This window comes from Temnothorax longispinosus, chromosome 11 (assembly GCF_030848805.1).
Source record: "Temnothorax longispinosus isolate EJ_2023e chromosome 11, Tlon_JGU_v1, whole genome shotgun sequence".
Taxonomy (NCBI): domain Eukaryota; kingdom Metazoa; phylum Arthropoda; class Insecta; order Hymenoptera; family Formicidae; genus Temnothorax; species Temnothorax longispinosus.
Window position 1 is genome coordinate 10503514 of NC_092368.1, and position 72089 is coordinate 10575602.

At 39.0% G+C, this 72089-nt stretch overlaps 2 protein-coding genes and 1 pseudogene across 2 annotated transcripts; 2 read left to right on the plus strand and 1 right to left on the minus strand.

Annotated features, from left to right (window-relative positions):
• Positions 1 to 9152: 9152 nt before the first annotated feature.
• LOC139821382 (uncharacterized) lies at positions 9153 to 19174 on the minus strand. Its single transcript, XM_071792388.1, has 5 exons — positions 19011 to 19174; positions 13981 to 13988; positions 13404 to 13530; positions 13161 to 13329; positions 9153 to 9464 (listed from the first exon to the last, which is right to left on the minus strand). Exons 1-5 carry the CDS (start codon positions 19172 to 19174, stop codon positions 9153 to 9155), a joined length of 780 nt encoding a protein of 259 aa, XP_071648489.1.
• A 4779-nt stretch (positions 19175 to 23953) lies between these two features.
• On the plus strand, positions 23954 to 24682 carry LOC139821383 (uncharacterized). Its single transcript, XM_071792389.1, has one exon. It carries the CDS (start codon positions 23954 to 23956, stop codon positions 24680 to 24682), a length of 729 nt encoding a protein of 242 aa, XP_071648490.1.
• An 8981-nt stretch (positions 24683 to 33663) lies between these two features.
• On the plus strand, positions 33664 to 35371 carry LOC139821384 (putative nuclease HARBI1; annotated as a pseudogene).
• Positions 35372 to 72089: the final 36718 nt, after the last annotated feature.

Below are 72089 nucleotides of genomic sequence, written 5' to 3' on the forward strand. Positions count from 1 at the left end.
GTCACCAACTAGTACATCAAGATCGCAACAGATGTCTCCGGTTCAAGATCGCCACAGATGACACCGGCATCCAGGCACAGAGATAGTGAGGTGCAGAGAAAAGATAGAGATGCGTGAGCCAAGAGCATGCGCAATAGATATCCTCGTCAAACCAGAATCCAGCCAGATTGAGGTTAGAAAATAAAATAACTTTTCCCACAGAAATATCCAACGAATAAGTTGCAGGGAAAGAAAAACTTATATATCAATCTTAACAAGCAACCAAAGACGTGCTCAAACCTGGGACAAAACAGCCCAAAGGCAGCGTACAGCAGAAATGATGTTCAACGATTGCAAGAGCGAGGAAACAGCGTGACACAAGCTATACTCGAGAGAGAGATTGATTGATTGATTGATTTATTTATTTTATGCCATAGTCACTGACTTTAGGCAAATCATGAAATAACAAATAAATATACAAACAAAATATAGACAGGAGTATGAAGTGCTATGTGGCAGCTGTCGACGTGCACTCGGCAGTAAATAAAAATAAAAATAAGACGAGCAGGTAACACTCCCGGCGAAAAACGCGGCGTAAGCATAAGAGCGAAGGCATGAGAGCATAAGTGGAAAAAGAAGAATGAAAATCTAGAGAAAAGATTAACAGATTCAGCTCACGTCTCCGCAAAGGATGCTACATGGCAAAGATCAAAGCCGATTACTAGCAAAATTATTAGAAAGCGGGTGATACACTCGAGGCGAAGGACGAAGCATGCATGGAAATGAAAAACAAAATACAAAACTTAAACAAGTTACTCGTCCTCCCCAAAGGATGCAGCGAAGAAGCAATGGATATAAACCAAAATTCGAAAACAGGGAACAAATCGCGAGAATTATAGCATAAGAACTTAAGACTAAACTTATTATAAAGTCGACAGCTAAATATTTACAGTGCTCTCTCTATCCGCCCGCAACAATTTATATTCAGCAATTCATGTCAAGTCGTGCAAGATAAGTGAGTAAAGGCAAGTCATAGAACAGCAGGTCACCGAAGGCTCGCTAAATCGGCCTCGGTGGCTATCGAAATAGGAGGCAAACCTTGATCTTTGCGGACAAAAATTCGCCCGTCGTTACTCCAAACGTACTTGAACGACAGCTGCCTCGCCCTGACCCGCGCTTGACGCAACAGCTTATAGGTATGAGTCGGGAGCAATTCATTGACGTAGATATTGCCAGGTACGCCAGTAGAGAAAACGTCACCGACAGCGAGTCGGCGCTTGCCGCGCATGATTTTAACTATGTGATCTCGGATCTCGCGTGACTTGAGCGCAACAATGACCGACTTCCTCCGACCCCCGGCGTCAGCATCGGCGGCAGGGGCGCCCGCAGACACGGCACTACGATCTGACGACGCAATACGCGCCGCAACGTCACGAGTCTCAAGAACGTCGGAAGTCAATTGAGAAATGCCCAGCGCACGAAAAACAGTCGCAACTACCTCGCGAGATGACTCGGTAAAAGAAGATGGGATACCGGAAATTATAAGGTCCGACGCTCGAGGGACACGCGACGCAGCAGACGATTCGTCCTCAGTTTCGTCGCGGGCACGGGGGACAAGCTGAGAGGCCTTTAGAGCCTGGACATCACGCGCCAGAGCAGCGTTTTCTTGCTCAAGCTTGTCAATGCGCTGGGTGTTCAGCGCGACAGTGTCCGCGATGAGACTGAGTCTATTCAATTTATCGTTAATCTCGCGATTCGTACGTCGTTGCTCGTCAACGAAAGCAGAGAGCTTGGCATCAGAATCACTCAACTGCTCACACAGCTTCTGGAACATGACGTGGATTGCAACGTGCTCCTGGGATTGAGTCTGCGCCGGAGAGCATGATGATCCACCCGAAAAATCAAAGGTGTGCGCACCCGCATCGACAGCCGGTGAAAGAGGGGTGTCAAGTGAAGCCGATAGAGATTTGCAGCAAGTATCTGCATACCTGGTTGCAGCATAAGGCCTGATGCAGCCGGGATGGAACACCCTCTTGCACTCCGTGCACTCGAGTACCAGGTTGGCAATCGTCTTTTTGCACCTGACACACGTTCGCGGTTCCATGCTTAACACTCAGATGGTCAGAGTTACACGTTGCGACCAAGAAGTCGAGTGACAGGGACTCCAGTACGGCAAGCACGCGCGCTCCAGAGACACTGCCGACCAATAGCAGCAGCTCACGCGTACCAACACTACTATCCACTAGCCGGGCGAACGCCGCAAGGAACAGCAGAGTGCAAATGATAGAGTGTAGAGGTGCAGAAGTGTAGAAGTGCAGAAGGATCAAATGATCGAGCACACGTGCAAAAGATCCTCACAGCTCCCAATTAGGTTAGGAAATAGGCAGACTCATTAACCAGAATATATATGCATAAAGGCAATGAGCATCAACAAGCTTGATATATGCTTACAACAAGCAGCAAAAAGCACGTCTAAGCCTGCAACAAAAATGGCCCGAAGGGAGCTCGCAGAAGAAAATATGCTCAAGGAAAGCAGGAACGACAGATCGGACACGCACGCTGTACTCACCGAGAGAGAGAGAGAGAGAGAGAGAGAGAGAGAGAGAGAGAGAGAGAGAGAGAGAGAGAGAGAGAGAGAGAGAGAGAGAGAGAGAGAGAGAGAGAGAGAGAGAGAAGGTGGAGAAGAGCAGAAAAGGAACGGTGATGAAGGAGAGGTCAGAAGAGGAGAAAGAAGGGAGTAGCGAAGAAGGATGGAGTGGAAAAGGATGGGGAAGAGATTGGTGGGAGGAAGTGTCAAGCGAGGAGGAAGACAGAAGCGAAGAGAGGAAGAACTTCAACGAGGAGGGAAACAGAACGGAGGGAGACAGCAGATGAAAAAGCGAGGTTAGGAAAGATAAAGGAAAGATAGAGGAAAGAGACAAGGAGAAGGAACACGCTGCGGAGAGGAATAGGTTGTGGCGAATGGTGGAAGACAGAGAGGAGGATGTAAGAAGAAGAAGAAAAGGGAGAGAAAGAGAGGCGGCGCAAAAAGATGAAAGAGTGAAGAGGGAGAAAAACGAGGAAAAGAAAAGGCCTCATATGGAGGAGAGTGACAGGAGAAGGACCAAAGGAGAGAAGGGAGTTTGCGGAAATGATCATGGAAAGAGTAACGGGGAAAATAATTTTAATAAAATGGGTTATGGAGGTGATGAGTGCGGACAAGAGGGAGGTAATGTTCATGGAACTGGAAGAGGAAGACGATAAAGAAGACATAATTAGAAGGAATGAGGAAATATGGAGAAGATGGGAAGTAGGAGTCGACGAGAAGCTTACGATGGAAGAGAGAGCCTATAGGCATAAGCTAGTCAGAAAAGCAAGAAAAAAGAGATTGAAAGGAAGGGTAGCGGTCATGACGAATGAGAGGCTATGGATAGACGGGAAGGAAGTGAAATGGGATGAAGAGGGAGGCAGATGGAGGAGGATTTGAAGGTTACACAAAGAAGAGATAACTGACCGAAGAAAAAAAGAAGTTGATCTCGACGAAAAGGAGTAGCAACATGGAAGATAAGGAAAACGTGAGCAAAAGGAAAGCAAAAAGGAAAAGAAGGTAACAAGAACATCTAGAAGAATGGAAATAAAGAAGATTATTGCAATTACCGAGCAGTGTAAGTAGAAGCTAAGTAGAAGCTTGAAACGAATAAAAGGAATAAAATAGAACATAAGACCAAGGAAACGAAGAGGTGAGAAGGAAAGGAAGTCGCGAAAGAGAAGGCCGGGGAGCAGTAAGGGAAAGAGAGGGTGGGTACTAGTTAGCATGTGAGACTTAGGTCGCATCACGGGATTTGCAGGTGTGAAGGCTGGAGGCTTTCTGCGAAAAGATGGCCGACGGGCGGGTCACGCTCGGGCCCACAGCAGAACGTCTCGCAGGGCGAGCGCTCAGCCCCATGACGCCGAATGACAGCCCGTTCACGGGGAATCCAGGCAGAGGGACGCCCCGACGAGATCCCCGCCGAGGAGTAGATCGGCCATTGCCAACGGGATTCTGCCACCGGTCGGCGAGCCACGGCCCGTCCAGCCGTCGAATTACCGATCGCGGAGTAGCGGCCTGGACAGCCGGACTCGGAACAGCGTTCAAATTCACCGCCGGCGGGTGAGGCAGACGCGAGGGGCGCCGACAGGAGCAGAAGGCGCTCAGATCGGGCGCAACGCTCGCAAAGGGCTAACCAGCAAGCAGGGCTTGCAACCCCGGCGCGCAGGCGCGCGGGCCCAGCGTGATTCCGCCGGGCTAGGAGAGCGGCACTGTCGAGCGAGCTTGCGACCTGGAAGGTACCATCCCTGAACGCCGACTGCTAAAACGTGCGAGATATTATAAAGCCACTGCTCAGGCATCGTTAAGCAAGTAAGATCGTCTCGAGACCGAGGCCCTCCCAGGAGTCGCGTTTTGCCGCGTTATTATTGTTTACCGCTAATTAGTTACCGAGAAAAATGCCTGCGGGGGGGGGGGCTGAGAAAGTGAAACGTAATTGCCCGTCTCGGGAACTCGCGCACGGCCGCTGACAGTTAACGCGTAATTAGAGCCATGTGTACGTTACCGTCCCGTAGTGCGTGATCGGATAAACGTAGAGATTGTGTGTGCGTATTGTCGTGCCGTGAGGCGGCTTGGAATAATGATATTATTGTTGGCATTCGGTAATCTTTGAGATTATTAATTGTGAAACGGCGAAATGCGTTTCGCGTAATCGCGTCTTGGCGTGCCGGGCACCTTTTGTGTTAGTGTTGCGGACTTCGCGAGGTATCGTGCGTGATTGCAGATGTCATTCGCGTGGTCATTTCGGTATCTTAGCGTAGTCGTGAGATATTTGCGTGGTTATTTGTGAGCGAGGTAGCTTCGCGTGAAGGTCAAATATCATTCGCGTCATTAGTCGCTGTACGATGTTTTTCCGTTACCGTGAGATTTGTGGCGGGATGCGTTACGAGACTGTAATCTTTGAGATATTATTTACTGCGGTCGTTACGGTATTACTGTTACCCGCGAAACGACCCGTCAGCTACTTTTCTTTATAAAATATATATTATCTATTTTTGTTTATCTACTTTTGTGTGCTAATTGCGCTGGGCTCCCTCTCCTCCTCTCCGAGATTCAACAGCAATCTGAATTGCCTAGAATTCACACTTGAGATAATTAGCTGGCTTAGATTTCGTGTACCGTGGTGCGAGTATTCGCACTTGGCGCCCTTACCGAGTTTCAGAGAACATACCTGATTGAGCTACCATACGTGATTAATACCTTTTACCGATTTTAGAGTACATTCCGATGTATTGTGAATTTGACGGCGTGCTCCTTTTCGGCCGGTGAGACCGAGGGACTCGCGTCGTCGCACGTTATATAATTATAATTATTTTTTTTATCAATTGCTAAGATATTGTGTGTAATTCTTAAAAATGTAAAAATATTCGCGTGGTTATATACAGGTAATGGTGTCGTTCTTATAATTTCATACACGGGGTATGCTATCACGAGAAATTTAATTATCGTATAAATATTCGGGTTATCATAATACGCGTTAATTTCAACGTAACTTTGTATATTGTTCCAATTTTCTAATCTAATTTTGAATGGAAAATGAGATCCTCGTATTAATTGTGATGATTACCTTTTTTAATTTCGTTATTATATTTTCTGTCGGCAATAAGCGAGAGAGCATTATTCCTTCTCGTGAATATGTAAGGTAATATATCATCCCAGCAAACACCAAATATAGTTGATATATAACTTGGGAGTAACAGATTATATAACAGGTGTTATACTGGAGTAGCATAACAGTTATATAACATTACTTTATTATTATTATATAACTAGGTTATAAAACTATTATATTACTCCGTTATTCATATGTTATAATAAATGCACAATTATACAACTGCAATATATGCGTGTTATACAACAACGATTGCGTTGATATTATATACATATTATATAACATGATTTCAATTACCGCCGGAATTATATAACTTCGATAGCATGCGCCATAGCGGCGCGCGCAAGTTCGCGGTCTCTTTCCGCTTCCGCTAGTGCCAAATATATCGTGCCACGATTAGAAGACCCGCGCCCGTCCGTGAGAGATCATAATCGACAATCGTGAACCGCGTTCGCGGGTGTCTCGTGCGTGCGACGGCCCGGTGCTCGTGAAAGGACGCGACGCCGGCGAAAGATGGTCGAGGACGTGGTTATTTGATTCGCCCTCGTACGAGAGATAACTTGAAGGTATGTTGTACGTTAGAATTATATAGGTTAGAATACGTTGTGCACATATTTAATATGAGGTACTTTCCGTTTCACGCACGATGCGGATAATGCATCATTTATCCTTGTTGTTCATCGAGTGTTAATAAACAAGGATAAATAATGCATTATGCGCATCGTGCGTGAAACGGAAAATATTCTTTGACATACGACTGATTGTAGACCGGCCCTAAGTCTTTTTCCGCTTCCGCAGGTTCTGCTAGTGCCATCGTGCCACGATCGTGCGACGTGATCGCGACGATATACGTTTAGAAGACCGCGCCCGTCCGTGGGAGATCGTGTACCACGTTCGCGGGTGTCTTGTGCACGCGACGGCCCGTCGCTTGTAAAAGGACGCAACGCCGGCGAGAGACGGTCGAGGACGTGACTTTGATTCGCCCTCGTCAAGGAGAACAGAACTTAAGAAAATACATCATACGTATTTAAAAGTTTATTTTAATTTTAAGGCTTAAAAAATTTGCAATAATATTTTGTTATGGCTCGTACTATTTTATAACCTCTGATATTTTAATCACTTAATTGTCAACGCTTAAAAGCTGTTTTTCTAGTTTATTCAACTGCAAGTGAGAAACGTAATTTTTTTATTTTTTAACCTTTAGAACGCCGGCATTTGATGAGCTTTAATTCTCTTAGAAAGCCCTCAAATTGTTGTGGTTATATCTTATAACAACAACTTTTTAACAACTTTCGCCTCGGCTAACAGGAAATTTCCTGCATCGTTCGTAAAATATTACGCAATAGCTGAATTTATTTAAAATGTTAAAATTGAGCATGACAACTATATGATCATCCATAACAATCCATTTATATTATAGATAATCTAAAATTACGCGTTTTCTGTGATTCGCGATCCATCTCGGTAAATCATGCAATTACGTGCCTCAATAATGAGAATTTAAGCGAATGCGTTAAACTAATCAAAACATCGCGTTTTACAATCATTTCGAGTTAATCCCTTTTCATTACAAGTTTTATAACGTATCGCGCAACAATAATAATCTTTATTCACGCTCGGAATAAATATCTCAATTTTATGCATAGGCACGCGAATATGCTACTGGATCAATCACAGAAAGTCTCTCGACGAGGTAAACTAATATTTACCGTATTTCACTAGAAAGAAAATCAATATAAACGTATAAATTCCCCTCTTGGGATTTTCGCAGTGATGCATTTAAAATTGACACCAACGCTTGTAAAACAAAGCCAATAACTTTTAACAAGTATTAAATTACCAGTCGAATCCGTTTTTCAGCGGAATTCAGCAAAATGACCTATCTCAATAAAATTCTTCAGAAATAAATTATTCGCAATTTTTACTGTGGACCATTAAATCTTACTCTACTTTATTGCATTTCATGCGTTTTAATTCATAAAATTATCGAAATATAAAATTTACATGATTAAAGTTGAATATTTAATTAACAGCCCGATTCGCCTCGAATTAAGCTTATTAGCTTTATTTTGTCATGAGAAACAAGAATATATCGTTATAATAACGTAAAATTAATAATTTAATAAAGTCATATGACCTACCTCAAGAATATGTGTTTTTCTGAAATAACGCTAAATTTGCGTTTCTTACTACGTGAAATCTTTTATTAGGAATATCTAAACATGAATATGTTATAAAATCGATCAATAGTTGATTAATTAATAATCTTGCAAAAACACATTTTTAGAAAATACTCACATTTCTCGCTTATTTCGAATATAATACGCTTATAGAAGCTTGAATATCACGTTTATAACGTATAAATGTCAATTGTTAATAATCTTATAAAATCTTGTAATATCGCAGAAATCGAAATAAAACTACATGGTATTTGTTATTTAACCACTCTAAATACGAATATCACAATAAAAACTCGCTTTTGCCCTTATTTCAAAAATCGCACTTTTCGGCATAAAAACTATGTAACCGCGTTCCATTGGTTCCTCTGAACACGAATATACGCATTATAAGTCGCTCGCACAATTATTTCAAGTTTCGACTTAAAGTTATAAAAAATGGAAAAATCAAAATAATAATCATATGGGTTTGTCTAATTTGACGCCCTGAACACGAATATATCGTCAAAAGTTTCATACGACACTTAATTAAAAGTTTGATTTGAAAATTTGGAAAATTTAAATAATTAAATTTTCGGCATATTAACCATATGTACTTGTCTTTTGGATCTCTAGAAACAATTTTAGACCGTTCGCAAGCCGCTCGGGTCATTTTTCGCAAAGTCGATATGAAAATGTAAGATTTGTTAAATAATCAATTTTCCGCAATTATTACTGCAGATTGTTGTTAAAGAAGTCAAACTAAGTACGTTTAAACTTTAAATTACTCGAATATCATGAAATCTCAAAAAATTAGGCCTAAGTTTTAATTAAGGCTCGGATTTACAAATAAAGGGTATTTTCACGCTTGTCGCTCATCATTGAACCCATTTCTATCACAATAATCCTTAAATTATCAATATTTCACATTTCGACTCGTCATGATATGCAATCCTCTTAATCGCTCGAAAATCATACAAACGCTATATTTACGTGTTTATAAACTCAAAACTAATCATTAAATCATAATAAAATAAAATATAAACTTTAAATGTCAATTCTATAAATTTCGGCATTATCGCCTAATACTCGACTTTTGTACTTAATATTGAGCAATACTAACTGTATTTCACCCATACTTAATGAATCAAACTTAAATTTATAAAATATAAACCAAATAGAAAATAATGAATATTATCGATAATATGATAATTGCCACTTCCATCGCTATTATTAATACATCACAAATATCACGAATCATACTTCCGTACAATTTATAGGAATGGATAGTGTTTATAATTAGTCTCTTTATTTCGAGAATAGGAAAGATGTTCAAACCTTAATCTGGCGTGTTGTCCACCGCTGGTTGCGTGCATTGGATTATTTCATCCAACGGCACTTCGTCGTTATCGTCCACAGAAGGTAGAGAGATGTACACCTCCGTCTCGCTCGTTCGGTTGTCCGGACTCGGCGTAGCCTCTCTGACAGGTGCAACAGGTGTCGATGTCGCCCGCTGCTTCATCTGTGCCATTGTTTTTATTAATTTGGCCGATTTGGTTGTCGTTACATTCTTCACTGCTGGGCTGGTCTCGTGGCTCGACATAGTAGTCGTAAAAGACGTTTTCGCAGTTGGAGGCAAATTTGCCTTCGGCTGCAAGAGCACCGCTTATTATCGCGCCGTTAGTGCGTGCTGCAATTCACCCTCGCCTCCGCGAGCGATGAACATTCGCGTATAAGTCGCCCTGCGTGCCTCGCCATTGTACGCTCGATCATCGTGATCGATTCGACAATTTGTGAACATTCTCGCGTTTTGTGTTACCTACAAGTGCGACTGCTGTATAACGCCTCACGTGCGTTCATCGAGTGCAAGCTACATTGCGCCTTTTAATTGCCATCGCCTTCACGCCCGGCGAACAGTTTCGTGTCACGTGATCCGCGCACCGAGCCCACACCGAATCACGTGCGCGCAGAGTTTCGCGCTTACTCAAAGTGGGTTCACCATAATTTGTACTGAACTGACTATTAAAAATATTTTGTGCAATTCTCTAAAATCAAGTGTCTTATTCCAACCGCACGTCGGATCCTTGTCGGGGTCGACCCGGCATCTTACGCCAATTGACGAACCGGAGTTACGCCGGGAAATCATAAATCGCCAACAATATCTATAGGTCCATCTTAGTAAGAGTGTAAATAAAACCGGGACCATATTGCGCCCAACAACATGTCGATGCGCAGTACGGATCGGCGCAAAGCAGAATAATTAGTCAAGTTGACTTACTGGTTATACTGTGTTGAAGCTCGAGGCTGCGCGCAAGTCCGTGCGAAGCTTCTGTACCTCTGTTTGCCTTACAAAAAAATCTATAAAAAATTCCCAAATTTTCTGCGCAACTTTGGACCGGTCTTAAAATTTTTCTAATACTTTCCAGAATATTGCCTATAAATTTTAAAAAAATAGAAAATGGGGTTTTTGAGATATTCAAATTTTGGTAATTATTTAGTAATACGGGCCACCCTCCGATGACCTTGACCTTGACATATGTTGTCAAGGTCACACTTCTGAGTGACCTTCAGAAGTTTTTAGCCGGCGGTTGTTATTTGTTAAAAAGTTATTAACAAAAAAAGTTTCGAAAATATAGCAGCTATTTAGAGTATTGAGCTATTGAGAAGCATAAACGACCAATATTACGTCTTTTTTTTTTAAGTAAAGAATATCTCGTTTTAAAACTGTTTTAAAACAGAGCGTCACTCTAACCTACGTAGAGGTTAGATGACGCGCTTTAAAAGTATAAAACTGTTTACACTGCGTCACTAACCTACGTAGAGGTTAGTTGACGCACTTTAAACACTTAAATACTTTTAAAGCGCGTCACTAATTTATACGCCGAAATAATATTTCACGCGAAACGAAATATTCTCTACTTAAAAAAAAAACGTAATATATAAACGTAATATATAAACGTAAAAAGACGTAATATTGATCGTTTATGCTTCTCAATACTCAAAATAGCTGCTATATTTTCGAAACTTTTTTTGTTAATAACTTTTTAACGTATAATGACCGCCGGCTAAAAACTTCTAAAGGTCACTCAGGAGGGTGACCTTGACAACATATGTCAAGGTCATGGTCATCGGAGGGTGGTCCGTATTACTAAATAATTACCCAAATTTTTTGTGTTTTTTTATTCTATTTGTTTAACAATATTGAGAGTTATCTCGCCAGTAAGTGAAAAGAATTCAGCTTAGGTGTATTTTATTCGACCCAACTGGCCAACTTTATTAAATAGCACGCTACGTTTCGACCTCAGGTTTAGGTCCTTTTCAAGCGTTACGAGTACAAACTATTAATTAGTTAGGCATAATGCCTGCTACGCCACATCTAAAAACTAATGATAAAAAGTATTACGACATGTAACCTATATAGTTCACAATTACTAAAAATAAAGTACTTACATAATTTGTTCGTTGATAATTAAAATATATCGAAGACCGTTGACACGGCATATTCGATCGTTCGTAAAGAACTTGTCGAGTCGGCGATGTTACTGTTAATGTGCGGACACGGATAACAACAAAACAGTACCGCTCAAAGCGATCAAGAGGGGGGAACAGAGTAAGAAGTAGGAAATTATGTCTCTTCTATAATACGTTCGTAGAGAGCGTTGAGCTTCTCTGTGTCTCTTTGTAAATTTATATTATTGTTGAATTTTTTTATAAAAAACATTTCTGCTATTTCCCTCTTCTTAGTCTGTTTCTCCTTATGTAAGATTACTGGTTTATTCCAGTTGAAGTCGTGTCCATATGACATTCTGTGACAACTAACCACGGAATGATTACTGACGTTCTTCTTTATATCATTCTGGTGCTCCCTGAGACGCGTACATAAATGCCGTTTCGTTTGCCCGATGTACGCAGCATTACAATCTTTGCAGTTTATTTTATAAACTAATTTGGTTTGATTAAGATCATCTATCCTGTCTTTTCTTCTTTTTATTATGCAGTCGAGTTTTTTAGGGACCGTATATAAAAAATTAAATCAACTTAAAACACGAAATACATCTACCAAGGACAGTAAAATAATTTTTGATCCAAAGAATAGTATACCGTTACCATACGTGAAAAATCTGAGTGAGTCTATAAGTCAAGATCTAAAAAAAGTCAATATTAGTACTTTATATACGGTCCCTAAAAAACTCGACTGCATAATAAAAAGAGGGAAAGACAGGATAGATGATCTTAATCAAACCGAATTAGTTTATAAAATAAACTGCAAAGATTGTAATGCTGCGTACATCGGGCAAACGAAACGGCATTTATGTACGCATCTCAGGGAGCACCAGAATGATATAAAGAAGAACGTCAGTAATCATTCCGTGGTTAGTTGTCACAGAATGTCATATGGACATGACTTCGACTGGAATAAACCAGTAATCTTACATAAGGAGAAACAGACTAAGAAGAGGGAAATAGCAGAAATGGTTTTTATAAAAAAATTCAACGATAATATAAATTTACAAAGAGACACAGAGAAGCTCAACGCTCTCTACAAACGTATTATAGAAGAGACATAATTTCCTACTTCTTACTCTGTTCCCCCCTCTTGATCGCTTTGAGCGGTACTGTTTTGTTGTTATCCGTGTCCGCACATTAACAGTAACATCGCCAACTCGACAAGTTCTTTACGAACGATCGAATATGCCGTGTCAACGGTCTTCGATATATTTTAATTATCAACGAACAAATTATGTAAGCACTTTATTTTTAGTAATTGTGAACTATATATGTTACATGTCGTAATACTTTTTATCATTAATTTTTAGATGTGGCGTAGCAGGCATTATGCCTAACTAATTAATAGTTTGTACTCGTAACGCTTGAAAAGGACCTAAACCCGAGGTCGAAACGTAGCGTGCTATTTAATAAAGTTGGCCAGTTGGGTCGAATAAAATACACCTAAGCTGAATTTAACAATATTATTATAAAAATTTTGAGTAATTTTTTTTTAAATATGATCAAAATAGCATATTTTATGTTCAATGAATTTTTTTCTTAGACGTTGTCTAATAGGCGAGAAAATTCATTGAAAATCTTTCAGTACTCATTTTGCGCAGACTCTATTTCGGAAACGCTACATTTATTATAGAAACGCTCTTACAAGAATATAGTACTCGTAAAGACCTGCTAAAAAACGAACCGCCATCAAAAATAAAAAGGGTCGAGGTTTGACCCCTCGCGAATTGGTGTGGAATGCTTCATATATATATATATATATATATATATATATACACACACACACACACACACACACAAACACACACATTTAATTCAAAAGCATTATATTTTAACTTACCAAAATAGATAATGCTTTTTCGTCTTTTATTAAAATCTGAAACTGTTCTACAGTTTGCACCGGAAGGTTCAATTGCTGAACAGCTCGTACAATATCTTTACTACTTTTTTGTTTGTTTTCCAAATTATTTATTTTTTGCAATATTTTAGCTTGTTTCTTTTTTATTTCTCTAAAAAATTATATTTGTTTACTTATATTTTATTAGAATGTTAAATTATATGCTCATATATAAATAGCACTTACTTTATTTCAGATAGTATTGATTTTAAAATCGATAGTGACAGATTTATATAATTTTCTTCATCCACTGCTTTGTAGTTTAATGCATTGTCGTTTGGAATGTTTTCCTTATTTCTATTTAAATTGGCATCTGAAAATTGCATTATCAAAATATAATATTATTTATTATTATTATTAGTAGTAGTATTTGTTAATGCTTTACCTTCTGGTGCTTACATAGCAGTTTAGCCTGCCAGACTTTACACAACTATACATTTGTCAAATCCTGTTTCCGGTTGTTACATTTCGGTATTACGATCCTGCTTATAAACTACTCGAACAATGCTTATATTATGAATTTTACATTTGAACTATTTACTTTTTTCTTTCTCCATTTCTAATCTTATCTCTTTCAAAGCTTTCATCCATCCATACCCTGCTCCATCGTCACTCAGCATATCAATCATTCTTCCTTTCCAACTCTCTACTTTTTCACATCTCGTACTTACATGTCGCATATCTTCGTTTTCTTTTCCGCATAGTCTACATTTTCTCCATTCCTCATTCATCCAATACATATTCCCTCTTGTCTCATTTCCACACCTCATTCTCGCTATTAGGCTTATCTTTTCCTTCCCTTTTCTGACCCCATCTTTGATATATCTAGGCAGCCATCCTATTTTGACATCTTTATAATCCTTACACGCTTTTGAGTTTTCAATTTTTTCCGCTCTTTCCTGCATATCTACTTCTCTGTCTCTTGACACCATGCAACCAATACCTTCATCTCCTATCCTTATCAGTTCTTCCTCGCTCATGCCGCATCTCTGTATGTACTCTCTTCTCTCTTTACTTTCTGTCGACCAATTTTGTATATCTTCTCTGCTTTCTTCCTTTTCTTTCCTTCCAGGATTCTTTTAGAATTACATTTCCGTTATCATTTCTTATCTTCTCTTCATATTTTGCCGCTCTGCATTCCGCTACAATTCTTATCTTCGCTCTTTTCATTTCTTCTCTCACCACATACCCCGGGGTAGTTCTTTGTAAACCTAAAATCCATCTTATGTATCTCTCTTGCACTACCTCTACCTCCTTCCTTTCTCTATATCACCATATCTCTACTCCATACAACATTATTGGTTTTATAATTCTATCGAACAATTTCATTCTCCATATTATATCCGCGTTAAACTTTCTTTCTCCATAACTCCATATCCATGCCATCGCAATTTTTCCTTTCCTTATTCTATCTTTTATATGCATCTCGTCATTGTTGTTTCTGCATATTTTATACCCTAAGTAATTGATTTCTTTTGTCTCTTTAATTCTCGTATCTCCCCACCACCATTCTTTCTTTCTCTCTTTGCCGCTTCCCTTCTTGAATACAATTATTTTTTATTTTTCTGTACTTAGTTCTAGTTTCTTCCTTTTTATATACCTGTAGAACACCTTTATCATTATATATTTATCATATCTTCATTTTCTGCAACAAGCACTATGTCATCTGCATATTCTAGCGACCATATCTTTTCCTTTCCGATCTTCACTCCACTAGGATTTTTCTTCATCTCTTCTTCTAGGTCTGAAATATATATGTCAAATAATGTCGCGCTAATTGGACATCCCTGCCTCACTCCTTTTACAGCCCAAAATTCTTCCGTTTCTTTATTGCCTATCTTTACTCTGTATCTAGTTTCGCTATAAATCTCTTTCACTCTATAAATTAGACTTTTACTTATTCCTCTTTTTTCATCATCTCCCATATTTCTTCTCTATTTAATCTGTCGAAAGCTGCTTTCAGATCAGCGAAAAAAGCAAAAATTTTCTTCTTTTCCTTTTGATCCTCTTTCCTATTATATGTTCTAATATTTTTATATTCTCTATTGTTCCTCTTCCTTTCCTAAAACCTGCTTGTGTTCTGCTTTATCCACCCTTTTCGTCCAGCTCCTTTACAATCTTTGTATTTAAGCAGTTCGCATATGTCTTATATAACGTGCTCGTAAGTACTACCCCTCTGTAATTTTCTATCTTTTTTCTGTCTCCTTTCTTTCGTATCGGTATTATCACCCCCATTCTCCAATTTTCTGGAAAACCTTTTCCTTCCCATACCATCTTGACTAGTTCAGTGGCATTTTTAACTAGGTTGTCATCTCCACTTTTCCAAACTTCGTTTCTTATGCCATCTTCTCCTGCTGCCTTACCATTCTTTAACTTCTTTACTTCGTTTAGTACCTCTTTGCTCGTTAGTTCAATTGCATCTCCTTCTTCTTCGTTTCTTGCTCCCATTCCGCCATGATTTACTTCACTTCCTTCTAGGTTTTTCAAGAAGTATTCCTTTCACTCTTTCAACTCAATTTGCTTGCATATCTTTTCTCTTTTCTTCCTTCCCCTATTTATAAAGTCCCATGATTGTTTTTTTGTTTTAATCTCTTCTATTTCTCTCTCCTCCTTCCTCTTCCACTCTTTTTTCTTCTTTAGGCACAACGACTTATAGCAGTGTTTCATTTCTTTCCATCTTTTCTTCTTCTCTTCTCCTCCATTTATTTTTTTTTCTTTGTTTGTTTAGCTCTTTTGTTTCCTCATAGAGGAAGCTTTGTTTTCGTTAAAAAAATTTTTTTTTGTTTTTCTGAATGTGTTCAAAGGGGTTCTTTTTTAATAAAACTTTGAATTTTTGCAGAAATATTTGTTTATGCTTTAACTTTCGCAAATTTGGAGATATCGATCTATTCCTAATTTTATTATATTTTTCTGTCTTTTTTACCCCTATTTTATATATAATTTTTTAAGATTTAGTTGATTAGACCCAGCTTTATACGCGATTAAAGGTCCATAATTTTGATCGCATATAAAGCTAACAATAAATCTAATTAACCGAATTTAAAAGAATTATATTTTTTAATCGATAGAGTAACATGTAAAGAAGGTTGGGATTGAATTTGGCAATAATCGGTAAAGCGGTTCTTTTTTAATAAAATTTTGAGTTTTTATAGAAATGTTCGTTTATGCTTTAACTTCCGCAAATTTGGAGATATCGATCTATTTCTAATTTTATTATATTTTTCAGTCTTTTCTACCCTTATTTCATGTATAATTTTTTAAGATTTACTTGATTAGACCCAGCTTTATACGCGATCTATCGCATATAAAGCAGTCTAATTAACCGAATTTAAAAGAATTATATATGAAATAGGAGTAGAAAAGACTGAAAAATATAATAAAATTAGAAATAGATCGATATCTCCAAATTTGCGAAAGTTAAAGCTTTCTCTATGAGGAAGCCATGTGCTAATTTCTAATTTGCACAATTTTTTTTAATATAAAAACATTTGTAATTGTTGATGTACTAATTGTTTATTAATGGACCGATTTTTTGAAAACGAAATCAATTTTTTTTTTATGAGTTAATGAGACGATTCATAAATAAGAATCGTGTTATTGCTCGATTTGCCGAAGTGACGTCATTAATTTTTCATCTTCTTACACTCGTTATCCCACCACGGACTCCACCTTATCTTTCTTCCTTTTCCTTTCTTTTTCTTTTTTGTTGCATTTCCTATATTGTCCTTCATTTCTTTCCATTTCTCTTCAACATTGTTCGTAACTCTCCATTCTGCCCTTTCTATGTTTGCTTTAAATGCTTTCTTTCCCTCCTCAGACCAGTCTTGAATCTCTTCTTTTTCTTCTCATTCCGTTCTCTTTTCCTCTTTTTCCCCTCTTATTCTTATTGTTATTGGTTGGTGGTCGGAATCTGTCCTGCATTGCACCTTGAATTGTTTTATTTTGTCCCATGCTTCTATATTCGCGATTCCTAGATCTATTACTGATCTGTTTCCATTTTTTTCATAGGTCTATTCGCCATCTTCGTCAACGTATTTTTCTCCATTCAACACCATCCATTTTCTGTCTTCGACCGTCTCCAATAGGTCTCTACTTTGCTTGTTTATCAGTCTGTCTTTTGAGCTTCTCTTATTTCCATCTTTATCATGTTCTGTCCATAGTGTTCCTCCTCCTTCGCTTCCTATTCTCGCGTTAAAGTCACCGCATATTAATAATATTTCTTCTTCTTTTTCTTTCATTGTTTTTTTTAAATTCTTAATTAGTTCTTCGCCGCCTCCTCTGCTGTAGATAGTCATTATTCTCCATCGCTCCCCTCCTATTAAAACTCTTCTTTCTTGAATGCCTTTTGCTGTATCTACATATTCCTCCTCCTCTATCTCCTCTCACCCCGGTGATTATACCCCCCATCGCTCTTCCCCTCTTGTTTTCCATCCTCGCACACTGATTTATCCATCTCCATCCACTCGGCATTCTCTCGCACCAGTTCTCCCAATCTTTCTCCTCTAACCAAGTTTCGGTTAACCCTATTATATCAAAATTGTTTAAATATTCCCAAAATTCCTCATCCTTATTCTTCACTCCAGCAACATTCCACACAATCATTCTTATCTCTTTCTCATCCAGACCACTATCCTTCATTCTCTTCTTTACTTCTATCCGTTTGTTCCCCACGAAATCTCCCTACTCTCATCTCACCGCATTCATCATCCCATACATACTCTGTTCCGTTCTTAAATGCTCTATTGTATCCTATTTTAACCGTCGCGCCTCTCTCCCTCTCATTCTTCGCCCACGCTCTTATTTCTTTATGTCTCGTTCTTTCTTTTATAGTTAGGTCATCATCAACAAAAATCCCTGATCCTTTCAGATTCATTCGCTTTTCCATTAGTTTCCTCTTGTCTTTATACTTTTCCATTTTTACTAAAATTGCTTTTTCTTTCGCTTTTCCTATCTCGAACACATCCTCTATGCCTTTTTTGTAACCTACGCACCCCATTTCTTTAAACACATCTTTTACTACCTCTCTTACGTTCTCTTTTCTACCGCTCGCACCTTTTATTATAATATTCTTCTTTTTTTCTTTTTTCTCAGCAGCTTTGCATCATCTTTCTAGAACTTCAACTTTCCGTTTTAATTCATTATTTTTATTTGTCATTTTCTCTTCCCTTTCTCTGCATTCCTTTTTAAACTCCTCAAACATCTTCACTGCATCCTCCTTGTTTCTGTTTAGCTCCCCGATTATTTCATCTATTATGGATTTCTTGTGCCCTTCAAGTAGTATTTTTATTTCTTCCATTTTATAACCTTTTTCACTATCTACTTTGTTAGATTTAACTTCTTTTTTAATTCCTTTTATGCTTGTATCTTCTTCCTTGTCTTCTTTCTCTCTTTTTCTCTTCCACAACGACGCTATCGAAATTGTACTGCTTGTACTACTTTTCTTCTCCTTTCCCAACCTCTCCGCGTTCGTCTTTCTTCCTCGCCTGTTTCCTTTGGTTGTATCAGTTTCACTCTTCCCACTTTTGATGCCGCTTACTGACGCGTGTTTTAGTAGCCACCACTCGGTTCGCTGCTCCGCCGAAACCTCTTCGGTTTGCTCCTCCACGCTCCTCTCTTGTCTTACTTCTATTACTATTATTATCATCTTTATTTAAGGCCGAGGCACAGCTGAAACGTCGAGATTAGATGAAAGAGCCGATGAATTCAATACTTCGCCAGACGTATGGTCGGGTCGAAGTAATAAACAATATTTATATAAAAATCCTAAAGCGTAAATCATTACATTACACAGACCTTGCATTTTTTTTATTCAATTTTTCTTTACATTCTTCGTTTTTATTTTTTGTGAAAGCCAGGGTAAAATTTGAAATATCCTGTAGTTGCTGGTCTAACATATCACCTTCAGTCAGCATAAAATCCTTTTCTATGAATGTGACTTGAGAACCTTGAGGCCCCATAACATAAGACAGTGCTTCGCTGCCTGAAAGCCAACAATGTATTGTTACAAAACATGGTAGGCAACAGGACGTCTTGGCGCCTATCGTGTTTTCTGGGTTGTCCTTCAGATTATTATAAATAATTATTTATTTTTTTTTTGGACATATAAATATCGTGTAGGCAGGATAAACTCACTCAGTTGTACAAATTACACTTCCGAAGGGACGAGTGATTTCTTACACTGTCGATTCTTTGCTTCGTAAAAAGAAAGGGGCCCAATGCTCTCTGTCTTGTGACTCTTCGCGGCCCTCGCCAGCTCATCTATTAGGATCGCCTCCCGTTTGAGGAAAATTCCAGTGAATAATCGCTCTTTCTCTATTGCGTACACAATACTCGTAGAAAACACTCACTCCGTATCTGAATCAGAGATGCAAAATCAGAGATGGGAGACGAGGTCCCGTCAAAAAATGGCCGCCGAGCGTACATGTACGTAGCGTCTCTATGGTGCGTATCCCCTCTATTCATCTTTCGACAGGGCCGTGTCTTCCATCTGGCATAAGGCTGAATCCCCATGCAGCAAAACTGCGGAACGCTCGTGATTGGCTCCGCTCTCGTTCGCTCTCCTCGTCGCGCGTCGCTTCAAGACCATGAGAGCGAGTGAAAACAAGAGAGTGAGGGGGGAGGGAGAAATAGGAAGGAGCTAGAGAACGCTTGAAATGATCGATGTTGTTTGTAAATAATGATTTTATTTATAAATAAAGATAAATATATTATTTTTATTTAAAAATTGAATATTGTTGAAACTTAGTTTTACATATTTATCATACTTTTACATATATGTTACACATGTTTATAATCATTTAATGCAGCCATTTATCATCGTAAATTGCTGCAACAACTGACATGTTATCCTCAAAACATTTTTCACAATTTCTCCAAAAAGGCATATTGTACGCTTTATATTTAATGTCATTCGGTAAAATATCTAAATATATATTTCCTAATTTGCTACATTTAAAAATATCAACATGTGTTGAATTTAAATTTTCATCGATTACATAAAGAGGCTCAATTTTATTAAATTTTCTACCTACAAGCCGATATATGCCGTCACTGTATTTTAAAATATTATCAATGATAACAATTCTACCGTCATGTAAAATACAGCAGTTATTTTTATTATCTACATCATACGTAAAATTATTAATTTTAATCCGATGAAATTGCAATAATAATTTATTTGTTATTATAACAGGTTTATTATTTTCTGTGATAATTTTTTTCGGGCCATAGGCGGTAATTATTTTACTTGATTTAAGTAATGTAGGCGATATTGCATCATTTATTATATTTTTTTCGTAGCGATTACAAATTTGAATTAATTTCTTCGTTCGACTCCTAATAATCTTCCGGAAAAATGTCATATTGTTTTCAAATAGAAAGCATGAAAAATGATGCAAGGGGCCAAATCTACGAACATCTTCAGTGAAATAAATTAAACAGTGTACATTGTATGAAATAATTTTGTCCGTAAATTTTGATGCAATTGCAAACAAATGCTTCTAATAATTTCTGTGTTTTATCAATTTCATTGTCGTTCGGTTTTGGCTTGATTAAGAGGCGAATAGCACAATGCAGTTTTAAAAAATGTAACATCCTAGTATCATTTCCAAATAAATCTAATAATACGGTCGGTGATGTACACAATAAAAATTGACGATATTCTGTTGTTTTAAGTCGATGACAGTCATTTAAACCTCGTGGACGACGTACAAATTCTTTTGGGCATTGGGTAGCTATCGTTAACAAACGTTCGGAAATACAATTTTTTGTTTCTACATTCAATGGTATTGTCTTGTGTTTTCCTTCGATCCACGCATCCAATAAAGTTTTCTTGACGACTCCAATACACACTTGATGCATATATAGTCAATTACTACTTGACTCACTAATCCCATGGGTAAATTGTAGAGAGCCGAAATCCCATTATAATGTCCGTCGTCATTATTCCCAGAATTATTCTGAAAAGAAATGAATTCTTGATCGGTCCTAAGAGCGTAGCCTATTCCTTTATACACATGGGTATAGTCATTCTTATGACGTTCTCCACGAATTTTACACTTTGGGCAGCTGTAATAACCACCATGACCTTTAATATTAAGATAATGGTGTTTTGCTGGAGTGTCGGCAATAAATGTATTTAACTGTAATTTAATATTTTGTCCATTAAATATTAATCCTGTATTTGTTAATTCGATGATTTTCTTATTAAAATCAGCGAAAAAGTCTTTGAAATCACGAGGTTGTTTTTTTCCTTGATAAAGGCCTGCTATTATGGACGTTTATCGGTTATATTTATTATTCGGAATTGTATCGGCCACACGTCGCAGGCCGCAGGGGGAAGTGATCTGCGCAGTTCCTTTGGTCCAACAAACCCACGGCTTCATCCCGAGTTCAAGACACCGCGGACATACACACACAATTACACATACACACATACATATACACCCTGGCCATATTGTCTTGTATTTAAAAGAGGCAGGTGCCAGTATCAAGAAGAAGAAGAAGAAGGCCACACGTCGCAACGAACATTATTATAAATATTAGCACCATCGGTAGAAAAGTCTACAAGTAATATACGAGGTATTTTGTCACTGATTGGTATGTTTTTTAATTTCATAATAATGTTATTAGCAACACCAATATGAAGATAATGGCCAGGATTGAGAACCTTTATATCTGTGCACTTTGTAGGAGTCTTTAACAGAGTTCGAGCATCTTTCGGTAACTGCCGACACTTATGTTCTCTAAGAACAGATAACATACTGTTAATCTGAACGTGAGCCATCTTGGTTTTAACACACATCCTGGCTAAGTCAGTAGTAAATTGATCTTGAGTATTGACGAATGCACCATTTGAATTATGACTATCATAATTGTCGTCATTATCATAATAATCGTCATCATCATAATAATCGTCGGTAAATGTCTAGATTAAGGGTGACCTCACCAATTTCAATGACCTTGATGTATGTTGTCAAGGTCATGACCCCGAGTGACCTTCAGAAGGTTTTAGCCGTCGCTCGTTATTCATTAAAAAGTTATTAACAAAAAAGTTTGGAAAATATAGCAGTTATTTTGAGTACTAATAGACAAATAATTGATATTTATGTGGAAATAGTATATGTATGAACGAAGGAAAATTATTTAAAGCAGTGAATTGTTGATATATTGAAAGGAAAATTATTTAAAGTAGAGAATAGAGAGTATGTACTTTGTATGTACTTTCTAAGTTGAAGCGAAGTTCACACTATACAGGATCAAGGAATTCGTATTTATGTATAAGGTAGTACTCTATTTATGACATTTCAAGTTTTTATTTACATTGGTTGAAAAGTAGCTACATGAGTAAGAATATTAACCGTTTAAAGCGCGTCACTAACCTACATAGGTTAGTTGACGCCCTTTAAACACTTAAATACTTTTAAAGCGCGTCACTAATCTATATGCCGAAGGCGTGTCTTAAAATCAGTGAGGAAGCCTTCCCCCGCCTATTTGTGTACTGTTTATACACATGTGTAATACGATATGTTATTTACTATATACACGGATAATACGTATATATAGTGCAATATCATACGAAAATACTTCAATTTATCAACAATTTACTGCTTTAAATTGTGTTTTGGTAAAGCAGCGACTTTCTCGCGGAATAAAGTATTCTCTGCTTTAAAAAAAAAACGTAATAGTCGTTTATGCCTTCTGTCGTGCCGGTACCGGGAGTTGCTCTCAGGGTCGGCACAGGATTCGGGAATCTCGGGTCGGAGAAGAAACACTCGTCACGATGTATAACATTAACGGCCAAATATATTTCTCATTTACACTTTGATACAGTTCCCTTTATTTTAGTTACGACACTCGCGTTTCAGTAAGTGATTTATGAGTCGTTAATCGGATGCACGTGTCCGCTAAGATGGCGACTGTCCGCCGCTCGTCGAAAAGGCGGGCGCTTTATCCGCTCGGTATTGCTGACTTAGTTGTCAGCGTTTTTGATACCTCGATCAAAGGTCTAACGGACAGGTGATGTCCGGGATGACCATATTTGGTCATTCCCGAAGCTTGTGCAGCTCTTCGCGTCAGCGGTCTTCGTCGCTAGGGTTGGATTTCGTATCGGAGCCACTTGGTGTTGCCAAGTGTATTAATTATTCTTAACTACGTTGTGCGCTCACATCCTTTCCCCCGCGGAAAAAAAACTGAGGTGTTCGAAGTTTTTCGTTATTTATTTATCTGGTTTTTTTTTTTTTTTTTTTTTTAGGGGGTTACAGTCTAATTTCCTTAGTTCTTGTTGAGAATATGCTTGACTACCTTATACATATATACATATATATTGAGTCATGCGCGCGCGCGCAGCGAGTGGTTCCGAAATCACGCAAGCGTGTCGTCGCGGAGAGCCGATCGTCATGCGAACGCGTCGTTCTTTTTGCGCGGGCAGTCTCGTCGTTGATCGTGTCACGAGCTGGTGCACGATTGATACAACAAATAAAAGTATTTTTTTTGAGTTTGATAAAGGTGTCCTTTTCTCCTGTTCTCCTTTCCTGGCAAAGCTATCTGCGCAAGGGTCGCGGAAATCGTTTCGCATCAACAGGTATGGGCCCAGCGACGAGTCCAGTGCGACAGGGCTTGCAGGACGGTCTGTGAGAGTCAGGCGGAAAAAGGGAACACGAGGCAAAGAGTCGGCCATTTTTAGAGTCGCAAAAGTTAGTCGAAAAAGTCACGCGAGCGAGTAGGAAGTGTGGAAAATGCCAGACAAATTTTCGGTAGGGCAGGTGCCCAAGTTCGATGGAACAAATTTCTTCGGATGGAAATTCCAAATGAGCGCGGCGTTAACAGCGTGCGGCGTCTACGAAGTCGTGGATGGCACGAGGGCGAGGCCGGCGGCCGAACGAGACGAGCTGATGAAGGCGTGGGTAAAAGACAACGCCAAGGCCATGTATCTAATTTCGAAGTCCCTAGAGTACAAACATCTCGAGAGCCTGCTGGTCTGCTCGACTACAAAGGAGATGTGGGACGGTCTGGCGAGGATTCATCAGCAGAATTCGGCAGCGAACAAGCTCTTGCTGATGCAACGGTTCCACGAATACCGAATGAGCCCGACGGATACAGCCATACAACACGTGGCGAAAATTCAAAATATGGCGAGGCAACTTCTGGATCTCGGAGAAAACGTATCCGACTTAACAATTATGGCGAAAATACTAGCCAGCTTAACGTCAAAGTTCAGCACCTTGCAGAGAGCGTGGGACAGTGTCGACCCGGCTCGAAAAACCCTAGAGAACCTGCAAGAACGTCTCATCAAAGAGGAAAGTCGTTTAGATGCTGAAGGGGGCGAGATAGCGGCGCTTGCGGCAATCCGAATCAGCGGCGAGAAGGCTGGCGGTTCGAAAAAGAAAGAAGACTCGAAGAGCAAAGAGGAGAAGAAAGCGTGGCGCGAGAAGAAAAAAAAGAACGTCGAGTGTTACGTCTGTTAAGAGAAGGGGCATTACGCGCGCGAATGCCCGACGCGAAAACAAAAGAAAGATGGCGGCGGTGAGAGCGAGTTACGTGGGTGCGCGTTTATTGCCACGAGTCTGGTGAGTGAGCGAGATCGGTACAGCAGTGGGCCGGGCGCGGAATTGAAGACCAGATGGCTGAAACTCGACAAGAGATGTCTGGTATACCGACAGCAGCGCGGCGCTTCTAGACACATCACGTTTCGACGCGAGTGGTTCTCTGAGTTTCGTCCGGAGAAAAGCACGGTGATATCGGTCGGCGACGACGGCGTGTGCGAAGTGGCCGGCGAAGGCACTGTGACAATTGAGAAACTCGTGAACGGCGTGTGGAGCGAGGCGCGAATCGAAAACGTGCTCTATGTACCGGCAGTGCGCAGCAACTTGTTTTCCGTCGGTATTTGCACCTCGAAAAGAATGGAAGTGAGATTCGCGGGTAATTGCGTGGGCATGATGGACAGCGGTAAGATCACGACTGGAGTCAAGCAGTCTAATCAGATCTACAGAATGTTTTTCCGTGTGAAAAGTGCGCGCAACATAGGCGAAGTGAATGTGTCAACGGCGAGCTTAAAGGTCTGGCACGAACGCCTAGGATATTTGAACAAACGTGCATTATGTGATCTAGTCAAGAAAGAGCTCGTGGAAGGAGTCAAGGTCACAAACGAGAGAGACTTTTTCTGCGACGCCTGTCAGTTAGGAAAAGCACACAGATTACCGTTCGAGAAGGTCGATAAGGAAGTCAGCACGACGCCGGGGGAGCTCACGCACAGCGACGTGTGCGGACCCATGTCAGAGAACTCACCAGGAGGAGCGCGTTACTTCGTAACATTCATCGACGATGCTTCCGAGTTCCCTCACGTATATTTTTTGAAATACAAGTCGGACGTGTTCGACCGTTTCAGAGAATATGAGAGGATGATCGCGAACAAATTCGTCCGCCCAATGAAGGTGCTGCGGTGCGACAACGGCCGGGAGTACTGCAATGATAGAATGACACAGTATCTGTCAACACGCGGAATACGGTTTGAACCGAGTGCACCGTACACGCCAGAACAAAATGGCAAATCAAAAAGGGATAACCGCACGATTGTCGAGTGCGCGCGTACGATGCTGAAAAATTTACCAACGTTCCTGTGGGCGGAAGCAGTTAATACTGCGGTGTACATCCAGAATCGAGTGCTGTCGTCGGAAAGAAGAGGAGGAAAAACGTCGTGTGAGCTCTGGACCGGAGAAAAACCTGATCTGAGGCATGTCAAGGTGTTTGGGTCGGAAGCTTTCGTGCACGTACCCAAACAGTTCACAAGCAAGTTTGACGCAAGTTCGAAGAAGGTGCTGTTTGTGGGGTACGAAGGAGACTTTACTAGCTACAGGGTCTACAATCCTGAGACAAGAAACGTCACGGTATGAAGGAACGTGGTGTTCCATGAGGTGTATGGTCCGATCGAGTCGGCCGGAAAAGAGATCGAAAACGAAGAAATAACAATGTCAGTGGGAGGACTCAACGAGCGGGAAGACCCGGTGCGAGAGGTACCAAAGGACCCAGCAGTTGAAAACGAGCCAGAAGAACCTGCGGACGGTGACGTACCGGCAGCAGCCTTTACAAACCGAGCCTTGCCAGCTACGAAGGCGAGATCAGCTGCGACTGCCAGCGAGGTATGACCAATACGAGATAAACCTGGCAGAGTACGAACCTCCCGCGAACTTCAAAGAAGCGGTAACCGAACCAGAATCAGCGAAGTGGGTCGAAGCAATTCACGAGGAACTGGAAGCACACCGTAGAAACTCCACGTGGACAATCGTTCCAAAACAAGAAAAGAAGAAAACTATCGACTCCAAGTGGGTGTTTAAAAAGTTGCGAGACGCAACCGGGAGCGTGCACCGATACAAAGCTCGCGAGAGGATCCTCTGTGCGAGAGGATTTCAACAAAGAAAGGGGATAGACTACACAGAGACGTTCTCACCAGTGGTGAGGTACGACTCCCTGCGCCTGCTGCTGGCACTCGTCGCTCAAGAGGACCTCGAACTCATCCAGTTCGATGTAAAGACGGCATTTCTTTACGGGAACCTGGACGAGGAGATTCACATGGAAGTGCCTGAAGGGCTCGACGTGGAAGAATGCGCGGGGACCGGTGAAAGTGTAGTGTGTCGACTCATCAAGTCGCTATACGGTTTAAAGCAAACACCTCGGTGCTGGAACCGTAAGTTCAGTGGTTTTCTGAAACAATTCAGTTTCAAAGAAACAAGTGCGGACAAGTGTATTTATATCGGTTATTACGAGGGTTTTAGAGTATATCCAGCGTTATTTGTCGACGACGGTCTTGTCGCGTGTAAATCCAAGGAAATTCTCGAGCGAATAATAATGATGTTGAGTCAAGAATTCGAGATTACGCAGAGCGACGGGAGCTGTTTCGTAGGACTACAAATAAATCGCGATCGAGAAAGAAAGTCGGTATTCATTCATCAAAGCGCGTACGTAAAACGTATTCTCGAGAGATTCAGTATGAGTGAAGCGAAGCCTCTGGCTATACCGGCAGACCCTCATGTTATCCTATGTCCGGTAGATAAGAATGAAAGTGTGAGAAGCGTGCCCTATCGCGAAGCCGTGGGTTCGCTGATGTTTGTCGCGATCGTGTCGAGACCTGACATTGCGTTCGCGGTAAACAGCGCTAGCAAGTTCCTTAATAATCACGATCTAAGCCACTGGCGAGCTGTGAAAAGAATTTTTGCTTATTTAGTTGGTACGGTAGATTTAGGTATCGAGTATCGAAACTGCGAAAGCGAGTCCAAGCTAATCGGTTTTTCAGACTCGGATTACGCGGGGGACCTAGAAACCCGCAGATCCACGACCGGGTACTTGTTCAATCTCGCGAATGGACCAATCACGTGGTCATCTCGACGTCATAAAATGGTAACACTGAGCACCACAGAGTCCGAGTACGTCGCCGCCTCGTCCGTTGCGAAAGAGGCTGTATGGCTGCAAAGCCTGCTAGATAATATCGGATGTCGTTGTGACAGCGCCACTATCTTGTACGTAGATAATCAAAGTGCTATCAAAATAGCGAAAAATCCTGTTTCATGAGAGGACCAAGCACATCGACGTCCGATACCATCACATCCGCGAGATGATCAATAAAAGCGAAATTCGAGTCGAGTATGTTCCGTCAGAAATGCAAAAAGCGGACATACTAACGAAAGCGTTGCCAAAGAAAAAGTTCATGCGTTTGCGTGAAAGTATGGGTATGCGTGAGAGTGTGCAAAGGCAGTCAAGCGGCGGAAGTATTGAGAATATGCTTGACTAGCTTATACATATATACATATATATTGAGTCATGCGCGCAGCGAGTGGTTCCGAAATCACGCAAGCATGTCGTCGCGGGGAGCCGATCGTCATGCGAACGCGTCGTTCTTTTTGCGCGGGCAGTCTCGTCGTTGATCGTGTCACGAGCTGGTGCACGATTGATACAACAAATAAAAGTATTTCTTTTGAGTTCGATAAAGGTGTCCTTTTCTCCTGTTCTCCTTTCCTGGCAAAGCTATCTGTGCAAGGGTCGCGGAAATCGTTTTGCATCAACAGTTCTAATATGTATGCTGTGGTTTCCCCTTTTAAATTCTTAATGGTTCCCCTTTTTCTTTATTACATAAATGATTACAAGTATAATGCTTCCTATAGCTATAATTATGGTCGCGGAACCTACAGGATATACAATGTTCTTATTCGTAAAAATGCTTGGTTGGTTATTTTTTACTTCTTTTTTAATTTCATCTAGATTTAAACTTAACTTTATCAATTCCGACGGATCTTTGATTACTGGTTCTAACTTTATTTCCTTTTCGGAATCTAATTCGTTGTCTAATGTTATACTTTTTTCTAAGGTATTAGTTACATTGAATTCTGGTAAATACATTTCTACATATTTAGTATAGATTCGGTTTCTAGTTTCTAAAATTATATCTGGTGTTTTTTTACAAGTTATTTTACAATTATCGCGTAATGTTATTTTTCCGGTTTTTTTCAATTTTAATTTTATTTTCTGGCAATTCATTACATTGTATTATAATTTCCGATATTTTTAAAGTGGAATATAACCATGTTTGAGGTCCGGCTAATGTTATCCAAAATGTTACATTAGAAATGACGTGACGTTGTCTACGGTTTTCTACGTATCTAGGCACTTTTACAAAAAGTTGCACCTCGCTTGGTGCATTCGCAGTTACAAAATACACGGGAAAATATTGGTCGCATATAAATTTAGTAGTTTCTCGCGTACATTTATTTAAATCGCTTTCTTTTAATATTATATAATTATAATTCTCTCGGTTTATTCCTAATAGCATGTGTGAAGGTTCTAGTAGGGTAAACACATTATGGTCGTTGTGTATTGGTACAGGTAAAATTTTTATTAATTCGTATACCGGATATGCTATTATAGGGAACGCGAGGATAGTGTATACGTTCGAATTGTCGTAATACGCGCTTACGCTTACGTATCTTTGGATCGCATTCCAGTTTTCGGTCTGGATTTTAAATGGAAAGTTTAATCCTCTGGTTAAGTGTGAGGTTGCCTCCTTTAATTCTACGATTATATTTTCTAATGGAAGTACGCGTGTATAAGTAGAATGTCATTTTGTGTATATGTTAAATAGTCTGTAATATCGTTTATATCCGTCGTGAGGTCAGTTAGGATAGCGGTTATCAGTATTATTTGTTCGTCTATTTCCTCTCAGTGTATGAATTGGTCGTGTAGTTTTCTGGTGACGTTTGCCAGTAAATTTTCGTTGTGAGATAGCGTCTGTTCCAATTTTTCCATGTGTCCTAATGTGGAGTTGATGATCTTCAGCTAGTTCTTCGCTGCCGGCTGTAGCGTCTCTTGCTGATTATTAAATATTTGTAATTGCTCGTTGATTGTTTTTGCGTCTTCTGCATCCATGGTACCAAATAGAGTTTTACTTATCTCTCCAATGGCATTGATTAACCCTCGCTTAATTACGGGTGACTTGTAAATTGTTTGTAAGTGTTCTAGGGCGCGTGTCGTTTTATCGTTTTCTCTCTTATTGGTCCGAAGAGCAATCTGGCATTTATTATTGACGTCTCCAGTGGCATAACTGCAAAGTTCCTCGGTATTCTCTAGGTATCTTTGGAACTGTTGGTGTCTGATTTTTAATGCGGTTACCTCTATGCGTATCGCTAATTTCCACGTTGCTTTCGTTTGCTGCAGGTGTCCGATTCTCTCGAAATATTATAGATACCTGGCTCGTTGATAAATTGCGTCACTTTGTACGGTGGTACGGACGACGCCGACGCTCCTGTTGTGAGGTGCTGATAGAGGATGAGAAAATTTCTAACGATGCGTAATTTTATTTCTCTTGAAACGTCAGATTTTTTATTTACTTTCTCTTTATTCTTCTCGGGTAAGCGGACGTTCGCCGGCGCGCTATCAGTTCGCTTCGTGATCTTCTGTTTCACCGCCGTGGTGCGTGTTAACTTATTGTTTTTCAAATTAAGTACATTGCAAAAATCGTCGCATCTCTGCTCTAACGCCTTTCTTTCTTTATTATTAAAAAATTTCTTGCGTTTTTTATTTAATTTCTCGCGTCGTTCTTGAATTGATTTGCGCTCTTCCATCGCGGGTAATGTGAGTACCTCAACCGTGTTATTCACCGGCACCTCTTCTAGAGTTACATGCGGTGTGATAATTTTGACGGGCTTTTTAGTAACGTTTCCTATGCTTATTGGGCAGATAAAGTCTATCGGTTTTACCCTACAGTTACCGATAAATACTCTCGGAATTACCTCTTCGCCTCTTACAATACCTACTTTATTTGTGTTGGTTATCGCGGATATTATTGTCTTGCTATGCGGTGGTAAAGTAAACTTTCGATACGGCTGTAATTTAAATGTCGCGGTACCGATTTTTAATCGATTTTCGGCGTGATTGGGTACGGCTTGATGTTTTTTCAGGAAATCGATTCCCAGAATGCCTTGGTAATCCATCGGGAAATCATCTTGTACTACGTACATTGTATGCCGTATTATTTCCTTGCCTAATATGGATGCTCGTATCTTCCCGAGGGTGTAGATTTGATGTCCAGTTACGCCGGTCAGCGCTATTTTCTTTTCTCGTATTTTTGTCGTGTCTTTGAGTTTTCCTAATTTTATAAAAGTGACGGCGGCTTCGGAATCTAGCAAAAAACTTAGTTTTCCCTTGGTCGCTTTTTGCATTAGGAGAGTGACTAGGTCTAGATTAAAATTTTTATCCGTTTTGCCTGTCACCTGTGCTACTCGATACTCGCGCGCATGTCGCGTCTTATGTTTCTCTGTTTTTCTTCCTTGTCGCTACCGCTGCTGCGGCTGCTGCTGCTGTCGCTATATGGCGTTTCATCATCCGGTTCCGGGGTCCTATTTCCTCGACTCTTTTCTGTCGCGTTTATTGGTTTCTTTTTACGTGTATTATGTTTAGATTGGCGAATCCGTTCCTTTTCGGGTCGTCCGTTCAGTGACCAGAATTCGTCTCGCTTATGCCCGGTCTTCTTGCAATAGGTGCACTCGATCGCATTTATTCCGTTGGGCTTATCCGGTTTCGGCAACGAGAATCTATTTGCGTGTCGGCTCGTACGGCAGTCTCGCCCGTAATGGCCTGTTTTACATTTGTGACTTTTGCGGTCCTTGAATAGCGCACGTTTTCTTTATTAAATTTATTTTTGGGCGTCGGCTGTTCGTTCCGCGGGGAGGGGCCTATTACCTTTTCCTCCGCATTGGCGCCGGTTATTGCTTCTTGTAGCGTTGGGTAGCGTTGCGCTTTGACTACCATTTTAATGTCTTTGTGCAGCCCGATCTGGTAATTATTTAGGGCCTGCACCTTTATACTGTCGAGGATGGCCTTCTGCTGCTCTTGCGAGTGCCCTTGGCCTTTCTCCATGGCCTCGTACAGTTCTCGCGCTAGCTTTTCTACGCGCCGCCTGAATTCCTGTGCGCTTTTTCCCGATTGTTGCTTTAGAGAATTAAACTCTAGTTGCAGGTGGGTCATACTGTGCTTTCCTAGATATTCTGTTTCTAATTCGCGTTTTAATTGCGCGAAATCATGAATATCGCGCGTGTCAAAATCTATCATGGCTTTGCCTTTAAATTTAGTGCATAACATTGCCTCCAGGAGCATTGATTTGTCCGCGGGCTGTATGTTCTTCATCGCGTAATTACTGGCGTTTAGAAATTCGCGGACGTGCTCACAGGACTCCCGTTTATCTCGGAAATCATGTTTCGGGCTTCCTTCAAGCTAAGGTACCCGATGTGGTATCCTGGTTGATTACGGACGTTGATACGCGTTCGCCCGTAGGTAACGTCCAGAGGACCCTAGCTGCGTAGGCGGCGACCTATTTCGTCGGGGCGATCGTAGGTAGCGGCTTCTAACCTGCTTACGCGGTTCTGTATATCGCGGATTGCGCGAAGGACTTCGACAGAACGGTCAAATTCTACGGCCTCTGCACGGTTCATGCGGTCCTGCATGTCGCGCATCATGTTCAGGATGTCGTTAAGCACGGAGTCCTGTGCTCCTGGACCTGCTCGCGCCGGCTCAGAGGCTCGGCTTTGGTCTATTTCGAACGGTCGCCTGTTAACCGAGGGTCTGATTCGCTCCATTTCCGCGTTGACCTGCTCGGTGGTCACCGGCATATTTTGAATCTCGTCGCGGGGTATATTGTCCCGATCTGCTCTTCCTTGCTGGCTCATAATGTCCTCCGCGGAATCTTTGTTAGGATCGAAGATGCTACTGTCGTATGACGTGCGGGAATATTGTTCACGCAATAAAATCTCTGAAAAACGGAAAAGCCATTGGCCCAGACAGCGTATTATGCTAAAGTCATCAAACTGATAGCCGACTGAGAAGGTAAGGGACTAGATTTACTAATCGCATTTTTCAATGCGATTTATAGATCAGGTAATATCCCTTCCGACTGGTTGAAATCAACATTTATTACTCTGCCTAAAAAAACTCAGGCCTCACGCTGTGATGACTATCGCATGATTAGTCTCATGTCTCATGTTCTAAAAATATTTCTTAAAATAATTCACACCCGAATCTTCAGGAAATGCGAGTACCAGCTGGATGAAACTCAATTCGGATTCAGGAATGGTCTTGGCACCTGCGAAGCGTTGTTCTCCTTGAACGTACTAACACAAAGATGCAGAGACATGAACATCAATGTATTTGCATGCTTCATTGACTATAAAAAAGCATTCGACTGCGTCAAACATCATAAGATAATAGAGATCCTCAGAGCGACTGGGATCGACAGAGAAGAAATACGCTTAATCTCAAACTTCTACTGGCAACAAACCGCAGAAGTTAGACTGGAATCAGCATCGTCGGAAACAACTCTCATCGAGAAAGGAGTGCGGCAGGGATGTGTCTTATCACCATTACTATTCAATATATACTCGGAGACTATTTTCAAGGAAGCTCTAGAAAGAATTATTGGTGGAATCAGGATTAATGGCAGGACGATTAATAATATCAGATATGCTGACGATACCGTTGTGTTAGCAGAGAACATGCATGACCTGCAGAACATGATGAACCGCATAGTTCGACACAGTGAAAGCTTTGGCCTCTTCACGAATACTACAAAAACCAAAACCATGGTTTTCTCTAAGACACATGTGCGTGCACATCTGATTATTAAGGGGGCAACTGTGGAACAAGTCTTGTCTTTCAAATATCTTGGAACCATCATGACCAGTCTATATGACCCTAAGAAAGAGATCAGATCAAGAATTGAGCAGGCTAGAAGAACATTTACGAATATGAAGACGTTCTTCACGAGATCGGATCTAAGTTTGGACCTCAGGGTCCGTATGATCAGATGCTACATATTCTCTACTCTGTTATACGGTTGCGAAAGCTAGACTTTTGACCCAAATACGGAAAAGAAAATAGATGCTTTTGAGATGTATCTGTGGGTCCGTTCCGTTTCGCGCAGTGAGCGCATGAATCGCAGCCAAAGCGCTGCGCGCATTGATATTGTTCCGTTTCGCTGATGCGCATATGCGCTCTTGGAAACGGAACAGCTCTTGATGCGTTTGATGTAAAGTTGAAAATGGATGCTACCATGAACGACGCGCTATCAACAATAACCTCATTGTTACTAATAAATTCGAATGACAACAAAATTAGCAGTAGTGAATCCAGTGATAGTGAAAATGAAGATAAAGATGAAGATATTCTGTTTAATTCAGAAATGGAAATATTATATACAGTATTAATGGTTAATGAAACACTTGGAGAGATGGTTTTTGTGGAAAAATTATATGATTATGTAGAACGAGTTATTCCTGGATATTCGAAAACAATATTTAAAGAACATTTTCGGTTAAGTAATAATTATATAATTATATTTTTGTATTTAAAAAATGAGAACATAAATAAATTAATCTTTTACTCCGATTATTCCACACACAATTATTAAAATATAATAAAAACAATTAATTTTGTAAATATTTAATTAACTAATTACTTAATCAAAATAATTAATTACTTAACCAATTTTTTTATTTATTTCATGTTCTTATTTTTTAAAAATTAATGAAGTTTTTATAAAATTAAATTTTACAAAATTAATTGTTTTTATTAGATTTTATCAGTTAAACTTCTCTATTTTAGAATGTTTCCTGCAACATTTGAAATGGTGCTTGGAGTAATTGGTCCAGGATTACGTGCTATTAATAATAATATACCTTATGGTAGAAAAAGAATATCAGAAGAAAAACAATTACTTATAGCCATCTGGTTTATGGCTACACCTGATTCCTACAGGTATATTTAATACTTATTCTGTACAATGAAAATATGGCAAAATATAATATATTACATATATATATATATATATTAAATATATATTAAATATATAATATATTAAATGTTACTTATATAAGAAGTTGTAACATTATTTAATTCACATGACATATTATTGTTGTAGATCTGTAGCTACAAAATTTGGTGTCGGGAGAGCAACTGCTTTTCGAGCATTACGGCGAGTAACATATGCTCTACATTGTGTTTCACCTCGTTTTATTAGATGGCCGAGAGATCAGATTGCTTTAAATGTAATGGAACGATTTCAACGATCATGTGGCTTTCCCAACATAGTTGGCGCTATCGATGGCACGAACATTAAAATTCGAGCCCTTGTCAAAGATGCAAACTCTTAATATTAATAGAAAAGACTTTCACTCCATGAACGTTCAAGTTGTATGTGATTCTCAGGGCCTATTTACACATTGCTATGCTGGACAGCCGGGCTCTGTCCACGATACGAGAGTATTCCGGAATTCACCGGTGGCTCGATTTCTCGAATTTCCCTCATATCATTGGAGATGCTGCATATGGTATTCATCCCCATATAATGGTGCCATTTCGGAATAACGGACATCTAACAATTCGGCAAACAAATTTCAATTTTTGTTTGTCATCATCGAGGATGGCAGCCAAAAGAGCAATAGGGCAATTAAAAATTCGTTTCAGAATATTGCTAGATTATTTGCCATTAATCGATATAAAAAAAATCCCTGAATTTTTATTATATCGCATGTTGTGTACTACATAATATTTGTATACTTCAAAATGATGAAATGTTCATTGGCGTAAACAATCATTTTAACACCAAGATGATTACTATATAGTAATAATTACACGTCTTTCAATACTTTTTTTGTATTTACTTTTATTTGTCTTCTTCCTACAGTTTTAAATATTATGAAAAATATTATAATAATCGATTTCGTTAAGTAATAGTAATTAAGTAATTGTAATAACCGCCTCCTCTTTCCGAGTTTATCTAAAAATATTATTAAAATAATAATATAATATAATATCATTAATATCAAATACGTTGAAGAGTGCTTAAAAAACTAACCTGAGTCTTTCAAATTATTTGTATCACAATTTTTATCAGGCTGGAGGGTACTTGGTTCTTTATTTTTTACATCTTGTACAAGTTGCCCTAAGAAATTTTTGTCTTTACAGAAAAATATTAACACATATATTAATACAAAAATTCAATTTATGAAAAAAAAATCAATTTTACCTCCTGATGCTCTTGACGCGGTTTCTTTATTTACGACTAAGGTTAATAATTCGTTATCCACTAAGACGGGAAATTCTACTAATTCCTCCATCGTGTCCTGTGATACTTCTTCTTGTTCTTAAGTAAAAGGTTATGTTATTAGAGGTAAATACGCATCTGCGCATGCGCGCATTAACTGCTTCAAGTCCGAGTTGTAGTAGTCGATGCACGCTTGATGCGTTAAGAGGTGGAGGGATTCTAGGGAATCCTATGCGCCACTAATGCGCGCATTACCTGAAACGGAACGGTTGTCCATGCAATTCATGCGCTCAATGCGCGAAACGGAACGGACCCTGTACCGTCGTATGTTGCGCATATCATGGGTAAATAAAATAACCAATGAAGAAGTCCTCAGCCGTATGCATAAGCAGAAGGAACTCATGTTGACAATCAGGGAGAGAAAGACGAGATATATAGGACACCTGATGCGAGGAGAAAGATACGAACTCATGCGACTGATCATCCAAGGCAAGATTCAAGGGAAGAGATCCATCGGCAGGCGCCAAAATTCCTGGCTGAAAGACATCAGAAGATGGTTTGGCTGTACTTCAGTGGACATCTTTCGCATGGCCGTATCTAAGACTATGTTGGCCATTTGGATCGCCAACTTTCGAAAGGAGACGGCGTCATAAGAAGAAGATATGATCATATATAATCCTATATCTGCTAATATAAACTAATATGAACTAATATGAACAAATAAGAGGTTTTTTTCTGGGTCCTTTACTTTCTCTTTATCTTCTTCTATCCTAAATGTCACCCTGTTATCACCTTCACTTTCCTCCGTAGTTATTTTCGTCTGTTTACTATCTTATTGTCTCGTCCTACCTATCTTATTTCCATTCCCTGTGCTTCCTGGCTGTCTTCTGTCGCCATAACCTTTATCTTCTTTTCTACCTTCCTTTCTTTCCACCCGCTTACTTCTTCTGCTTCCCTTCACTCTCACTTTTACCTTACCTGACTACCTTGCTTCCTATCGCTCTATCTCCTCTCTTACCTATCTTATACTTTAATTATCGCTAAAAATCTTGCACCATCACACTCACTCTACTCACTCACCTGCAAACGCACTCACTCCATTTAACCAAGTTCTAAATCGATTTTGGTTATTCCGATTCAAGATTAATTCAAAAATTGATTATTTCTAAAAGATAGCCCATCACTAAGCAAACAATGTGAAGTTATGCGTGACCGTTGTCATTCTCAAAAAATTTTTAATGTGTTTAATAATAATCCTATCGCAAGTGTTCGGCAAGCGTCATATCAGTTACAACTATCTCGAAGTATGGTTTGGAAAGCATTGGGAGCTGATAATAAGTACTCACATTATTTCATACTGGTATAAGAACTTTTGCCAACAGAGCACAAAAAGTGAACACAATTCTGTGAATGGTAGGGTAGACCGGGGACAAAAGTAACATTTTGAGTTTAAGATTTTATAACAGTTAAAATATAATATCTACGTAAAAAAGACCTGTACCTTTAGATGTAGAATTTATTTGACTACAAAATTTTCTTGTGCTGAATTCAGTAATGTAACTAGGAAAAAAGTTATTATTGTTTAAAGAATATGAGGAATACTGTTACAACCGTCCCAACCCCCGGGACAATTGTAACAGCAAAAGGGAACGATTGTACCACATCATCTATAAACAAAATAATGGTTATTTAGTAGGTTTATGTAATCAATCTTACGAATTTTCTATAAAAAAATGCAACTTTAATGATAAAATAATTTGTTACATGACAATATCAGTATTTTTACATTATAGCAAACAAAAACAAATAATACTGTTTTCTCAACTGAAAGATTATTTATAATCATATATATTTAAAGGGTTAGGTTAAGTTGAAGTTGTCCCCGAGCAACGGGGACAATTGTAACGCTACAACTGTCCCCAGGCATTGATGTTACAATTGTCCCCTAATGATATTTTATGATTCAAAGTAAATTTTTTACATAAATATCTGGATGAAAGTCAATCGTATTATGCAAATCATCAACATAAATAATCACTAAAACATATAAAAATAAAACCTTATACCTTCGGCATAAAGAAAGAAAAATATTTCAGATTTTATGCACGTAAGAAAACTTACTTCAGGAAAGAAAAAAGTAACTTCTTCTCCTGCACACGTGCACATTCCGCGAGGGGCGGCAATGAACTAAGGAAAAAATGCCGCTCTATCTAGCGGATCTCGCCTCGCGGTCATACACACGTACCTTTTATAGTTTAAGAAATATTCACGATGTTACAACTGTACCCTGTTACTTTTGACCCTGTTACGGTCTACCCTACGTACAAGTACAAGATGATGACTATTTTCCATATTTTATATTTTTGCTGTAACTTTCTAATAAAACATTTTGAGCCTTATGTTTAGATAACATTTTTTTTCTTATTTCTGTTCATAGAACATACTATTAAAGGTTGTTCGGAAAAACTTGGAACACCCTGTATAATACAGGATGTTTCTTTTAATTGGACATCTTATATATTGCTATTTGAGACTTCTTGCATTGCTCTTTTTAAAAAAATATTTAAAAACAATCATTAGAATTAAACTGAAAAGTACGTTTTTATTCCACCAATAATAAACAATTAAAATTCTTTGAATCGACTGCAATTGACTAACATCGTCATGACAATTCAACCATTAGTTTTGGTCAGATTAATCGTCAAAATATTTCGACCATGGGTTTTGGTTTTTCTAAATTGATGTGATTTTGAAACTTACATATAAGCATCGTATTTGAATAATTTAATTTATTGCGAAAAATATTACCTGAGCCAGAGTTCGAACCTGGAACCTTCCTCATTCCGTGTAGGGCGTCGTACCAATTCGACTACTGAGGCATGTGATAATATTTATCGCAATAACACACTAAACAATAGTAAGATGGAGACACCTATATTTAAGTCGAGGTGTATAAGTAAATCGAAAAGTACATTTTTATACCGCCAACAAATAATAAACAATTAAAACTCTTTGAATCGATTGCAATTGGCTAACATCGTCATGACAATTCGACCATTGGTTTTGGTCAGATTAATCGTCAAGACATTTCGATAAATATTACCACATGCCTCAGTGGTGGAATTGGTACGACACCCTACACGGAATGAGGGAGATTCCAAGTTCGAACCTTGGCTGAGGTAATATTTTTTGCAATAAATTAAATTATTTAAATACGGTGCTTATATATAAGCTTCAAAATTACATCAATTTAGAAAGACCAAAACCCATAGTCGAAATGTCTTGACGATTAATCTGACCAAAACCAATGGTCGAATTGTTATGACGATGTTAGCCAATTGCAGATTCAAAGAATTTTAATTGTTTATTAGAATTAAGTTATCGAATATCATATATTAGGAAATTTATCTCTTTAATTTATTAACAGGTACAACAATTTGTGGAAGCTGGAATGGGTCTACTTTTCGTGATACCTCCCCCTTTCGATATTTCTAAATCATACGCTGATTCAAATTGCTTGATGCCTCTCATATTTATTTTATCCACCGGATCTGACCCTATGGATGCATTAATCAAATTCGCGGGAAGCATGAATTATCTTGAGCGTTTTGAGTCGATCTCCTTAGGCCAGGGTCAAGGTCCTACAGCGCAAAAAATGATCGAGCAGGCTCAAGTTGATGGCTTCTGGATTTGTCTGCAAAATTGTCATTTAGCGACTTCGTGGATGCCTAATTTGGAGAAAATCTGCGAGAATCTCGATCATACAAATACTACATCCAGTTTTCGTCTGTGGTTGACTAGCTATCCATCGGATTTATTTCCTGTTAGTGTCTTACAAAATAGTATTAAAATGACGAAAGAAGCACCAATAGGTCTGCAGAATAACATCATGAGGTAATTCTTTTGGATTATAATTAAATTACCAACAATATACAAGATATTTATTGCAGCTTCTCCCAAAGCGCACCAAGATTGTACGGTCGGATTTGCGTGTCGTAAACGTACGAATTTAAACGTACAAATCATTATAAGAAAAATTATCACAGCAAGTCTGTAATTTTTTTTTTCAAGTTTAGAATACTAAGAAGCACAAAAATTTTAGCCAATATTGTTGTCATCTTGCATAATTTTTTCCAAGGTTTAAATAACAAGAAGAGAAATCGCGAATTTTTATTCACTTATTTTATATTCACCTCTTTGTAACATGCCCATGAATTTTAAAAAATTCAGTCATCATACTATAGACCAAAAATTCTGCTTTAAAAATCCATTTTTGGAATTGCTGTGCAATGATTTTTAACGGAGTTATGAACGATCAAAGTCAAAATCATTTTTTCTTCAATTTTCAATAACTTGATGAGAAAAAATCAAATTCAAAATGTAAAAAGAGGGTTTTGCAGGAAAAATTTTAGGCTTTAACATAAAAAATACAAAAAATTTTTTCAGATCTTTTTTATACAAGGTGTGGACAAAAAGTTCGTGTATTGAATTTTTTCCAACGTAACACTGTAGGCTTCTATGGTGATTTGGCGTCTAGGGGGAAGCTTTACGAGTCATCAGTGGGTGCTTTCCAGCAAGAGACACAGAAGACACAGTGTAACATTGTGTTTAACACGGGATGTTCCAACAGTGAAACAGTGTTACATAGCTCGACACAGCAAAAATCTAAGTTTTAGTGTGTAAAGCACATCAGTGCTAGCATTTCAAAAAATTGTTAACATTTGATAGCCATGCTTATTTTTAAATATAAGCTATTACAATACGAAAATTAAAAAAATATTTTTATAAAAAGTTCAATTTATCTTATATAATTTACTTACGGATTTACTTACGAGACGCTGACAAAAGTAAAAATAATTATGAAAAACTTGGGGAGTTGTAAAAAGTAAATTAATAGGAGTATAATTTTTTGTTATATATGCTATTAAGTAGGGGAGATCGGGGCGAAGTCGTCACCGGGGCGGATTCGTCATTGCAATTCGGTTTTAACATATTGTTACGCTCGCCAGGCGTATGCCACTCACTCACACTTGCACTCACTTGCGCCGCGCACTCCGGCACTCGCTCAATGAATAAGGCTCGTTATTTGTGTAAAAGGAACTCGTTTAATAATGTTCTGTTTGTACACAGAGCTCGGGTTAACACGTCCGAACGTGACGGAAACCCGGAGCAATATTCCACAGTCACCGTAAGTAAACAAACACAGCTGTCGTCAAGGGCGATTCGCAACTTCTGAAACGGGGCGACCCGCGTGAACGCACGGCACGAGCGTACAGGTACAGCACGGGTGTAACACTATTTTTTTTTATTAAGCGGTCTTATAGATTATGGCATACTTTCTTTGTAAACTTTTTGAATTTTTGCAATATCTTCAAAATTGAAGAAAATATAGTACACGAAAATGTGCTGTGACGTCATACTTTATATGCGAAATCTTTTGAAGTTGCCGTCATCAAAAAAAAAAAAAAAAATGAACGCGTGGTCGCCACGCGCGTTAGAAGTGAAACTTCTGAAGGCAAGGCTTTGCCATAACTTTTCTGAAATTAATACAAAAACAAAACAACGGAATTAGTTACTCCAAGCCGCCCGCAACTCGAACATATAGTGTTACACGCAGTTCTCACTATATCCGTCTCGCCAGTGCCGTACGTCTAATCGAATTTTCGTGACGCGTTTTCGAGTCGCAAAATCGAATTTACTTACCGATCCAAAAGGAGTTTCACTTTGTACGCATGTTGGTCGAATTTTCGTGACACTACTATTTCGTGACGTTTTTTTGTGTCGCACAATCGAACTTACTACCGTACCAAAGAAGTTTCATTTCGTACGCCTATTGGTCGAATTTTCGTTACATTTTCCGTGTCGCACAATCGAACTTACTACCGTACCAAAGAAGTTTCATTTCGTACGCTTATTGGTCGAATTTTCGTTACACTTTCCGTGTCGCACAATCGAACTTACTACCGTACCAAAGAAGTTTCATTTCGTACGCTGTATAGGAACTGAGTATCAAACCTTTTATTCGAAGGGAAGGAAAGAACGATGCCTTAATTGCTTAATGAATCAATTATACTTTATTTGGCAGAATCTCATCGAATACCAACATTCGTTGCACGGGTAAGGAAAACTGCCAAAAACCTTACCAGTATTCATAAAATAAAAGTACAATGTTTAGATCATTTTATAACAAAATCAAAGTATTACATTCGGTTGTGCAGGAATGCAGCAATTAATGTTTATCTCAATTAGACAATGTCAAAGTAATTTAAACGAAATCAAATTAATGCACAATATAATAAACAGTCATAAACATATGCAAAGAACGTAAATCATACCAGAACAATGCAGTAAAGGATTATATTGAATTGTTGTCATTTATGATTGAAGTTTTTCTCTGTTACTTTTTATCAGATATTTAATCTTTCTTTTACCTATCAAACTACTAAGTTCAAGTAATGTTTCAGCATAGAACGTCGAATAAGAATATAATTTCTGAAATGAAAGATCATGTTTAGAATTCGATATGTTATAATAGTGTATTGTACTTCAATCATTATTGACCTGGATAAACTTGTATAAGTTGAATATAGACTAATATCGGTAATAAATCGGTAATAATAAATTATTACCAAAATATATACAGAAAAACACGCAAGAAATAAAATAATAATAATTACGGTTAATAAAGGAATATAGTTTCTCGAACTGAGAATTTCGACAGTATTTACTATTTGTATCATCCGATAATAATATTTATATTGACTTTAGTTACGTTTAATATGCACTATGTATTATGCTTAGGATACGCAATGTCGTACTAGTTTAACACGGTATATCACGCTCAAATCACGCGATGTTTCACGCCTCAGATATTTCGTTGTCACGCGCCGAACACGCTATGTGTTATACGGATAGAAGCACAAATAGCCTTATACTATTCGTCTTCTGGAAAGTTCACGAAGGAACTGAGCTCTCGAGAAAAGGCCTTTCGATCGTATTAATTTATGCGCGCCACAATTGTATTACTTTATGCGCGCCACAAAATGGAATCGTGAAAATCTTACGATATTCTCAGTAACCAATATCCGAGGATTAGGCTATGTAGAGCCTGAATATAATGTCAACCCAAGAACGGTTTTACCAAATAAAATGATAAGGTTACCTTGCAATTAGCCAAAATTAGGCTTGTTCCAGAATAAAATAACTGGAATTCTCTCATCAGAAGTATACTTATCAAGTACAAAGACGACGCAAGGGATCCTCGTCCTTCCAAAATTATATCTCGGGATTAATGGCCGCCCTCGTCTTTACTATCGGAATTCCCTCGTTTCCTTTTCAGCAGTCAGAAAGTCCAGAGACAAGGTTTCGTCTTTCCCAAATAATGATGTAGCTGTATATAACCGCTCTGCTTCCTTAGAAGCCGGAATATTACGGATTTTACGATTATAGAAAGTAGCGTATCTACGCAATATCAAAGCAATAACTAACTGCTCACTCGTTGAGCGTCCGAAAAGAAGTGACGACGAGATCGTCGTTGTTTGCGCGGTAAAATCAGGGAACGCCTGCGCGTCAGCGTTGCGCACAAATATAGAAAGAAACACGACGCATGCGTTAAATTGGACGGATGCCTCGCAGCGCGACAACAACAGAAACGCTGCCCGATAGATAGCGCGCTTACGGGAGGTCGATAACAAATAAATCTATCTATAGATTTCTCTCTGCTCATGGCTCTGTTTTACCCCAGGTAGCTCTGCTCGTCCTTACTCTCAATTCGAATAAATGCTAGATTCTAAACATACGCCTATTGGTCAAATTTTCGTTACACTTTTCGTGTCGCACAATCAAACTTACTACCGTACCAAAGAAGTTTCACTTCCGTTACACTTTTTCGTGTCGCGAATCGAACTCACTACCGTGGCTAAAGAAGTTTCACTATAAAAACTTTAGCAAGCTATAACTTTCTCAAATTTAGGGTTTTTTTTAATTCAAAAAGTACTAAAAATTAGCTTAGATTTTCTACATTAATTATGGATACCGCTTAATAAAAAAAAATGTTAAAACCGAATTATCTCGAAATCTGTATGCTGTGTGAACTCGCCATTAATACTGTAAGCGTGGCTTATGGTGCCCACGTGACCAACGGAGTTTAGTGAGGTTACGTGCTATGTTGTGATTTTTATCGAGACAAACGTGTTTTCGGAGGTCGAAAGTAAAATTTTTTGCGCGTCGAAAATTTGTAAAATCTTAAATATTATTGTGTCTCTAAATCTCAAAGTAAATGATTCTAAAGAGTAATGCATGCTGTGAACACAAATTCAGTGAAGTTTTTTATTTTCATTGATTTCTAATATTTTATGAGCGACCAAACTTGAAACTTGTGTCCGGGGCGAAGTCGTCACCAAGCCATTTCATGGAGACTTCAGGCAAAAAATAAAGCCAAAGAAGCAGTAGTTGGATTCCAGCGAGAACTTGGATAATATGTGCTGCGTGTGCTCAAAGAATAGAGCTGACAAAAAACAGTGCATTTTGTGTGAGCGTAGGGCACATATGTGTGTGCGCTTTTCTTGTAATTATTTTCCGCCATTGTGTTTTTAATTAATGTTCCCATTTTTCTATTAAAAAATAATTAATAAAATGTATCCTATCATTTTTGATAATCGGAATTATGAATTTTCATTTTAAATTCAGTCCGAGAAATGAGTGACAACACCGCCCCGCAATTTTGATATTTCAATTTTTGCACCTTTGTCGTTTTTACTCTATACCAGTTAAACAAAGCGACGCAACGTAGACAAAAAATGTCGGTATAAATTTTGTAGCCAAGGGTTTACTCTTTACAACGGTATACCACATTTTACTAAAATTATTTGTTTTGTTATTAAAAATTGGCACTGAAAAAATAGTGACGACTTTGCCCCTACATTTAACAATATCTTATTGTTAATATAAAACAATTAGGGTCCCCCCGTAGCCCTCGGCGGGGGGACAGGTGGAGCGCAGAAAAGGAGGAAAAGAGCGTCGGAAAAAGGTTTTATAAAGGAGAGGGAACGTGAAGAAAAAAAGGTAAGAGTGAAGCCGAAAGGAGGTGGAGTAAGTGGGGGCGAGGTGGAAAACAAAGCAGGACGGCAGAAATCTGTTCGAGATGAGGAGGCCTGAGAGAGAGGTTAGGATGACGGTGTGCTTTGGCGATGGAGGAGGTGGCACCAGAAGCGAGAGCGGCAGAAAAGACCGCGCGTCTTCGCAACGTGTGCGACGGATAAGCGGCAAGATCGAGAGATCGAAGGAAGGGATTGATAGAGCGAGGCGAACATGTAAGAAACGCACGTGGCGGCAGTAAAGGCGAGCTGTGGGACGAAGCAAGCGATAGTAGAAAGTAAGCGGTGATTATTGAAAAAATTGTTTGCGGAAGGATTAAAGGTAAAGATAGGCAGCAAAGATGAAGGAGAGAAACGGATGGCGGACTTGAAGAGGAGAGAAATGCAAGAGGGCACAGTGATGTGCTAAACAAAGGGAATAAATAATAACCTAAATTTTGTTTATAGATATTGCAAGAGGAAAGGAAAGGGAAAGATGGACGGAAAAATGGAGTGCAAAGGAACAATAATAATTGACAGGAAAACGATAGAGATGATAGTGGAAGGGCGAGCAGCGAAAATGATGAAGGACTTTAAGGAGGAAATAAAAGAACTGAAAAGGAAGTAGAGAGGATGAAAAGGAAGGTATACAGAATGGAGCAAAGTTCAGGTAAAAGGAAGAGGGACGAGAGTGAGGAGAGAAGGGATAAGGTATATAAGAGAAAATGGTGGTATGAAGATTATGAAGGGAGCGATGATGAAAAAAGAAGGAAGAATGTGATAATTAGGGTCGAGAAGGAGAGATATGGGGAGGAAGTGATTCGAACTAATATAAGGTGAAGCAGTTACTTACAGAAGGACTTAAGGTGAAGGTGGAGGTGAAGGAGATGAACATGATAGGGCAGAGGGGAGATTGGATAACAATTCTGGTAAAGATAGAAAGTGAGGAGGATAAATAAAAAGTACTGGAAGCAAGGAGAAAAGAAGAAAGCAGAATGAAGGTGAAAATAGACGAAGACAAGTCGGTGGAGAAAAGGATCAAAGAAAGAAAGAAAAGGGAAAAGAGAGAGGAGGAAAGCGGGAGGACAAGGAGGTCGGCTGAGGACGAGATCGCGGAGAGGTTGGAGGAAAAACTATTGATGGACACGGACGAGGACGAAGCGGACAAAGGCTAGGTTTCGAATGGGTTACGGGTATATGTAAAGGGTTGGGTACGTCCCTGTAAAACGCCATGTAAAATGTACGTGAGTAATGACTGAATGTATATTTGCAAAGGTTTTTGGGAATGTTTTCCTGAAAAAAAAAAAACGCCTTTCCAATCCCGGAAGGGAAGAGAAATAAAGATTGATTGAATGTAGTATAAAACAATTATATTTTCAGTGACTATCATTATCAGTGTTTTTTAGAATAGCATTTTTTAAAACTGTAACCACGAGAACGTTATTCAATCAACTTTACATTTGACACAAATGTTTGTCATAATTATCTGCATCGGTTCATAGAGACTTTTCGCAGATTTCAATAAATAACTATTATTTATTTTTATTTTACGAGCACGAATTTTTCAGTAAAGAGATTAAATTTAACTTTATATTACTCTCATTTTGCAAAATATTGTTTTTTTTCTTCAAAATCCACTCCGTGAACCAATAATTATAAACCTAATGAATAAAAAAATTTATCATACTGATTTCAGATCACTTATAAGGCTAGGATGGTTACTGTTGAAGTGTGATTCTTTTGCAGAACAGGGGGTTTGATTGTGTATCTTGAAACGAGGTGAAAATATTGCGCTCACAAAGCTCTTCTTATGAGGATGCTTGTATTTTATTTGATGCATAATTATTAATATTTATTAGTGGCTTCCTCATAAAAGAAGCTTTATGAGCGAAATAAAATAAGAGCAATGATAACAATCTTTATGATAAGGAAGCAATGTGCAAGTTTCTAATTTGCATACTTTTTTTAAATTTAATTTTTTTATGAATTGATAGAGGATTAGCTTAGTAGTACAAGTGGGGTTTTACAATCGACGTAATGTCAAATCGATGTTGACTTTGGGGTTCAGACTACATGGTCCATATATGGACTTTGCATATGGATCTTTAATCGCGTATAAAGCTGAGTCTAATCAACTAAATCTTAACGAATTATAAATAAAATAGGGATAGAAAAGACTAAAGAATATAATAGAATTATAAATAACTCGATATCTCAAATTTGGCGAAAGTTAGAGCAGCCACGGACATTTCTCAAAAAATTCAAAATTTTATAAAGAAAGAACCCTTTTACCGATTATCGCCAAATTCAATACCTTCCTTAAAAATGATATTCTATCCATCAAATAACTTACACATTTTTTAAGCAAAAATCGATAATCCCTTCACTGATCCTCGCCAATTTCAATAACAATCTCTCTTTAATGATACTCTATCCATCAAATAACTTAGGGTAGACCGAGGTAAATTGGATCAATATAAGTTTCAAGACAGTTTTTGTTAGTGTTTTGTTTCAAACAAGCAGTTTTATCGTGCTAATTACTAATTACCAATTAACACGAAACAGCTCGTTTGAAACAAAATACTAACGAAAACTGTCTTAATACTTATATTGATCCAATTCGCCCGATTAGCCTCGGTCTACCCTATACATTTTTTAGGCAGAAATCGGTAATCTTTTCACCGATCCTCGCCAAATTTAAAACAACCTTCCTTTAATGATACTCTATATAAGATTACATGTATAACTTACACACTTTTTAGGCAAAAATCGGTAACCTCTTAACCGATCCTTGCCAAATTCAACACCAATCTACCTTTAATGATACTCTATCCATAAAAAAAACTGTTTATAATAAAATAATACAGGGTGTCTCAGGTTTTACCCGACAAACTGCGGGGACATATTCTACAAGTAAATAATATGTGAAAGCAGCAACTTATCCTACATATAACATATTTCATTTAAAACTGATCGACCGCGAGCAATTAATGACGTCACTTCGGCAAATCGAGCAATAATACGATTCTTATTTATGAATCGTCTCATTAACTCGTAGAGAAAGAATTGATTTCGTTTTCAAAAAATCGGTCCATTAATAAGCAATTAGTACATCAACAATTACAAATGTTTCTATATTAAAAAAAATTGTGCAAATTAGAAATTTGCACGTGGTTTCCTCATAAAGGAAGCTTTAACTTCTGCAAATTTGAAGATATCGATCTATTTCTAATTTTATTATATTTTTCAGTCTTTTCTACCCTTATTTCATATATAATTCTTTTAAATTCGGTTAATTAGACTTAATTAGACTTAATTATGGACCTTTGATCGCGTATAAAGCTGGGTCTAATCAAGTAAATCTTAAATAATTATATATGAAATAGGGGTAGAAAAGACTGAAAAATATAATAAAATTAGAAATAGATCGATATCTCCAAATTTGCGGAAGTTAAAGCATAAACGAACATTTCTATAAAAACTCAAAATTTTATTAAAAAAGAACCGCATTACCGATCATTGCCAAATTCAATCCCAACCTTCCTTACATAATACTCTATCGATTAAAAAATATAATTCTTTTAAATTCGGTTAATTAGACTTAGCTTTATATGCGATCAAAATTATGGACCTTTGATCGCGTATAAAGCTGGGTCTAATCAACTAAATCTTAAAAAATTATATATGAAATAGGAATAGAAAAGACTGAAAAATATAATAAAATTAGTGTTAGCGAATGTGAGATCCGGGCATAACTCCGGTTCGCTAATTGGCCGGGTCGACCCCGACAGGGATCCGACGTGCGATAAAATCAGACATTTGTGTGATGGAACAATGCACAAACTTTATTTCGTCAGTTTTCAGTTACAGTTATGGGGAACGCGCCCTTGTGTGAGCGCGTCACTATGCGCGCACGTGATCTGCTTATGGCGTGGCGCACTAATTATTCGCGACGCGAATATGTTCTGCCGATCGCGAGGCGATGGCAATTCGGGGTGCGTTTCGATATTCACTGTAAGTACTGACGATATGACGTCATTGAGTAGAACTGCAGGAGCGTTTCTATATTGCTGCTGTTACTTTCAAGCTGGAATAACGGAACGACGACCACAGTACTGCCAGTACTGCCAGTGAATGTCGAAACGCACCCGTATACGAAAGAAATATAACCTATCTTAACCTATCTTAGACACGACGTGACACGACGATAAGAGCACCTATTCTAAATATATAAAAAAGAATCTTGTACTTAAACAATAATGTTGCAAAAGTCATGTCTATAAAATAAATAACAGTTTTCAGATTTATAAAAATATCGAAATTATTTATTGTTGAGGATAGAAACCAAATTCCGTTGCGAGAGAGAAATTGTTGGGCGCCGTATCTTTGCCAACGGCCCTGATCGCGAAGTGAGGCGAAAAGAAAGGGCCATTACCGAGATATCGAACACGGCCCTGCCATGGAGCGTCGCCCAATAATCCTTCGTTCCCGTTCAATTTGTGCGAACTCATGCGAGTCATGCGTACGCGTTTACGCGCTTTCGTGCAATACGCGACGCGGTTCGATCACGGATCGATATGATTCGTCCTCCCTGTAATGCACCCGGCTCCCCCGCCGAGCCACCCTCATGCCGGAACACGACCGTCCGCCGGCAGGCAGAATAGTAGTAGCACTCGCGCCGAAAAGTCGAAAACCGTTCGCCGCGATCCGCACTCTCGATCGATTGCCGCGCGAGACGGAGGTCATACGCTCCACCAGCCGTCTTCAACGGGGAAGTGGACGACCTCAGTGAGCGAGAACGCGATTCTCCTCACCGACTTGGTGCACAAAAGGCTTAACTTCTGTGCGAGACTCGTCGCTCTCGGAGCCGTCCCCCAGCGAAACGTTAAAAGCGTCGCACGTGATACTCCACTTAGTGAGATCACGCATCGCACACTGTATCGTTAAAAGCGTCGCACGTGATACTCCGCTTAGTGAGATCACGCATCGCACACTATCGTTAAAGGACAACTGTGCTTAATTGTGCTGTGATTAAAGATATTAACCAAAGAAACGGCGGTAATTATTTGCAAACTTCTCGCCGGTCAGAGATACGCTTCGCGCCCTTGTCAGGGCGCAATCCGGCAAACCTTCGTGTCCCAAGGCTCCCTTGGCCGAGCACGAAACATTTTGTCTTTATTATTATATTAATTATATTAATTTAGTAGTAGTAGTAGTAATCTTTTCGGGCTTTTTCCGCATTTTCGTAACTAACGATTATTGTATATTTCTCGTTGTTGCCTTCCAGGTCCACAAGGACCAAACCTATTTGAACCTGGCACCCGACTTCCAAAAAATTAATTTTTTTACAGAAAACGTTAGCATTTTGTTTGTAGTTGTTTGTAGTAACAAAAATTTCGTTTGTAGTTTAATACATTAAAAATGATAAAAATTAAAAAAATTACTCGCACCCCACTTTGAGATATCTCAAATCCGTTTGCGCCATCTTCTTTAGAATCATTTGTAGTTGTTTGCAGTGCTTTTCTTTTTGTTTATAGTTGCACCATTCAAACGTTATTATATTTTTGCAATAAACAAAAAGAGTAACTTTGCCAATTTTGGAGATATCTCAAATCCGCTTGCGCCATCTTCTTCAGAATCATTTGTAGTGCTTTTCTTTTTATTGTTTATAGTTGCACCATTCAAAAGTTATTATATTTTTGCAATAAACAAAAAGAGTAACTTTACCAATTTTGGAGATATCTCAAATATAATAACTTTTAACAGTGCAACTACAAACGAAAAGAAAAGCACTACAAACAACTACAAACGATTCCGAAGAAGATGGCGCAAGCGAATTTGAGATATCTTCAAAGTTGGCAAAGTTACACTTTTTGTTTATTGCAAAAATATAATAACTTTTGAATGGTGCAACTATAAACAAAAAGAAAAGCACTACAAATAATTTTGAAGAAGATGGCGCAAGCTGATTTAAGATATCTCAAAGTGGGGTGCGAGTAATTTTTTAAATGTTTATAATTTTTAATGTATTAAACTACAAACGAAATTTTTGTTACTACAAACAACTACAAACCAAATGCTAACGTTTTTCGTAAAAAAATTAATTTTTCGAAAGTCGAGTGCAAGGTTCACATAGGTAAGGACCAATTTTTTCAAAGGTGCCGCCATAGCCGTCATGTTCTTATTGCGAATGCCTCACCTCGCAAGCCGCAGTAATGAAAGTAGGGAGTGACGACAAAATTTATGACGTCACATGAACACGAAAACGCTTTGACAGCTTACTGCCGCGTATATTGGAACGGATTTACAGTGCTGCCAGTACTGCGAGTGAATAGCGAAACGCACCTTCGGAAGCGCACGGTCTGCATACACTTCACGAAACGCACTTGTGGCGTTATAAGACAGTCGCACCGGTTCGTAACGCAAGCGCGAGATTGTTCACAGTAGGTCGATGCGATTGAGACGATCGAACTTGTAATGGCGAGGCGCGACGCGACTTACACGCTGTTTTCTCACCGCTCGCTGTGGCGAGCGCGAATTGTTGCAGACGCACTAACGGCGTGAGACAATTAACGGTGCTCGGATCGAGCTGTTGACCCGTGTGCACGACGATATTTTAGAATCGCGTGAAACGGAGTAACTTTTGCGGATGCACGGCGGTATGCCACCTCGTGATCCGGAGTACTTGAGACCATGATGTAATAAGAAAGGTGTATCATTGCGCATAGCGGCGGCGGCTCGATAAGCGAAGCCAATGAAATTGGAGCCAAAATCCACCCGCGCAATTCAAACGCGAAACAATAACATATATTTTAAATATTGGTTGCATGTACTTAAAATACAGATATTTGGAAAAATAATAATTAGTAATAATAATAATAATAAATAATAATAATAATTTATATTTTTTTAGTTTTTAAATGCGAATATCTAAACTGTCAGCCACACACAGGACTTATGAACGTGTATGTAACATATATATATATATATATATATATACACACACACACACACACACACACACACACACACACACACACACACACACACACATATATATATATATATATATATATGTATATATGTTTAATATATTTAATATATATAATGTACTAAAGAACCTATCAAATGCTGCTATCAAATTAATCAATTTGTCTCGTGCAAATTTAAACGCAGATTATTAGCACTTTTTCTGGCTAACGTTTTATGCAATTTAATTATATAGCACTATATAAAACATTACACATTGCACTGCATATTATAATAACTTACTTTCAATGTAAAATTTCTTGTGTCGTCCGAAATCGTCGAAGAGTCGCGTAGCGGGTGTGTATGTGTGTGCACGTGTGCCGGCACCGTTCCCTCGAGCTACAATAAGCCGGCGAAAACGTAACCTGCAAAGGCAACTGCGAAACGGAGACGCCTCGAGCCTACGAGAATTTCGGCTCGATTCTTATTGGTCGAGACATTGGACTACTGCGCATACGTGATGTTGTTTCACCTTTCTTATTACATCATGCTTGAGACTACTGTCGAGAACGGAGCTCTCGCGGCCCTTCGCGGGCCCGTTTCGGGAGCTTTCGGTAACGCGCGACGAATATCGACCAATCATTCGCTTTTCCGTGATCATGCGATCACGGCATGACGAATCGATACTCGTCGGGAGAACTTCGTGGTCAAGTATGCCGCGGGGAGCGGTGCGAGATCCCCTCGTTCGGAGGGCGACTGACGACGGATGGCGTCACTTGTAGGGTAACGATCCGCGATCGCGACGAAAATTACGGAACAATTAGAAATAGATCGATATCTCCAAATTTGCGGAAGTTAAAGCATAAACAAACATTTCTGCAAAAATTCAAAATTTTTTTAAAAAGAGAACCCCTTGATTATTAGCAATTTTTATTAATTCTATTATATTCTTCAGTTTTTTTCTACCCCTATTTCATATATAATTCGTTAAGATTTGGTTGATTAGTTCTGGAGTTATAAAAATTTCGGTAAATTTGGCACATACACACATACATACAGACATTTTTTAAAATTGCAATTTTTTGACGTTTTAGAACATTCTGAACACATTCAGAAAAACAAAAAAAAAAATTTTTAACGAAAACAAAGCTTCCTCTATGAGAAAGCAAAATTAAGCTCGATATCTAAAAATTTGCGGAAATTAGAGTAATCATGTAGATTTTTTTTAGATAGAAATCGGTAATTCCTTTATTATTAGCAATTTTTCTAATTTTATTATATTTTTCAATTTTTTCTGCCCCTATTTCATTATAATTTTTTAAGATTTGGTTAATCAGTTCTTGAGTTATAGAAATTTCGGTAAATTTGACACATACATACACACATACGGACATTTTTTTAAATTGCAATTTTTCGACGTTTTAGAACATTCTGAACACATTGGCATCGAAAACTAAAAGAACAATTTTTTCTTCGATCTTTTCTACCCCTATTTCATGTATAATTCTTTAAAATTTGGTTGATTAGACCTACCTTTATATACGATCAAAGGTCCATATACGTTTATAAAAACAAAGCTTCCTCTATGAGAAAGCAATACAAAACTAAACTACTAGATTTTGACAAATAAAATCATAGATACACTAGTGAATTTTCTTACTTTTGTAATTTTCACCTCGTTTCAAGATACGCAATCTCCAGAATTGATATGGACAAAATGATGCTAATATGTATCATAAAATCTAAAATTTTATATAAAAACATTTGATAAATATTTACCTTTACACAACCCCGCCAATGACCTTGACTTTGACATATATTGTCAAGGTCACCCTCCTGAGTAACCTTCAGAAGGTTTTAGCCGTCGCTCGTTTTTTATTAAAAAGTTATTTACAAAAAAAGTTTGGGGGGATAGAAGTACACATGTAAGCGGGACAGCAAAATATCCATTTGCATATCACTTAGCTTTTAATGATGAATATATCCTATATAATATATCAAAGTACTGCAAAGCCGTTTTTTGCAATATGGTTCAATAATAATGTGGAAAATCACGTGAATTTTAATGAAAAATAATTATTTCGGTGTAAAACAAACGTTATCCGACCTGTGCGCAATATTAGATAACTTTGCGCATCAATAAAAAAATCAGCGTTCGTCGTACGAAAAAAATACAAAGGTTCTTTTTTATTGCAAATTTTGTCCACAACAAGATGCATACGATAAAATTTGTCTCAAATAAATTCTAAGGCTTGAAAACAGCGAAAAACTAAGACTATTACAAAAAATCAAAATTTTTTGCTTACGTAGCTACAAACTAAAGAAAAAGAGTCTAAAAAATCGGTTGCATCATAAAAAGTATTTTTTGTAGTTCTCAGATGATGTGTGATTTTTTGGGATTTTTAATTTTATTTTAAATGGGAAAAAATTACCGGCGCAACATAAAAAAAACGATGAAATCGAGAGTTTTCGGGATCCGAGTCTCAGACTTTGACGGCGCGTTCAAGTTAAACGACTGACTTGACGATAAATGTTGTTCAGATCATTATTGTAGATAATTTTACGCTCTACAAAAAAGGTACGTATAGTTAGTTACCCTATCTTGCTTAGTTTTTGAGATATTTGAGAAGAAATAAAAAAAATCGCGTTTTTTGTTAATAATATTGTTAATAACTTTTTATTGCGCGTTAATTTTGCGAAGCAAAATAAATCTCACTTATAGCACCTCAAATCAAAGCGATTCATAGTGGTTGCAACTTGGGAAGATTAATTGGAAGGTTCGATGTCTAATATGACTAGCCTACTTCTGAAGGTTACTCAGGAGGGTGACCTTGACAACATATGTCAAGGTCAAAGTTATTGGCGGGGGCTGTGTAAAAATAAATATTTACAAAATATTTTTTTTAATGTACGTAACATACAAAACAAGTAGACATATGTAACAAAAAGATCATACTCCTATTAATTTATAACTTTTTACAACTTCCTAAATTTTTCCTAATTTTTACTTCTGTCAGGGTACTGTAACCCGTTAAATTGTTGAAACCTATCACAAAAACCGTTACTCTTTGAGAGGCCCCTGCCATTGCAATAGCGCACATTTTATGAATAAGAATATTCCTAATATTCAAATATTAAATATTAGGAATCGGAATTAGAAATAATGATTAATTAAACGTAATAACACAATGGAAAAGAATAAAATATAACATATTCCTACATTTACATATTCGAATATTTGATATTTATTACAGAAATATTTTTACATTTATATATCCTAATATTAAATATATACTCTTATTCCTAATATATGTTCTATTGTGCACAGGACCTTATAATTTAATAATTTAAAGTTATAAGTCTATTATAAGGGACATTTAGGAGTGTAACCGCTCACTAAGTGGCTAGGGAGCAATCGAATGTAATTGGTTCTTACCTTTAGATCCAACCAATCACGCGCTCTTGAATGCACTCATAGATACGATAAATAATCGTAAAAATATAAATGGAAAACTATAATGCACTCTGGTGTTACACTAAAAAACTAAACTGCGTTCCAACAAGCATTTTACACGGTGTAGCACAATGTAACACAGTGTTCGAGAGCACGCGGTTGCGCGAGATAGCGCGAGGTAACGAGACGACCACAAAAGCAAGGAGAGAGGCAGCAAGTACAAAAAATTAATAAAGTTTATAATGTTCCAAAAATCAGATATATACAGTTATTTACAGATGAAGAGCCGTGAGCGCGCACAGACTTGAGCACGGCAAAAGCGGCGAGCGATTAAGCTAAATGCGGATGGCGAAGCGAAAAGCGGTTTAAGCGGTATAAAGCGGTGTACTAGCGGTGATCTACGAACGAGAATCGATCCCGCACCGAGGCGGCGGTCGTTTTATCACCTGCGAGGCGAAACTCCCTCCAGACAAATTTCTCCGAATTTCGGGAGGGTGATTGGCCGTCGGAGCCCTACGTCATCGTGCTGACGTCACTGTTCGCACGTGACGATCTGCGGATCGTTACTCGTTTGCGCTCGCTTTTGTTTATAGCATGGACTTTTCTATTGTGTAGCTTGACTTTGTTTGTTCACTCGGTCAGCTGTGGCAATGTTTTGCTAGCGATTAGCGAACTTTCTGGAATATGAGCGAAAGAAAGATCCATGCTATGCTGACAACTTTAATATTGAGGAGGCGATTTGCAATGCGGTTAAAACGACACGGTGGAAATTGAATTTCGTCGACCGCCCTCCCTGCATGCATACGTGTTGCGAGCAATTTATAACATTTGGCCTTATGCCTTGAATTGCTGTAAAGGCGCGATTTTCCGTACCGAACCGCACGATCTCGAACACACAGCGTGTCCTTGCTGAAAAGCACCCAGTGCAAGTTTGACCACAATCGAGTGCATACGTATTTTTCTGTGCCAGTATTTGTAAACGAAATTTTGCTGTGCGGTCGAAATGGATCGAGATGTTTTAACCGAGCAAAGAGCCAACATCAAATTTTTCGTGAAACTCAATAAAAGCATTCGCCGGATTCAGCTCCGTGTGATTTTTTTTGTTCCCTAAAGTTAAAATAATTATGCGGGGTGAACATTTTGGGGATGTGGAGAGCATTAAACATCTCACTCCATTTTGACCGCGCAAAAAACTCCTTCACAAATTACAAATACTGGCACAAAAATACGTATGCACTCATTGTGACTAAACTTGCACTGATGACTCGTAAGTCTTTTCCCTAGGCGCCAAACCACCATAGAAGCCTACAATGTTGCCACGTCGGCAGAAAAAATTCAATGCACGACCTTTTTGTCCACACCTCGTGCAAGTGACACGCCCATAAAGTGACAAGAAAATATCCCATTTCGTCGAGCTCGTCGTTTTCTGTGCATTAAAATTACCATAACTGAAAAAAGTAAAAAAAAGCTACAAATTTTCAAAAGTAGAGAGTTCAAGCTTCAAAACTCTTTTTCTAGATTTGGATTATCATTTCTTTAAAGAAAGTTACAACTTTTCAAAATTTGCTTATTTCTTTAGATAAATTTTCTTGGTCCCTTATGTATTTATAGTGTATAATAAAGAAGATGATGTCTTTGATGTGAATAAAAAGAATAGTTAGAACAAAACAGAAAAAATCGCAAACTTGGGGAAAATAAATATAATAAAATTATGAAAAATTTTAAAAATAATAAATAAATTGGAAAGACAGAAAAAATGAAATAAGAAACAAAACAGCTGCGTTTAGTAAAGAACCATATTATCACTTATGTCCATTTCTACCAATGCAGATTAACTTTAATTTCAGTTTAGTTTACTTATTATCCTTTTCCAATTCTTAAACTAAAAATAAGTAGGCAAGTAGAAATTTGCACATTGCTTCTTCATAGTTTTTAAATGTGCAAATTATAAATTTGAACATTACTTTCTCACAATTTTTAAATATGCAAATTATAACCCACAAAGCATAAAATATTCCATGAATGTTCTATAAATATTCTTTAGAATATTTATGAATTTTTGATAAATGATCTATAAATGTGCAAAGAACGTGTAATGTCCCGCCTTGAATGTCCTTAAAAATTTCTGTAAATATTCTCGAATAATCTACAAATGTTTTATAAATATTTCCGCATATTCCATAATTTTTTTATATATGCAAAATATATTTATAGAACATTTATAGATTATTTTAGGAATATTAAAAACGGGGTATCGCATATTCTGTATACATTTATAGAACAATTATAGAATATTTGTAAAACAATCCTGGAATATAGACATTTTTCTTAATATATTCGAGAATATTCACAAACATTTGTAGATTATTCGAGAATATTTATAGAACATTTAAAGCGGAATTATTTACATTCAAATGTTCTATGCACATTCTTAGAACAACTACAGATTATTCACAAATATTTAAAAAAATACTTATTTATAGGATATTCTATACTATATTTGTAAATATATTATTAAAGCACTGAAAAAGAACGTGAAATTTAATAACAAAAGTTGTAAGATTATATATTTATATTTATTTGAAGCTACAATTTTCTTATATTATTTTTTTTTAATTCTCCTCATCATCGGAGGCCATGAGAAGTTTCTCCTCCATCCCTCTTGTAACTTCTTCCTCCTCCGACCTTCCTGTACTCCTGTACACCTCTCTTCTCCCTTCCGCTCTCTCTCTCTCTATCTCTCCTCTCCACCGACTTATCCTCATGAATCTTTACCCCTATACTATTCCCTGCCCTTCTCCTCGCCTTCAACACCCGCCACTTCTCCTCCTCATCTCCCAGCTTCATATTGGTGAAGCCCTACCATAATCACCTCTCTCACCGTCACCCTAACCTTTAGCCCTTCCGCGAATAACTCCTTCACTTTCTCCCAATTCGACTCCTTGCCTCCCCATTTCTCCTCCTCGACCCTTAAAATTACATTCCTTTTCCTTAGTTTGTTCTCGTTCCTTTCACCTACCCCCGCCCACCATTTCTTCTTCTCAGTCCCACTCTCCTCGTATTCCTCTCTCTTCGTTTTGCCTCCACTTTGTTCCATTCTTTCTACCTTTTTCTCCAAGCTCCTTACGTTCTCCTCCAGCTCCTCTATCCTCTCGTCTTTTTTCCTATCGTCCTCTTTCCTCTCCCTCAGCATCTTTCTTACTTTCTCCTCCACAATCCTTTCGACCGCCTCTGCTATTGTTCTCCCCTCGCGCTCCATCCTGGAATCTGTAACAAGTGCGTTATTACTTTCCTCTCGAAGGATCCACCTTACGACGATCCTGCGTTAAAATATCGCGCGAGCTTGCAAGCTCGCTCCCGATTGGTCGGCGCGCCCCTACGGAAAGGGGTGCCACATCGATTCCGCAATCGAGCGGATTTAGCGAGACACTTTCTGGTCGTCCGTCGGCGAGGCCGAACACGAAAAGTTTCCTTAAGATTCACGATAGCCGCCCCGAGTCGGATATTCGTTTTGTCCAGCGACGACTTGGTACGAGGTGACGGCGAGGAGCCCTACGAGGAGGCATCGCATCGGTGAGGTTGCCCGCAAGTACTTAATACCGACATGTAACGCCACGACGCCGCCCTCCGGTGCGCGCTCTCGTCCGGGATTACGTTTGTAATATCGCGACACGTACGGTTCCTTGAGACCGAGTATCGAATGGCGATCGACAGCGAGAGCGAAGGGCCTCGGGATTATATCGTGGCCGCGGAATCGCGATAACGACGTGATAACAAGCCTCTGGAGATCGCGATAGATTCGTTGGCGAAATCCGGTAATGCGAGTCCGTTTTCGTGTAATGTCCGCGCTCGCGGTTGCGTCTCGCGCACACGGTGTTCACGGCGCGGCGTATCGAATTACCAAATATTGCGTAGGTCGGAATGTCGTCCGCGTCGGCACATCAATCGCGTCAACGTGCCGTTTATGTGGGCTAATTGCCTTCGGAGAGTGTTCGCGTAAGGATAGTTATGTTCGGATGCGTTGTTTCGGCAGTGGCGTGTAAGAATTAGTCGTGCTGGCTGGAGAACGTTACTCGCGTGAATTACTCCATTCTCGCATCAGGCATTGCGTTCATGATTGCGTGCCATTGTAGCTCGCGGTAATTCCGCATATTTTTCCTCGCGTTCGTTCCGTGTTTCGTGCTATGCCGAGTACCTCGGCGTATCATTCTTCGCGTTCGAAAGTCACGGGAGACCATGTACCGAATTCGATCAGAATGACTTGCGTTGACTTTAGTTATTACGTGCGTTAGATTAAGTCCGTATTTTCGCGTTAGTTATAAGATTTCGCGTCTCCTGGCGATCGCGCCGGAATTTTTCTCGCGTTATTGCGTTGCGTACGGTCCTCATTACGTTGAGCCGCGGCTTACACCACGATTCCACTGGCGTTAGGCTTAAGATAATTGGCGACAGAATTCTCGTGCAATTCTATACGTTGCGTTCACGCGCTCCGAGCGTGACGTCCCGTCCTCTCGCGATCTTTTCTGCGAGACCATATGTTCTATTTCCGTGATTGTTCCGCGTTTACTGTCGATGTTCCATATTAATTATAAGTTTCATCCTAGTGTATTTCTCTAATCTAATCGCAGCGCATTCCGCGCGTTTACTATATGATAACGTAATACTCCGTTCATTTCCGGCGTCCGCGCTATCATTATTTTGTTGTTTCATTTCTGACGCTCGCGTGATTAATTATTTGATTTATTCGATTGACTGAAGCCGAATTGGCATGTGTTATTTCACCCGCGAATTACTAAAGAATAAATGTTATTTTTGAATTGTTAATCGCTTGAGTTCGTGACCTTATTTATTGTGTGTCACCCCGCCGGATATCGCGCCGCCCTTCATCACCCCCGCCCCAGCCCTTAGGTCGAGCTAGCCGATTCCTCGCACATCCGCACGTTTCGTCTCGCGTCTCGTCTCGGTTTTCTTTCGCGATTTCGCGGACGCGGATTCACGCGTCTGGCGCCCAACAGCAAAATCGTTTCGCGAAGTGTCAGAGGTGCGAGGAAATCGTCGGAGAGGCCTGTCACCTTCCTCTCCGTTTCCCCTTTTGATCCGGCACACGTCCCGGCGCGGTCCGGGAGTGCAAAAAGCCGTGACAATTATGCAATTATTATTGTAGCGTTGCAGTTCCGCTGCACGTGGCAGCGTCTTCGCAGTCGTCACAAAGCGCGGGTTGCCCAAACGGGCCGGGATTATCGAGCGGGAGATCGAGCGTATCGAAATCTCCAAGGGGCCATATTAGATTTTAAGAATTAGTATTAATCCTGCGTTTAATATTTTATGTGACGGCGCCTCACTGGTCGAAGAGGAGGACGCCTATGGCAGGGCTCGGCTGTCGACGATGGATTCTGGGACGACGATCAAACGGAGCCACTCGGTAGAGGCGCAGGCCGGAGGAACACCGCGTGAGGCGGCGGGAGGTGCGGGCGCCGGGAAATTTTGCACTCGAGCCAAGCGACGGCGGCGAAGGGCGGCCGATAGAGCTGTCGCGAGGGCGCTCGGCGCCCCGGGAGTAGAGCACGGCAAAGGGCAAAGACCGGCCAAAGCCTGGAGCCAGAGAGAAACCTGAGAGCTGCCATCCGGCTTCGGGGGACGTCTGTCCTAATAATCTGCCCTCTGAGAAAGTGGACGTCAACTACGGCGATACGCTCGGTAACGATCAGAAAGGACTCGGGTAACGATACATGGGTTCGTATCCATGCTATGGTTCGTGTCCGAACTACTCAGATGGAGGGGATATGCTGGTCGCGCAAGCCCCTTCTCTGTCCGTGTACGCTGGCAAGTTTCGAGCGGGGAGAGAAGGGCAGACATACGATCTGCTGTCTCTCTTGAGCTGTGACGTTGCTGCTTTGCACGGGCCGGCTATATACCACGATGCCAGCACGCATTTCGGGTATCGCGTCTCGTGTCTTGCCGAGTGCCGAGTCTCGAGTTGGCAAATCGACGATGCGCTATACCCGCTATATACGTTACATTTGCTTGTATACAAATTTTAATTTTTATATTTATAATTAAATAAATAAATATATATATATATGTATATACATTTGAAATTTATAAATATATAAAGATTGCAAATATAATTAATTAAATAAATATTTATAAACATAAAAACTAAAATTCGTAAATGTTATGTATAGAAATCACCGTTCTATGCTTCTCTATCTAAAAAAGTCTTACATTAAAAACCTTTACTTTAGCATAATAAATTTTAAATTTAATATTTAAATGCATACCAATAATTATATTATTAATTATATTAAGAAAAGAAATGGGGTAGTTTATAATGTTTCTTGCACTCTTATTAAATTTATTTTACCTATCCATGTTTAAACGGCCAAATTACGAGCAACAACAGAAGGATAATTGGATAAAAATAAAAACACTTTCTTAAATAAACAATACACATGGGTAACAGTGAGTTCTATTATAATTTTCGTATAGTTCTGAACGTGTTCTAACGTTTTCTAAAGAGTTCTGACGATAAGCATTATTTATTCATATTTTAAATAATTTTTATCGCCCAAGAAAGACGCATTTACGGGTATATGGGTGAGATGCTGTAGAAAATCTCGGAGTTCTGGCTTATATAAAATATTTTTTGTACAATTCTAAGCATACTAAGACAATTTCTAAAGAGTTCCGGGCATTGGCAATGTTTTATAATTTTTGAATAAATTAATAACGCACGAAAGTCAGGAATTTATCGAGAATAGGGTCTTTCTCGAGCGATAAGAATTATGTAAAAAATGAATAAATAATGCTTATTGCCAGAATAAAATGGGACAACGTTAGAACACGTTCAGAACTACACGAGAATTATAACAGAACTCACAGAACTGTCGAAATACGGCCAGCGTCTCACCTTATTTTCGATAAATTCCTGATTTTTGAGCGGTATTAATTTATTTAAAAATTATACAACGTAGCTAGTGTTTGCTAAAGTTAATAAACATATATATACAACGTAGCTAGTGTTTGCTAAAGTTAATAAACATATACATACAACGTAGCTAGTGGCGGGAACTCTTTAGAAAATGCTTTAATATGCTCAGAACTATACGAAAAATATTTTATATAAGCCAAAACTCCGAGATTTCGCACAGCGTCTTATCTTCTTCTGTCATGATTACTTTTCGGTTAATATTAATTTTTTTAAATATAACACAAAGATTCTAACGCTCGGAACTCTTTAGAAAATGTTTCAATATGCTCAAAACTACTCGAAAAATATTTTACATAAACCGGAACTCCGAGATTTCAACTGGCGTCTCAACTCGGTATACTCGTTGCATTGTAATTTTTTTTTAGTACCTTATAATCAATTTTTTTGCTTTTATATGGTAGAACTCTTTATAGAACTGTAATAGAACTATAGATCTTGCAAAATCTGATGAGATACAGTGGTGGAACTTGTGTAGGACAAAGTGAGACGCTGCGTGAACCTAGCGTCTCAGTTTGTACTAGGGCTCTGATTTTATTCCGTTTTTCGAATAAACGTTTAAACGTGAAACGTTTATCCGTTTACATTTTCTTCCAGAAAATGTTTACGTTTAAACGCTTAGTAAACGTTTAGTAAACATCACTGAGAAAATTATACATTGTTATTTCGTGCGTGCATGCGTACGTACGAACGTGCGTGCATGCGCTCGCTCTCACTCGCGGATGTCGTCGATGATGCGAGCACGCGTGACAAAAACTTGTCGAACTGTGTCGTTCCCTCGTGCTTTTGTCTGCCCTTATTTGCTCCCTCCCCCCTCCCCCGCGTCAAAATTAGGGCTCGCTATTATTTAAACAAAAGCTCATTTACTCGTATATTTAGTAAGTACATTGATTTATGAGTAGAAGAGAGTGTTTTACAAATTTAACTATTATTTATATGCTTTATTTCATTTTAAGTCAAAATTGCATCCAAATCTGAACAAAAGAATACTTTTTTATACCGTTTTTGTTTAACAGTGCGTCATATTAACAACAATATGTAGTAACAATAATCTAAAAACAATCACTAATTGTGATTTACAATAAACTGTCTATACACACTAAATATTTTTAATATATTCCAATATAACAAACACAATACATCTTTCATCGTCCAGTATCAAAAAAAAAAAGATTCTTAATGAATAATACATCTAATTATTATTAATGAATAATAAGATAACAAATGTTAACACAACTATATAAAAAAGAAAGAGGTTCTTAATATAATTTTGATAGGATCATATATAATCCTTTCATGTATACACAGATTTGTTCTGGTAAAAAAATACAAGCATGTTTACATTTTCAGGAGACAAACAATTCCGTTTTGGGGTAACAATATTTCCAGCTGTAGAAAAAGTACGCTCCGCACTCGCCGATGTCGCAGGAATACTTAAATATTTTCTAGCTAAAATGGCTAATGCTGGAAATTTATTGGCTCGTGTTTTCCACCACTCTAAATAATCTAAATCAAATCGCAGTTGTGGCTCCGTAAGATAAGCTTGAAGTTGAGATTCCACATCATTAACACAATGCATTGGCTGATAAAATAAAAACTCTAAAGCAGTTTTGTGTACAGTTTTTCCTAGGTCATCTTTTGCATTAGGTACTGTGTTTATTGGTACTGTATCCAAGAAACTGCGGACATGTTCTTTTACTTTTTGCCTTGTCTCAGCTAATTCGTCTTCTAAATTCTTGGATCGAGGATCCAAGAATGAGGCAGTAAGTCGTGCGCTTACGTTGGAGAAATTGTTCCATTCGGCGAGCTTAAAGCGGTTCTGCAATTCTGTGGAGACAAATTTTTTAAACGTAGCTGCTAGATCCGAATCTTCAGAAACTAATTGCATATGATAATAAATTATTTTCCAAAGTAATGGACGCACTATAGAAGCAGGAGAGTAGTTGTCTCCACAAAAAACAGTTGTGGCCATTTGTAATGGTCTCAACAGATTTACTAATTCTTCCATCTTCGTCCATTGTTCCTCCATTATTTCAAGTTTTTTAGCTATAGAAAAAGTAGTCACATTCCTATCAGCTAAAACATTTGATATGGGCAAACGGTTTGCAATAAGTTTTTCCAGCATCTCAAATGTGGAATTCCATCTTGTTTTGACACTCTGAATTAATTTTGATGGTTTTATATTTAGTTGTGCTTGCTTTGATTGCAAAGTTGTGGTAGCTACGGTTGAATGGCGAAAATGTCCCACTACTTTTCCAGCCTTCTGACAAATCTCTTGTATTTCTGGATATGCTAGAGCTTTATTTACGACAAGCTGTAGAGTATGAGCTGCACAAGTAAGACCGTCTTGCTCTTGAATTTCAATCATATCACGCACTGCATTCACAACATTAGCCGCATTGTCAGTCACTACCGCTGATACTTTTTTAGAAATTTCCCATTTCGTAAAAATTTTGCTTATAGCCTCGGAAAGGTTCGTTGCTGTGTGTCGCTCTATCATCAGCTGGGTCGAAAGGGTATACCATTTAGATTTCCACTTATCATCTAGTAAATGTACTGTCATAGTAAGGTATGAGTGTTGTGCTAATGATTTCCAGCAGTCAGAAGTGCACGCCACAGTAGATACAACCCTCAATTCTTCACGAATTTTGTCCTTAACTTCAGTATACAAATTATTTAATCTTTTTTTTAAGTACTTTCTTTGCAAATTTTGGCTCAATAACAGACATAAAATTAATAAAACCAGAACATGAGACGAATGATAGAGGAAGTTGAGTCGTAGCAATCATCTTTGTTAAACTTTGATCGATGATTTCTGACCTTTCGGCACTACATGAACGTCCATTCTTGTAAATGCTCGTAGGACGTCGATGACGCTTCCTACAATTTTGTGTTGAAAATTCTTTATTTGACAACATGGATGAACATGGAGTGGCTGAAGATGATGATGGTGTTGAGGAATTAAGTACTAATAGATTCTCCTCTAATTTTCTGTCTTTATCTGAATTATCCATGTTTTCCTCATCCACATCCTCATCGTGTGATAGTCTAAAAATGAGAAAACATTATAGCGGGGTTTAACGCCGTGACACATATGGACAAGTGCGCTTTTTAATATAAGAAAATACGGTAATGTTTTACATTAAATATACGAGCAAGTGACTCATAAGCGGCAAGACCAACCATACACAGAAGGAACAGTTGTTAAAATATATAAAAAATTTATGCAAAATACAAATCTAAAAATAGTTTTATTGGATCAATAAAATTATTTCCCAGTTTATTTTACTATAGTTTGTCAAAACACATATCAAAGCATTTTGATACTGTTGGAATGTGGGAGTTGACACAGTGTTTATTATTATATTTTGTTTATTCACTCAATATACAAAAAATACAGCGAGATGTTTCTCTTAGAATCGGATATTGCACGAGCACGTGAACAGGTGAACCGGGCAGTTACGAGCTTAGCGAACGTGTGTGTTGTAGAAACGGAGTGAAAAGAAAACGAGAGAATATATGTATATAGTACATAGTGGATAAGGAAGATTCCGTTACATTAGACCGGCGATAAAGCGTTCGCATTGAAAGCTAAGTTTTAGCATTCTTAACACGCCTCCTCAATGTGCATGCTATGTCGACGGATTATCTTCTATCATCTCAAGCCCCAAATCCCTGGTACATCTCTCGTGACTGACGCGCGGTCGGTGACGCCTTGGTGAGCACGTCGGCGACCATCTGATCGGTTGGCACATGATGCAGTTTTACAATGCCCCCTTGAACAGCGTCCCGGGTGAAGTGGTATCGTATGTCAATATGTTTCAGACGTGTATGCGATACCGGATCATTTGCCAAGTACTGAGCTCCGCGATCGTCGATGCAGATCGTTAGATCAGCCAATTCGTCCAACTTTATTTCCATAAGAAGGCTCCGAAGATGCAGTGCTTCCTTGACTGCCTCTGATAAGCTCACATACTCAGCCTCTGTGGAAGACAATGCAACAGAACGTTGCTTTTGTGATTTCCATGTTACTGCGGCCCCGCTCATAAGAAAAGCGTAACCGCTGTATGATTTTCGGCCCACAAGGTCGCCCCCCCCAGTCTGCATCGGAATATCCAAGAAGGGGTAGATCTGTTGATGTGTACACCAAACCCATCCGAACTGTACCCGCCAGGTAGCGTAGGACCCGCTTTGCCGCCATCCAGTGACTCTTCTCGGGTGCAGTCGTGAACTGGGCAAGTCTCGACACCGCATTGGCGATATCCGGACGCGTTGCGACGGCCAGATATAACAATGCGCCAATAAGCTCGCGATAAAGCCAGTCTTCTATATTCGTCGATTCCGCTGTCTGCATCTGTCTGATACTAAGCTCCGCTGGCGTGGCGACAGGGTTGCAGTTTTCCATTCCGAATCGACGAAGTATATCCAAAATATATCCGCTCTGGGTGAGCGTTATCGTGTCCTCGTGTTGATTTATCTCGAGTCCCAAGCAGAATTCTGCCAAGCCGAGGTCCTTGATGTCGAAATCCTCCTTCAGACCGCGCTTGATCTCTGCTATCCACTTTAAATCCCGTGATGCGATTAGAACATCATCTACGTATATGAGTAACAGGAGAATTTCGGCACCACGATGTGCCACGTACAGGCATGGATCTCCCTTCGTCGGGCTGAGCTTAAGGCTTTCCAGTTTTGCGCCCAACGTTGAGTACCACTGGCGCCCTGATTGGCGTAGCCCGTAGAGTGCTTTATTTAGCTTACAGGCGTTTCCTCCAGCGCGCAGAGACTTAAGCATTTCGTTTGCTTTGAGTCTGATGGCCGAATCTTCTTCTTTGGTTGAAGCTATTTTCTCGAGCGCTTCCTCAAATCCCTCTGGGATCTCCATGATAACCTCCTTGTCTAATTGAGCGTTTAGGTACGCCGTCACCACGTCGATTTGATGCACCTTGAGCCCATATTGCACGGCAATAGCCATCAGTAGTCGTATGGTCTCGAGGCGTGCTACTGGTGCAAAGGTCTGGTAGTAATCTACACCGTACTTTTGGCTGTATCCCTTGGCAACAATGCGCGCCTTGCGACGTTGAATAGAGCCGTCCGGCCCGTACTTGTTGGTCAAAACCAATCGACTACCGACAATGTGTTGTCCTTTCTTGTTTGTAACGATCTCCAGCGTATCGTTTTTGAGAAGACTCCTGACTTCAGCTATGATAGCCTGATCCCATTCGTCCTTCTCCTTCGAATCCATGGCCTCTGGGACGGAGACTTCAGCTGCTGCAGCGAAAACGTCATCCTCAAGTTCATCGTTAAGAATCCCGGTCGGGATCTCCAACTCGTTTGTCTCAGTGCCATGTGGAGACTGGTACAGCTTCCTCGGTCGACCACGACTCCCGGTGCGAAGAATTCTCGGTCTGCCTCGTCCTCGGGGTGCATTTCTCACATCCCCAGGTAAGTGTCTAACTCCCATCATCGTGGGAGTAGCGGGATTGGCAGTCGTAAACTCGACATCCATAGTTGGAGTATCGTCATCGTCCGACCCCACGATACGCCCTTGATCCGGCTCCTGCAAGAAGTCAAATTCATTTGAATCTTCGGAAGCTTCAAGTGTTTTCTCCAGGAATTTAACGTCTCTGGCAACAACAATCTTCCTAGAATCGGGCAACCAAACTCGATAACCCTTTGACTCCCGAGGATAGCCTATAAAAATGCCTTTATTTGATCTTGCCTCAAATTTGTCCTTACTCGTGTCCTTGTTCAGGACGTAAACAGTAGATGCAAAAATTTTCATGTGATTCAGTCTGGGTGGTTCTCCTGTCCATATTTCGTATGGCGTTGTACCTTCCAAGGTGCTAGTTGGGCAACGATTACGTATGTAACACGCCGTCGCCACTGCTTCGGCCCAAAAAGTAGGTGGCAGGCCAGACTGCAGCAAGAGACACCTCGCCATGTCGAGAAGAGTGCGGTTCATCCGTTCCGCAACTCCATTTTGCTGGGGTGTTCGCGGGACGGTTAACCTTCTCTTAATTCCGCAATCTGCAAGTAAGGCGTCGAAATCTTGATTACAGTATTCTCTGCCATTGTCGGATTGAAGACTCTTGATGCTTCTTCCCGTCTGCTTTTCCACATGAGCCTTGTACATCTTGAAAGCCTCGAGAACGCCGCTTTTCTGGCTCAAGAGATAAACCTCACACCATCTGGACGAATCATCCACGAAGGTGGCAAAGAATCTCGCCCCATTCTTCGAGTTGACGCGTGTTGGGCCTACGACATCAGAGTGGACTATTTTTAGTAGCTCGGTGCACGGAGGAGTGCCTCTGGAAAACGGTAAAGTCGTCATCTTCCCTCTGTGGCAAATCTCACACTCCAATACATCCTCTTGATTTCCAGCGACGGCATCTGGCCCGACGACCTTTCCAACGACGTTGATTAAATCCTTGACGTTTAGGTGGCCAAGACACTCATGCCACTTCTTCAATTCCAAAAATCCTGTCTCCGGCGTAGCCATTGCACACTCTGCGTCCTCGCGTATGTAATATAAATCGCCTTTTCGATCCGCGGTAAGCTTGACTTGACCCTGACGGTCAGTAACAACGGCGGAATCATCCTTGAACACGACCTTGTGTCCTTTGTCCGTGATTTTCGCTACCGAGATCAAATTTGTCCTCAAATCGGGAACAAAAAGCGTATTATTAAATTCGATTAATCGTGGAGACGTGTTACTGTTACTGACAATCTTACCGCACCGCATCCCTTTACATCGATCGATGCTTGACTAGCTAATTTTAATTTCCCTTGAGTCGACGACCGGATCGAGTCGAAACTATTCTTATCGCAACATAAGTGGGACGTGCATCCGCTATCGAGTATCCATGGACGCGAAGAAGACGTTTCAGTGCCTCCCAGCGTGTAATTGACCTCAGGTATCGCAACCGAACACACTGCGTATGAGTCATCGACGGTATTCGCCACCTGCTTCGACTTGATTTGTCTACGTGATTTGTCAGTCTTCTTGTCAGGGCAATCCGGCGATTTATGTCCGGCTACGCCACATGTATAACAGTGTATCTTAGTTGAATCCTCGGCCTCCGACTCATTATTGTTTGCCTTAATCGCTCGTCTTCGTGGTTTTCGCTTCCCACCGTTTCCACCGCGGTTCGTGACCAGAGCGCTGGCCGCTTCGACTATTTCCGCCTGATGCCGAACATCGCTCTCCTCAAGGATTTTAACCTTCAAAGCCTCAAGAGTAGGGAGGTCATCACGTGATTCAATCGCAACTCTGAAATTATCATAGCTAGGTGGTAAACTGTATAATAGCATAATTGATAACAAATCTCCGTTTACTTCCACGCCCATCGCCGTAAGCTTGTCCACTGCGTCGAAAAAGCGTGTCATGTGCTCCCTCACGTCGCCTCCTTCTTGCAGGCGTTGTAGCATCAACTGTTTCAGGAGCGTCGCCTTCCTCGCAGGCCCCTTCGACGCGTATATTGACTCGAGCTTGAGCCACACCTCGCGCGAAGTTGTGCAGCCTCGTACCTGTTGGAGTTCAGAGGAATGAATAGATAATATTAAATCTGATTTGGCCTTTTTGTCACTCTTTCTCCAGGCATTTTGGGCAGCAACACCCGCGGCAACTGCAGCAGCATCACCGACAACAGGAGCTGGTAGCACATTCTCGCCACTAACGTATTCCCACAAATCGTTTTTGGTTAATAACGCTTCGACTTGCATCTTCCACGTGTCGTAGTTCTCCTTCGTCAATACTTCGATGCGCACCGATCCAAACGTACTCGAGGTCATTGTTGCACTTTCAACAGTTTGCAAGCAACACTCAGCAACATTCAGAAAGTTTTTAGTCTCCAGTTTTACTTCAAAAACGAAACTACGCGAACATAACCTCACTCGCTAATTTTCATTACGTAATTATTAAGTGTACTGGGCCCATAACCTGTTGGAATGTGGGAGTTGACACAGTGTTTATTATTATATTTTGTTTATTCACTCAATATACGAAAAATACAGCGAGATGTTTCTCTTAGAATCGGATATTGCACGAGCACGTGAACAGGTGAACCGGGCAGTTACGAGCTTAGCGAACGTGTGTGTTGTAGAAACGGAGTGAAAAGGAAACGAGAGAATATATGTATATAGTACATAGTGATAAGGAAGATTCCGTTACATTAGACCGGCGATAAAGCATTCGCATTGAAAGCTAAGTTTTAGCATTCTTAACAGATACTTTAACAAACTAATAAGATATAAATCAGCAAATAATTTTGATGATTTAACAAAATTATTTTCAATATCTGGCACAAATTTTTGATATTTTAGCAAAACTGTTCTTTCCGTGTATATTTAAACAATACAGCTAACATTTACATTATTTATTATTTACTTATTAATTTAATATTTACTTTTATATATATATATATATATATATATATATATTTATTAACTTACTTTCTTTTCTTGATTTGAGGATGTAAGCCATGGATCTTCCGTAAATGATTACCAATTGCGCCAGTTGAGCCACCGACACAACTCAATTCGTTATCTACATCATCACTACATATATTGCAGTACGCTTTAGCGTTTTTTCTTTTGGCATATTCCCACACTCAACTCTTTCCCTGTTTTCTCATTATGCGTTCAACGTTGATGTATCAAAGTATAACGTGTTTTTGTTTAAACGTATAGCAAGTCCTAGACTGACTGAGAAATGATTAGTGATTACGCGACAAAAGTACCAGGTAGGCGTAAACAAAACAAAACTTGTTTTGTTCGTTTCATACCTACTTTATGCCATGTAATCATCTAAAAACAACATAACTGTATCCAGATTATCCAGTTTAAAAATGTAACGCGTTATCATTACCGTTACTTGTTAGCAATTTGAAAAAGCAACTTGTTACCGTCATCGTTATTATAAGAAAGTAACAATTCGTCACTTTTTTATAACACTAAAATAAAATGAGTGATTAATTAAAAAAAATTATTATTTTTATAGGTACTTATATATACATAGATATACGTACAATTTAAACATACAGTAAACAAAAATGAAATGTACAGCAAACAGAAACATACAATAATAAAACTTTAAACATACAATATACATTAAAATTAATTTGTTATGTAAAAATAAATAAAGCTTGCATTTATAATTACACATAAAATTAATTTTTTTGTGTTGCTTGCACTATGTGCACTCAATTTCTTTCTTGCTTTTATACTAGCATCCAAATGCGTATTCGTTTTGTTCCAAGTCCAAGAAGTGCAAGCAGCGCGAACAAATCTAAAAAGAAAGTAACGGTAACGATATTACAAATAATACATTACTTCCCAACTTTGACTATATTTGTAATAAATATTTCATTAATAAAGTACATTCAAAAATAAAACACTTAAGGGCTTACACCTGAGTAAAGTGACCATATTTTGGGAATTTTTTTCTCGGGAAATAATTGCTTTATTCAAAAACTTTTTTTTTGTTAAAAAGAGCATGTATTCTAGTACGTTTGTGAAATTTTTAATTAAAATTTATTAACAATAAATATTGTTTATTGGCATCAGCGTAAGCCCCGTTTTTTTGCGGTGTTCACCATTTTGGGTTGTCACGTCATCTGGAACAAAAATATGCATTAAATTCCTAATCAGTGATATACAAGACAGTTAGCTACGAACCAAAAAAAATTTAAAAAAAAAATTCGAAAAATAACGGCTGTTTGAAATTTGAAGTCGATTTTTGACCTATTTTTTCAAGTTACCAATGCATTTTTTAAACATTTGTAACAAAAAATTTATAAAAGTTTGATCGTAG

Excerpts from the sequence above, each read along its gene's own strand:
- LOC139821382 (XM_071792388.1), bottom strand. The coding sequence starts at position 19,174 with ATGGGGCCTCAAGGTTCTCAAGTCACATTCATAGAAAAGGATTTTATG. Across the intron at positions 13,330-13,403 it reads TCAATACTATCTGAAATAAA|AGAAATAAAAAAGAAACAAG; the intron begins GTAAGTGCTATT and ends ATAATTTTTTAG. Across the intron at positions 9,465-13,160 it reads AAAAAGCATTATCTATTTTG|CCGAAGGCAAATTTGCCTCC; the intron begins GTAAGTTAAAAT and ends GTGCTCTTGCAG.
- LOC139821383 (XM_071792389.1), top strand. The coding sequence starts at position 23,954 with ATGCCAGACAAATTTTCGGTAGGGCAGGTGCCCAAGTTCGATGGAACA.